Source organism: Podarcis raffonei, chromosome 13 (assembly GCF_027172205.1).
Source record: "Podarcis raffonei isolate rPodRaf1 chromosome 13, rPodRaf1.pri, whole genome shotgun sequence".
NCBI lineage: Eukaryota > Metazoa > Chordata > Lepidosauria > Squamata > Lacertidae > Podarcis > Podarcis raffonei.
The window spans coordinates 32096386-32156190 of NC_070614.1; the positions used below are offsets into that span (position 1 = coordinate 32096386).

Consider the following 59805-nt stretch of genomic DNA (forward strand, 5'->3'; position numbering starts at 1 on the left):
TGTTCTCACCAGGGCCTGCAAAGAGGCAATCTTTGCCTTGTACGGCCAAGGTTTCCTGTGTGGGTACCACTGAGGCCCCTATTGGGTACCGCAGAAGCTGGTGTTGGCATCCCTGTCCCATTGCAGAGGAGATAGCGACATTCTTCCCAGTGACGTCTCCAGGAGCTGTGAGAAGGAATGAAACGGCCAAGGGGCAGCACAGAGCAAAGAGGGTGGAGGGGAAAGAGGTATAAATAGATGTGTTGGGCTGTAAATAGTCCCCCTCTGTGGCCATGCTGAGTGAAGGCCTGATGACAGAAGGACGTTCAGCAACACTCCAGACGTAGGCCCAAGCAGCTGTTGCTTGGGGGCTACCCTTGGGGATAGCAGAGGGCAGGGCATTCATAGCTTCCAGTTGTACCTATTTGATTGGAATGGCATTTGCTTTCTCACTGTATGTACCAGCTGCTGCTTTGTACTCAGTTCATGTGTACTGCTGGAACATAGCCACTAAATGCTTTAATTATGACTGATAGAATTTGCCTTGAGTGTGGCCTGTGCAATGGAGTCTGCAGAAGACCCTGTGTGCTGACAGTATTCTTCCCTGAGAACAGTGCTGTTGCTGACACATTACTGGCTCAAGAGAGGTGTTTTGTCCTAGGGGAGAGGAAGCACTTGATAGCTGCTTAGTAACAACCCAATACACTCCTCAACAGGACTTCGTTTCTAAAATAAGAGGGGTTAGGGCATGGTACCCTCCAGATGTGAAATCAAGTCCTTGACCAGTGGCTACACTGACTGGGTTGATAGCTGTGATAGTACAAAACATCTGGAGGGCACCACATTGGCTACCTTTATGTTAGGAGTGGGGGAGAAATTTGATTCACACTTTAAGGCAAATTCAAGGTGTAAACCACAGAGCCTAGGGCTTGCCAATCAGAAGGTCAGCAGTTCAAATCCCCGTGACAGGGTGAGCTCCCATTGCTCGGTCCCTGCTCTTGCCAACCTAGCAGTTCGAAAGCACGCAAAAGTGCAAGTAGATAAATAGGTACCACTTCGGCAGGAAGGTATAAATGGCGTTTCTGTGCGCTGCTCTGGTTCACCATGTTGGCCACATGACCCGGAAGCTGTATGCCGTTTCCCTCGGCCAGTAAAGTGAGATGAGTGCCGCAACCCCAGAGTCATCCGCATCTGGACCTAATGGTCAGGGGTCCCTTTACCTTTAACCTAATTTGCACTTTGTGAAACAATACAGGAACAGGGACATTGCTGCTCTTAGAAATTCTCTGTATTTTGCAATTCAACTCTCCAGCCAAATGATGTGTACAAAAATGAAAAGACTAGGGTAAAGTGTACATAAAAATGCATATATTAGTGAAAATAACATAGAAAAATGCATTACATTAGGGAAAATCACCTTGCAATAATGTATACAAAGATGCATGCAAGTGTGTGTATGTATGTATATTAGAAGAAATCCACACTAAAATGCTATGAATTTTCATAAGGACTTAAAACAACAACCATGAGCTAATTTGGAAATGTGAGTCACTGAAATTAAGTTTGGAAGAATGAGAAACAGAGAGATTGGCAGATTCAGCCGTTCCTAGTTAGGGCTTAGGTTTTCCTGGAAAAAACACCTGCAATTATTATTAATATGATTAATAAGGACCATCAGTGTACATGGTGCTTTACAGAAAATACATGGGCAAAAATTAACATTTTAAGCCCCCAAGGAGCTGAAAATATAAAATAATCATGAAAATCTATTTTTAAAATAATATGCTCTATTCTAGAACTCTTTCCATTACTTCCACATATAGAGGAAGATTAGTGTAAATCATTACTTTGGATTTTTTCATATGTAGGACCCCTTTGGGAGCGGTGCTTAGGACACCAAATCTATCCGCGGCACATGTCCTTGGAGTGTGCAGTGCCATGGACTTCATGCCACAACATGCCCCCCTGGTCCCCTCAAGGCTGGGACAGGTGGCGGGATTAGTTGCTAATGAGCGCTTACATAATGGGGTCAGGTGCGAGGCCCCCGTGGGGCCACCAGCTCATTGAACAGCAGCTCTGTCCTTATCAGGGTCTCTCGTGGCACCTGGGCTGCCACTCCCAACCCATGACGGAATGAATTAGCACCTCTCTTCTCCCTCCCATCCCTGGGCAGCAGCTGCACCTGACACGCCTCTCATTCTCTAATCACTGTGCTAAATATAATGCAGCTGACGGAGTCCTCAGTAGAGGGTCAATGGGATGTGTTCAAAGCCAACATGGCATCCCACCCCACCGTTCCTTTTGCATTCCCAGCACAGATGAGACATTTAAGTCAGTTAGAGCTAGAACCTGAAGGAAAATCTGTAAGGCAATCTTGATATCAATGTTGATCCACTGAGGAGCAAGGGCGGGGTTGGAAATAATAATATTATTTATACCCCACCCATCTGGCTGGGTTTCTCCAGCCACTCTGGGCGGCTCCCAACAACAACAACAACAATAAAAAGCAATAAAACATCAAGCATTAAAAACTTCACTAAAAATTTCCCTAAACAGGGCTGCCTTCTAAAAGTCAGATGTCTTCTAAAAGTCAGATAGTTGTTTATTTCCTTGACATCTAATGGGAGGGCTTTCCACAGGGCGGCGCCACTACCAAGAAGGCCCTCTGCCTGGCAATACCTTAACCAAACAGAATATTGAAACCTTCCCAAAGCCTAGTTTCTCAGCTTTAGGAAGGAGATGCTAGGGTTCTAAGACTCTGCGAAAGCCTCACATCTCCTTCCCAAAGCCTGGTACCTCGCATAGCATAGCCAGCTTTGGGGAGGCAGAACAAGGGCTGGGTGTGTGATTTGCTTCCCTACCCCCCCCCCACAGACCCACAACAAAGCAGTGTGTGGCCATAGGTTCCTTGTTGAAGTACTTTTGTGGCCCACTTGTTGTCAAAAGTTGGGCCACCCTGATCGAGATCCTGCCTGGTTTTTTGTCACAACTTGAAAGGACTGACTTAGTAGCAAAGTGCAACCTTGGGGTTGTAACAGTAGCCTACTCTGATGTCACCTATGCTATTGTGATGCCATTAGCATTGTTGCCTACATTGTGATGTCATCCCTCTGATGTTCATATCCTGTTACCATGGTTAGAGCAAAAATCATATTGCTTGTCTAGTCTCCAGAGCAAACTTCATTCTGAACTCCGATTGCTACCTCTCAGCTAGGGAGCCTGAGGGTCATCGAGTCCCAACACCTTGCAATGCAAGAATCTCAACTTTTGTGGGCATTCAAGCAAGTATAGCAAGAAAACAAAAATTAAACGTATGTGTGTGACATGCCCAGACCTACTAGCAACCCACAGAGAAGCAGCTCTCCAACAGAAGTAGAGGGTGTAGTTTTTTTACACCACACATGTAAAAAACAAACCCTGCCCGCACAATGCTTCAGTATGTCCACAGTTGGGTAATGTGACCCTATCCGCAGATCAGGATACACTGTGTGAATGACATTGAAAAAATGCAATACATAGAATACACAGATGGAATACATTGACACAAACACCTTTAAGGCCTTGGAGAATGAATAAACTGTCTTGCTATCTGACTTTGCTGTGAAGCAACTATTGTGGGCAGTAGATTCAGGGCTCATCCAGACTTGCACTTGTCCCACCACTTCCCCCCAGGAAAGCCCAATCTTTAACGCTGAGTTGGAGCAAACGCCAGTTTGCTCTGCTTTAGTACTAAAGAGCGGGTTTTCTGGGGGAAAGTTGGGGAACAAAGGCAAAAGTGCATTGGCCCATGCTGTCCAGCCTTAGGACAAGTGGAAGTGTGGACAAGCACCATTTTTTTGCCTACAATTGGCACCTATGCGCCACAAAAAGACAATGGTGCAAAAATGGTCTCAGACCACTGAGAAGGCTGGAACTAGGAAAAGACAGTTTTCCTCCAACTCATAGGGACTAAGATTCTACAGCTAATTTGCATAAGCCCTGCTTATTGGAGCAAGCGGCAGAAGCAACGCCTCCAAGAAGATACCACCCTCCTTTGTTAGAACAGACTAAATGTCTAGCAGACCTTCAACAGCAGTGAGCTAAATGTCACCTGGAAAAGTCTCCAGCTTCTAGAAATCGGTAATAATTGCCTCTGGATGAAGGAAGCTTATTTTAATCTGTTACAATCATAGAAGCATAGAACTGTAAATTTTGAAGGGACCCCAAGGGTAATCTAGTTCAACCCCCTGAAATGCAGAATCTCAGCTAAAGTAACCATGATGACAGATGGTCATCCAATCTCTGCTTAAAAACCTCCAATGAAGCTGAGTCCACAAGCTCCCAAGGGAGCCTGTTTCACTGCTCTTACTGTCAGAAAGTTCTTCCTGATGTTTAGTTGGAATCGCCTTTCTTGTAACTTGAAGCCATTGGTTTGTGTCCTACCCTCCAAAGCAGGAGAAAACAAACTTGCTCCATCTTCCATGTGACAGCCCTTTAGATATTTGAAGATGGCTATCATATCTCTTCTAAGTCTCTTCTGTTCCAGGCTAAACATACCCAGCTCCTTCAACTGTTCCTCGTAAGGCTTGGCTTCCAGATCCTTGATCATCTTGGTCACCCTTCTCTGTTAAAATTTAAATTCTTAATACTTTCTCCATTAAAATGCATGGGGCTTTATTAAGTAGCATAAGGGGGGGGGAGAGAGATTAGGTCCCTGACCCAGAGGCCATACGAACACCGTGGCATGTGGCAAGTGTGAAATTTTGTTTATTTATGATAACAATACCATTTATCATCCTTATTGACATCACCAGCAAAACTCCTAATTCTAATGTATTGGATACATATTTTTATTTTATTTTTACCAAAGTAAGCATAATGGTTATAATTTAACTGTTTATTATTGCAGAGTTTTGTCCAACAGATTCAGACATTAGTGAAGGTGTCAGCTTCTCTCCTGAAATTATCCCTCTAAATGACGTCTTACACTATTGTAGTAGTTTTATTAGGTGTAGGTTTAACTGATCAAATTGACTGGGGGAAGAGGATTTTCAACTATGGAAGGGATTTCAGTTATGGTTCTTGGGTTGTGTCTATATGACATTGTGATGACATCTCGTGGTCATTTCAGGAATTTACTTCTGAGACAGTGGATATATAGTATTACCAAAAAGAATACACCTAGTGCTTAGCTCCTGCCCTTTCCAGCCTTTTCTACTCGTTTCTCCCATTTTGTACAGGAATGATCACACAAAATTCAACAGTTTATTACATAGAAAGGTTCAATGACCAGCCTACACAAACAAATGAATGGAGTATTCATGAAGGTTTATGTTAAAATCCAAAATATTTTAGAAGATAATACTGATCAGCCCACCACACATCAATGTAAGCAATTATACAAACACTTATTTGAACATTTTTCTTAGCGCAATCTAGTACCCAATCAATCTAGTACCCAATCATAATTGGTTCTGCATTTTTACCTTTGAAATTGCTATATCTTGTTCATTTTTCAAAAAAAAATCTACAAATCCGTTTGACTTCTGGATTTCAGATCATGCATCCTCCTGTGAACTGTGCAATGTTTCCCAATTTTACCATTCTCAGCACATTTTTCTAGTTAACTGCTTATAAATAGATCAACCAAAATCCCATAACCATTGGGGTGGAGGTCTCCTATAGTACCTTTTTGTAGCATGTATGACCTCTGCTTATGGCATATTTAATGGGATTTCATGGGAGGTGGGCTCACCTCATAGCAGAAGTTTGACTTTAGTTGGCTTGAGAGGCAACTTCCTTTCCTTATAGAAAGTCCTATTTTCATTTTAAGGGCAGCTGGTTATGCATTTGGCCTTCATCCTGCGTATTTTGAGCTGAGGAGGACTGGGCAGCTGCTGGCTGCAGTAAGGTAGGCAGCACCACCACAAGATGGTTCACAGAAACTGCCAGCTCAGCCAGACTGCGGGCAAGAGCCTCTAGTTGAGAGCCCTGATGTTGAATGGCAGTAGAGAGGGAGCCTAGTTCCCCACGGAGACCTGTCATTGCATGGACCAAGTTTTCCAGGCCAGGTGGTGAACAGCAACAGCCTTGATCCTTTCCCCTTGAGTCTTGGCTAAAAGGGCAGTCCGAGGATGACTCGCTAACTGTAGCAGTGTGGGTGACAGATTCAGGCAAAGTGGTGTTTGGACCTGGTGCTTCAATCAAGACTGGTGTAGAGGTGGTACCTATGTATTCAGAGAGACAGAAAATAACCAATGACTGTATTGTGCCTTGACACCATCACCCCAGTAGCCAGTAAGGAGTAGACCCAAGGTGGTGTGTTTGCTCGTTATGTGGTCAACTAAACTACAAAAACACAATGGCTGTAGCCTGTGACTATGATCAATAAGCATAGCCAAAGGTATATAAAAGGAGGAAATTCTTCTGTGAAAACTCACTTTGTCCAGGATGAAATTCCATCCCTGACTACTGGACTTAAACATGGCCAGTGAGGTGAGACCCAATTCTGAACTTTTGACAGCTACAGAAGGTGGGGAAATTGTAAATGATGCTCTGTGGTTTGGGAAGAGGCCTTCCAAGTAAGACCCTTTTCCTAGCCTCAGCAGTGAAGCTTTGTCTCTGATACTTACCAGCTCCTCTTTCTGTGTTTCCTGAGCTCACCATACTATCTTCAAGCAGCTCATCCACAGAAACTGTATGTGACACTGTACTTTGGAGCAGAACAGTCGTATCCTGAACATCTGTTTCAGCCAAAGAGGTCAAGACAATGGGAGCAATGGTAGGCTCTGGTGCAAATGGAGAGGGAGAATGTGGTAACATTAAATGAGAGCAGCAGAGTTAAATAACACCCCCCCCCCAAAAAAAGAGAGCAGGGTATGCTTGATCTTAGGAGGGTAGCTGAGGCTATCTCAGGCCCTTTCTCCATCAAATTGCCTGCCAAAAAAGTCTGGCAATTGCATAGGTTTCTGGAGGAAATTATACAAGGCATTCTTCATTCACAGAGAGCTGGGGCTCACCTTTAACCCGCACCAACTGAGAGAGCTAAAGGGGAAGGTATGTTCCTGCCTAATAAGCAGTTCAGGCATAATATAAGTAGTTCGTGTGGTTGGGTGTCTACCAGCATCCATGCTCAGACAGGAGCCCACCACAGGCAGCTAACAGAGTCTCTACAGTTGCTGTCACTGCGAGGAGGGGTGCAGAGGGAGAAATGCTACATAGCAGCAGCAGCCTGCTCACCTTTCCCCTCTTGGGAGGGGAGAAAATACAGAGTAAGTGAACAATTGACCATTGAGCAGAACTGACCACATTTTCTGTTCCTCCTCCTCTTCCAGGCAATTCACCTGCCTTTTCTATTAGTTTGCATACACATCACACATTTAAAATATGCTATCATCTCCCCCCTCCTTTAGAATCCCGAGAATTGTAATTTACCCTTACAAAGCTACAGTTCCCAATATTCTTGGAGGAGAATGTGTGTGCATTAAATGTACTATGTGTACGCAGCCTTTGCCAGGCTAACAGGTTGATGGCAAAGGAGGGAAAAAAGATGGATCTCCTGCCAGCCAGCCATCTGCCAACTGACTTTCTTGTCAATCTCCTCTGAGATTTTGCTTCAGAGGGAAAAGACAGGCAGGTGAACCAGTTTACTTTCCTGCTCTCTCCCTCTGGTGGTGAGAAGGATGAGGAACAACCACTACCCACACTATTTGACGGGCCCAAATGCAGATACTTTACCTGAGGCCCCTCAAAATCCTGGAGCTGACACTGAGGCAGCTACTCACCTGTGGGCCCCATGGTATGGGAATATGTGTGTGATTCCTCTTGTTGCTTCTGATCTGTGTTCTCTTCAGAATGTGAAGATTTGTGGTTTATGGATTCCATGTGGTTTACAGATGGTGCATTCTGTGTGGCTGCTGACAATTCCATCTCTCTTGCAACCTTCAAGACATTTGAGAACAGGAACAGCTCCTTTACTACATTATCAATTACATTCACTCTTTCAGGTTCCTGAACTGAAGTGGAAGTGGTAGGCTGATCTGTAGCTGTGGGATTGGTAAGTTCTACCTTCTGTACTGAGGGCACTTTAAATGCAATGTCCCATTGCTTAGACTGCACTACCTCTGTTGCAAGTGTTAGGCCTGGTTCAACTATGGGCAGTCCTGTTCCTGTTCTTGTTGTCGCTGTTTCTTCCTCAGATTCCAGTTCCTGCATGGCTAAGGTTGGCTGAAACTCAGCTGTGGAGGGGGTGGGGGTTTGTCCCAATCCATGTGTTTGTGGCCTTGTATTGGGGGTGCTGGTTGACTCTGTCCCCTGAACGTGCTGCAGGATCTCTAGATTAAGTGTTGCTTTATCTATATTCCACAGGCTTATTGTCTCTGTTTCTCTTTCAGATACCAGATCCAGTGTGGCTGAGGTTGGCAGAGATTCAACTGAGGCATAAATGGGCTCTTGTCCCCTTTCCTGTGAGGATGGTTCTATCTTTGGAGTGTTGCTTGACTCCACCTCTTGGATGTGCTGCAGGGCTTCTGTATTAGTGGTTGTTTCAATTCTGTTGAAGGGGCTCGCTTGCTTTTGCTCCTTTTCCAGTTCGAGCTCCACAGTTTGTGTGGTTAGGATTGGTGCTTCAGGGAACTGTAGCTCCCAGCTGGCTGAAAACTCCTGAGTAGTTGGGCTGGTCTCAGCCACATCCAAGACGCTTTGCCCTGGATTAATGGTTGTAGCAGGTGCAGCTATCTTTGAATTGCTTGATGAGTTTGGCAATGACAGACTCTTCCACCTGCCTGAAAATACAGAAGGTGTTCCTACATCACAGACTAAAATTACTTTAACAGTCGTTTCTTCTTGGCGGGGAATTATAGCAGTGCAGGGAGAATTCTCAGCACCCTCACCTAAATAGATTCCCAAGATGGAAAGCCATAGCAATTAAGCTGCCATAAAACCAATATACTCCTGCCAACCTAGCAGTTCGAAAGCACATGAAAGTGCAAGTAGATAAATAGGTACCGCTCCAGCGGGAAGGTAAACGGCATTTCTGTGCGCTGCTCTGGTTTGCCAGAAGTGGCTTAGTTATGCTGGCCACATGACCCGGAAGCTGTACGCTGGCACCCTCGGCCAATAAAGCGAGATGAGCGCCGCAACCCCAGAGTCGGTCACGATTGAACCTAATGATCAGGGGTCCCTTTACCTTTACCTAAAACCAATATAAGTCTTTAGTACTGTATATACATACCCAGAAGAAGGTGTTTACTGGAGTCTCCAGAATGAAACTGGGTTTAGCCCATTTGAGATTGTTACTGCTTTTCCCCCCAAGGACATTGAATTTTCTATTATTGGCTTATTCACAAGTTCAGGGTTCTCTCTCCTAAATATGGCATATCTGTTTTGGAACCAGGCAAATGGACTCACTGAACATGACTGGGAATCAGCTGGTAAACTGAGTTGTTCCCTACCTGTGCAGATGACTGAAGCATCTTCATGATGATTGCAGTTATGCGTCCCCCATGGCTGGGAGCGGCAGTTCTGTAGAGTGAACTCTGCCCCAGTGCAGTTGACATCATCCAACCAGATAGGTCCAGATCCTGGCCCATATCTTGCATTACCAGGGCTGAGAAGAGGGGCCCCACAGCCCAACTCACGGCACACCACTGCCGCGTCCACCAGATCCCAGCCATCATCGCATACTGTGCCCCAGTAATCTTGATACAGAACCTCTACCCGTCCAGCACAGGATCCAGGGCCTCCTTGCAGCCGCACCTGCCACTGGCCTGAGTTTAAAAGCATATGAAGGGGAAATGTTTATAGGATAAAAGGAGTTTAAAGTCCTTGCATCACAGATCTCTCACTTGTAAACGGCGGTCCTTCCCTTTGAGGTTCTCAGTTCATGCTAGTGAATCCCAAAGGCCTCTATTTTTTATAATGATTATATCGCTTTTCTCACACAAGTGACCCAAAGCAACTTACAGCCACAGTATAAACACTAAAACAAATTACAACAAGCACAAATAAATAAAAATCTAAACACAGTATCATTGCAAGGAATCCGGATACCATGACTATGCAGCCCATGTCCCCTGAAAGCAGTTCAAGACAAAACTAGATGCCATGTGGAAGATCCATGATTGGATCTCCCCAAATTTTGTCATTTACTCAAATGAAAGTGGAGTCGTACCTGTTTGCTTAGGTAGCAGCAGGTGGGGGAATGGAGGGGACCTATGTTTCAGCTTGAACTTCACTCATGTTTTCAAGGGGGCACTAAAACAAGTAAAACATGCTGTATAATGTAATAACTTCCTTGAGCACTGAGATGTCACAATTGAATTTTGTTTCATAATTCTTCATTTGAAGTTCAATCAGTGACTCAATCTCTGCTCCCTTTTTTAAGGGGTTTGTTGAAGCAAAGATGCAAAATAAATTGTCATGTAATATCTAAGGTCACTTAGATTGTGTTTTCACAGTTGTTAATTACATTGGCACCCCCATTCCAAACAAGAAACAGCACCTGTGCAAATTGCCTGGGAGTCAATGATGGACATAAACACCTACCTCTCTCTGCTACTCACCATCTGGCACTGCTTCCTTTTGGCTCTTCTCTATTTGTAATGCTTCATTAGCTACAGTTGTTTCTTGGTTCCCTGTAGGCTGAGTAGGACGAGGAATTCTTTTAGGGGCTACATACCGGCGCCTCTGGGGTGCCAAGGTCCTTGTGAGCATGGCCACATGCTCTTCCACCATGGCCAGGGGCATCTCACCTGTGAGGAGATGATACATCATGTGACACAGACACAGCACATACAAAGGAAGCTTCAGTGCAACCATAGCCCTACACAATAATTTAGAGTAGAATTAATACTGGTATAATCATTAGCTTCTCCCTTTGGTGCTGGATGTCTTTGAGTGGGTTGGGTTGCTCCTGTTGCTTGGGAAGGCAGAAAATCATTTGCTTCAGAGGAATTTCTCAACTCTGTCTTCCTGTTGAAGCCTCAGTATTCCTGTTGAAGTCTGGTATTCCAATACTGCAAAACAAAACTGGCTGAAGAGAAGACACATGACCAAGCCTGAGATTCCTAATCTCAGAATTATAAAAAGCAGCACTCAGTCTATAGTGCAAGAATGACCTGAGTGTGGAAGAACACTCTGGGATCAACACATACCTGATCACCGGTGTTATAGGACTATAGTCTCTGACCACTTACTGACAGCCTGTGATCAAGATAACAAAAGTGTCCAAGAAGTATGAGCAGCTTGAGAAAAGAATGTAATAGCCATGGCAGAAGACACTTAATTTCCCATCCAGTATATCATTAGCTTTAGTACACCTCACTGTGAGATATCCAGTACTTAAAGGAAAAGGTAGCATTGGTCTTACTGTGGAAGTTGTTGCACAGGTCACATCCTAATAGTGGTCATTTCACACTGTTTCTTATATTGCTAGCTAACTTGTAGTCCTGACATCCAGTTTTGCCAGAGCCCATACTCTTCTACAATCTCTTCTGTTGCTTATACATACACGTGTGTGAGAGAGAGAGGGAGAGAGAGAGAATTTAGCTCAGCCATGGAACTGAGGCTTCAACAGGAAGAGAGAGCATACAACATGGTTTCCTGCCTTAATGAGCAACAGGAGAAACACATCTCGCTTGGAGACATCCACACACCAAATGAGAAATAATTTTCACAGTAAGACCAGTGCTACCTTTCCATGGCCAGAGTACAGTAGAACCTCGTGTTGTGTACCGTCCTCCTTGCAAACGCTTCAGGTTACAAGCTCTGCTAACCCAGAAGTAGATGCTCCCGGTTGTGAACTTTGCCATGGGATGCAAGTTGAAGTTGCACACCAGCAGCGCGGCAGCAGCAGGAGGAGCCATTAGCGAAAGCATGCCTCATGTTATGAGCGGTTTCGGCTTAAGAACGGACCTCCAGAACAAATTAAGTTTGTAACCAGAGGTACCACTGTATAGCAATGGTATATCTACACCAGCTTTATAACTCATATCTTTCACCAGCTTTATAACTCATGGCTTCATCCAACTGATCCTGGAAACTGCTGTTGGGATGGAAGCTAAGGGATGGATGATTGAGATTCCTAGCCTCTGGAATCCTCACAAAGCTAGAATTCTCAGAATTTCCTCAGAAGTCTGAATGATTAAGTGCAAATAATGCTACAGTTCTCTCACCAGAACACACAGCCCCAGCATCTTCACTGTGTCGGCAGTTGGTTGTCCCCCAAAGGCTGGTATGGCACTCCGACAACATTGACTCTTCTCCTTGGCACTGTACATCATCTAACCAGATGACACTGCTCCCCTCACCAAAGAAGGCGCCGCCTGGTGCTGCCAGCGCCTCCCCGCAGTCCAGCTCCCGGCAGACCACAGCAACATCCAGAAGGTCCCACATGTCATCACATACTGTGCCCCATTCCCCTTCATGAAACACCTCCAGTCGGCCGGAACAGCGGCTTCTGCCACCCACGAGACGTAGAGCAGGGGTCCCTGGAGGGGGGAAGGGGGAGAGGAGATTAAGACAAGCTATAGCACCTGGAGAGCCCAAAGGTGGGGTATGGGGTTCTCCCATCTTACAGCCTAACTGATTTTTCAAGGAAAATTAGTCCAAATTTCTGATTGGACACTAAAGCAAATGCTGAACCCCACTAACCTTAAGGCAAGTGGAACTGAACTGTCTCCAGCCCAAGCCACAATCTGAATGCCACTGTCCATTTATTTCTATATGAAAACCCACAACTATTGTGCAACTAAAGCAGGAAAGGGACACCTTGGGCCCCTAGAACTTTTCCTAGGCTATGCCCTACCCTTCTCTGGCTTTACACCCTTGATTGTTTTTCCCTAAGTATAATATCTTGAATTAACCTGGATGGAGATGTGAGGAGGGGGGGACTTTCTGAGTTTTCATGTCTGGAATGTACAATGCTAAGCACCCAGTACAATGCTAAGTGCCTAGTTTTGTCCCTGACCCCACTCACTACTGGCATATGGCCCCTGGAAGGTTCCCCATGAGCAAATGTGGTCCATGGACTGAAAAAGGCTTCTCCACCTCTGAGCTAAATAATGGCTTTTTATTCAGTATAGAAAGTGTCTTGTGAAACCAGTAGACTTTTCCTTCTTTTGTACTACATTTTTTCCCTCCCTTTTCTCCATGATTACTTGGCACAATAATAGAATAAAAAAATTGGTATGGTTGCCATTTTGCTCCTGTGCCCAAATCAAACAGCTCCTGTGCCTTAACAAATTCATAAAAATGTAGCAGAAGAAGCTCTCAGGCTAAGTTAAAGCTGGGCTAGAAAAAGGAAGCAAGCTTAATCTTCTTAGATCACTGGTTTTCAACTGGTGAGACTGGACCCACTAGTGGGTTGCAACCTGATCCAAGGTGCGTCACAACAGGAGCACTGCCACCATGCAAATATATGGCAGAAGATTTAATAAATGGGTCCCCAGAACCCATCCCCACAATCTCTTTTAACCCTACTTTAGAGATGGATATTGTTCAGCTAAACGATGAAAGTGGTGCACTTCAGGGATGCCTGCACCCTCACCCTCAGCAGGTGCAGAAGATATGAGTGGTCTTGCTGTCGTTACTGCTTTCATGTTGCCCCATCTGAATGCCGGTTGAGGGGGGAAGGCGGTAAGAGGAGCAAAGCGCTGAGCTGCCAAGGGAGATGAGAGAGAGAAATGAACATGCTCGTTGGTCCAGTATGCTACAAAACACTTAGGTCCCTTTTCCTCAGGGATAGAACAATAGTTATTAAACACCTAAACTTGCATCCAGCTCTATGCTTGGACCCAATCGCAGCAAGCAGCCTTAATTTTAAAGAGTTGGCTGGATACATTCCCCCATACTGTCAAAAGGTGAGACTGCAGAGCTTTCAGTTAAAGGGAGTTCGCAGGTAGGCCTTTTTAACTAAGCAGAGCAGTATGAATTATACAGAGGAAAGGCAGGGGCCATTTAATGAATTTGCAAGCCTCACCCCCTGACTCCCACAAGTTTAGCCAAATGTAACTTTATACAAACATGTCTTCCAATAATTCAAGTGCTGAATTTATCTTTAAACATTCTCTTGTTGGATGCTTTAAATCGGACTGTACAGAGATGTGTCTGTGTGACAACAACCCGTTTGCTTGAAGCAATCAACTCTGTGGGAAAGTCAGCTTTCATGAGAGTTCATCTGATGAAATTTCTGAATCACAAGAGTCCTACCTGAGCATATGGCACTGGCATCCTCCTCATGGGTGCAGACATGCTTGCGAAACCCAATATGGGGGCAGGAGTGCAGGTATTCCTCAGTGCCCATGCAGCGCACCTCATTCAGCCAGATGGGTCCAGGTCCTTCACCAAACCAGGCCCCATGGGGTGCTGAAAGGGCAGCCCCACAGTCTAGCTCTCGACACACCACAGCTGCGTCCTGCAAATCCCAACTGTCATCACACACTGTCCCCCATTCACCCTGGTGGAACAGTTCCACCCGTCCTGCACAGAGGCTTGGGCCTCCAGACAGACGTACTGGAAAGGAACCTGCCAGGAGGAGAAATAATCAAAGTCAAGGAGAGACCTGTCTTATCTCTTTCTCCCACTTAAGTAGGCAGTTCTGAATTTTGATATCCCACATCCCCATCCTGACATCTCTTGATCTGATCATCAAGTCAGTTTTCACCTTTGTGCAGATTTCCTAAACAATGCACTTGGCTCTTAAAGCCATCTCCCCCAAGGCCAGAACTATAGCAAGATCAAATCAATAGTGTTTGTAAACATGCTATTCTCATTTGCACACTAATGGAAAATAACAGAAGTTTCCCCCTTGGAAAATGATGGGGAGCACAGCATGTAATGAATTGTCAGCCTATTCTACATCTAATTATGCAGGACACAGGGGACCTGCAACAAAATGCTGCAGTGTGGAGTTCTCCTGTTCACAGTGCCAGTCAGTCATACCCTCTACCTGCGTATTCCATTCAGTTCCCCTTCCCATCCAGTTTTCTAGGTTATTGTTTTCTAAGGGTTTTGAGGGTGTGTTTTTTTACTTCTGCAAGCCTTCTGAAATGTTCATCTAGTGCACGGATGGTGTTGTTTAGCCTGCACAGCACAAGCACTCCGGCCTGAACATTGAAAATAGAAGGAATGATGATAGCATCTCAGGCTGTGGAGAAAGGCCGTAGTGGTAGGAAATCTGTGCTGCATGCAGAAGGTCCCAGGATCAATCCCTGACATCTCCAAATAGTTCTGGGAGAGACTCCTTCTTGAAGCCCCGGAAAGCAGCTGCCAGTCAGTGTTAAGCAATACTAAGCTAGACTGAGCAATTATCTGACTCGGTGTAAGGCAGCTAAGCTTCCTATCTTCCCAACCTGGAGATCACAGGAGGAAGCAAAGGGGAAAGAGACAGAGATTCCTTTCCGTTTTACCTGTGGCATGAAGTCTCAGGAAGGCAACTGCAAAAACAAGGCAAGAGGTTTCAAATGAGATAAAGCTCAAGTGGAAGGTTAGTTCTACCGGTGTAAACATTCTGGGCTGTGTTCTCAAGATCACAACAGGCTGCCAAGCCCTGGCAGAGATGGATCTAGGTAGACATTTTCATGCTCATGGGAGAGCCAGAGCCAGAAAATAATATTTGGAGGGTTAAACAAATCAAAAGGTGTATATTATTAACCAGTACCACCTGGGACTTCTTCCTATAAAATGAGAGCAAAGTCTGAGCCTATCCACAACTGAAAAGTCTATTTCTGCATCTTCCATCCCTGTCCTCACCCTAATCTCACTAACTTTTCTTTCCTGAGTCTCCTAACCACTACTGATACTATTCCACACTTTACTTAACTCCTGTTTTTTAAAAAAGACAAGACTGGCTCTCAATATTAGGGATGTGCTGAGGTGTTTATGGGTCCGTCCCAGGCTCCTTCCTTCCTCCAGAGGGAGCAGATAGAGGCAGCTACTGGTGGCAAATAAATATGGTAGCTCAATGGCCTTCTTCAATGGACTCTGATTCCAACAGACTCCAACCGCCTTGGAATGCTCCTGTCAATCACAAGCAGCTGTTCACCAATACTCTTTAAAATACCTAGAGCATTACACCAGCTTCTTTAATTCCTACTACTGTTTATCAGCCTTTTGTACTCTTAACTTACAAAGGCTATAGGGAAGGATTTTGGATGTTATTCACATGTTCAGAGCACAGTTATGGATCAGTGGTGGGGAGTCTTTCTTCTGTCAAGGGGTGGGATAATCTGTTAGGGGCCACATGCCAGAATAAAGACAGACCCCTCTTGCCAGAGGTCTGAACTGCCTGCCTGCCTGTAGGAGGGATCATGAAGGTCATCTATTCCAACTCCCTGCGATGCAGGAATATTTTGCCCAATGTGGGACTTTTCACAAAATATAAAATGCCATTAACAACATCTATTCTAAATATGGTCAAACTACCTCTCTGCTTTCTGGAACTTGTCCCTGTCATGTCTTTCAGGGAGATACAGGGAATGTATTTTAAAAAAATGTGTTCTGCAGATTTCAAACTTTGGGGGTAATACCTTGATTTCAGTAAATGGACACAACATATCAGTACACTGCTTCTCTTCCATCCCTCCACTCACAGTAAATGGGGACAATAAAAGTTTCAGAACAGGCTTGAGTTGCAGCTTTTCTGTGTAAGTGCAACCAGATCCGTTATGAGAGTCATCATTCTTCAGGCTTTTTAAAAAAGTAAACTTGTACGGTCAGTTTACTAACAGTCCCTTGCTTCAGAAACCAATACAGATCAGGCTATTGCAGAGTAAATGAATGTACAACATGTATTTTAGATGGAAAAAAGATTTCCCAATGTGCAAGTAGGTGGTGGGGGGGGAGGCAAGCAGAGCTGCTTTGTGAAAGCAAAGATGCTATTTATGCTGCAGTGTTGCAGACACCATTGCACTGACCTGAGTAGGCTTCTTTTCAATGCTTCTCAAGTAGAACTCATTCCCTGCTCAGACATCCTGGTCCCCAATAAACACACCCCACAATTCTGATGTTGCTGGTGGAAACTCTTAGCCCCCTGCTCCTTGGCAGGATCAGCTGTTCACAAGATAATTCAGAGTTGCATCCAGGAATTGGGGTTGGCTGTGCAGAGGGCAACACTCACCCAGAAGAAACAAGAGGCGTTGTTGCATTGTCTTAGTGGCCGGCTCTGCGTCCTGGTCAGCTGCAAAGGAAACTCTGTAAATCAGAGGCGTTTTTTATTGCCGGCAGAGGACCCAGGCAGTGAGTCAGCCAGGCAGAAAAGAGTGGGAAACACCCCTGCTTGCTCTGGGTCATGTAGCCTCCAATCTGCAGCCTGGGAAGAGGAAAGAGCCAGAGTGGGGGAGACCGATAGGAGGCATTTCAACAATCCTGGGAGAGCCACATTTGTGCAAGGATTTTCAAAGGAACAACATTGGTAGTAGCACTTCTGAAATGATGTGTTTTGGCTACAAGAGGTATAAGCTCTCAAAGACTTAAAGGCCTAGTTTCATTCAATGCAGTATTTCTTTTGCATTTCCAGTCCACTTGTGTGCAAGCCATCCCTTGCACATTTTCCTCAGTCCTATTTCATCTCCCATCCCTTACTTTGTGCCCCCCTGCACCTTTTGTAGAAGAGGCAGGCACCTCTTCTGCACCTTTAGCAGTATCACACAAGTGAATGTTTTTCTATGAGGCCTCTGTTCAAACTTCCACTCGTGGAACTTCTGTCATGTGTTGGAGAAAAGGTATTAAACTTACACAAATGCTTTTTCTACCCTTTCCAACTGTCCCTATTTATCTTAATTTTCTATCTCGACACATCTCCCATACCCTCTGGCTTTGTTCCCACCTCCTTCAACTTCCTTTCTACCTGGCCTCACTGCCCCTTTCCTTTAATACACTGCTGAATTAAATCCAACCATTGCTTCCCAATGAGTTCCACAACTGGTTTTTTTCAGCGACACACACACACACTTAAGTCCTCCTCTCAGCCATTTCCCCGACCAGTTCCCCCTTCTCAGGGGGCAAACAGCAGCTGGGGAGAGGTCCACCATTTTCACTGAAGAACAGAGCTCGGGTGAATATCTCTTCCCCTTCCATTGCCCTTTTCAAATGAATTGGCGGTTATGTTTCAAAGGAAGAAGTGTTGGAATATCACTTTGCAAAGCTGCTGTGTAACACGTTGTTTGTCCCTACCCTCATTTCACAAGTATTAGAGATGGGTTTGGTGCAAGTAAACTTTGATGGCAGAAAGTGAGGAGGAATTAAAGAACCTTTTATTGAGGGTGAAAGAGGAGAGCACAAAATATGGTCTGAAGCTCATCATCAAAAAAATGAAGATCATGGCCACTGGTCCCATCACCTCCTGGCAAAGGGGAAGAAATGGAGGCAGTGAGAGATTTTACTTCTTGGGCTCCATGATCACTGCAGATGGTGACAGCAGCCATGAAATTAAGACGCCTGCTTCTTGGGAGAAAAGCAATGACAAACCTAGACAGCATCTTAAAAAGTAGAGACATCACCTTGCCAACAAAGGTCCGTATAGTTAAAGCTATTGTTTTCCCAGTAGTGATGTATGGAAGTGAAAGCTGGACCATAAAGAAGACTGGTCGCCGAAAGAGTTTGATTAAACTGCGGGAGGCAGTGGAAGACAGAAGTGCCTGGCGTGCTCTGGTCCACGGGGTCATGAAGAGTCGGACACGACTAAACGATTAAACAACAACAACACTCTGCCTCTGTTTGCTAGCTATAAAATGGCATCTTACCCACCAAGATAAGTGGTTGACTTATTCATTCAACGTGGGATAAACATGGGGAGACACCAAGTCAGCTGCCACAAGCTCCTTGGAAGGGCAGAGTACAAATGAGAGAGCATGGAAACCATTCTGACAGGGTTCTGTGGTACTGTGGCCCCTGCTTGAGGCCCACAGATCTGTGGAAGTTCCTGCGCTTCACGATATTCCGAGCTTCCTTATCTTCACACCCACACAGGGATGAAATGTAGACTGACGCCGGTTGGAAGCATAGCAGCAGCAACAGCAGCAAAGCAATAGCCAAATCTATCCACAGGGGAAGCATGTCACAGGAAATATGAGTCACACCCACCATCCCAGAGAAGCAGCTGGTCTTCTTGTATTTAGGAAAAGAGGAACAGAAACAGTCAAGATCAGGGGAAAATCACAATGGGGGTACCAGCAGAAACATGAACCCAGGCCCTGCGGCTTTGAGCGAGCCTGGGGACCCAGTGGTGGCTATTCCTAGTTTATGGGATGCACCCATTGCTCCAACAAGAATTTCTGTTACTGGGTTGGTTCCATAGTTTCTAGCACAATAACTGGTAACCATAGCAATCCAGCACTGCACAGCTAAACATTCCAGACTAATTTAGAGCAGCGGCAGGCTACTTTGGGGAGGATGACCAGTAAAATATAGCTAAGTGCATAGTTGCTAGGATATTTTGTTGGGGTAATTGTGTGCACACAAACCACATTTACAACAGTTTATTCAGCCTAGTCTGGTCCCTGGGACTTATGTTTTACAAAGTCAGGCTGCAGCCCTAGAACATGTGAAGCAATCAACTAGTGCTTTTGAGAATGTGTAGTGAACCTTTCCCCGCACTACTAAGTATTCACAGCTTATGTCCTACACAGTTTGAAATTTATTGCAGTAGATTCCTGATCAAAGACTGTCCCTTCCATCTAAGGGTGCTGGGCACCAAACTTATTTTTTCAAAGGGCTGCAAGGCGACACTAGTGTAATACGTCTGATGTGAAGCTGCCCTGAACGCTTCAGAAATTTCAGCCTGCATCACAGATAAGCAGGAGTACAGCAAATTTCCATGCCATTCAGATTGTTTTAAAATGTGTATTTAATTAATTTCTAATCTTAACCTTCGTCCGCCAATGAGGTTTACACACAGAGGGCAACTGAACTGCCCAAGTCATTAAAACTATTTAATTAAAACCATCTGAATATTTATTTATACACACATACAAAAAGTCATTCCTTTCCAGTGTTTTGAAACCCTCTCCAAATCACCACCCATTTGGATTCCTCCCTCTCCCTACCCACCATTCATTTCTTAAATGGAGGAACATCTACCCCTGTTTTAAATTACATGAACCTGGGGAAGCCTGTTCCTGTACATATTCACACACATATGCCATTTGACCTTTGGTGAAACAACTCTCTGTATCACAAGTTTCCGCCTCTGGATTCTCCACATATAAAGATCTAATCTATGCGGACATGTTTTATCACCCTCACACTTCAAGCCCATTTCCCAGTTTTCATCCACTGGGAAAATACAGTTCCCCTAGACACACTAGGGTAGGCAAGCTTTTTATTTGTGGGGGATGGGGTGGGGTGGGGGTAGTGGAGATTTTTTCCCCTCATCCAATGGCCCAACTTTTCCAAGGAAGGTGGTTTCCAGCTGAAATCCTCACCATCCTGTTAAAAAGAAATGAGCCATTGCTCCCTGTTCCTTCTTTAGGGGTCGCTCCTGTGGGGAAACGGAAATGGCTCATATTGAGAGCACTTATAATGAAAGCAAAATATCTCCTCTACATCCAATACCAGGTAACCCAGTCTCCGCCAACAGGGATTCATTCCAGAGGGCTGCAGGGTGCATTTCTGCATTATGAACTACACCCCTGGGTCCAGCCACTTCTTCCCACTCATAATCACAGGCCGTTAGCAAGACATATTTATCTACAGTGTTATCATACATTTCCCTGAATCGCCTTATCATAGAGTCTCCAGTCTGCTGTGTCCTCTTGGGGAGTGGGGTGAACACACAGAGATGCTGCAAGCCCAGGCTGACTTGAATTGGAAGCTGGGAGCTGGAAATGTGATTCCCACCCATCCCACAACCAATCCACAGTTTTATCAATTGCTTCAGCCTCTGGAGGAACTGGGATCCAGAAGCCACATGGAAGAGGTTCTCTCTCTTCAGATCCCAAGTCCCGGGACTCAGGAGGAAGCTGAAAGGCTCCATAGAGGCAAAGTCCCTGTCAGCTGCAATGATACCATAAAAAACCCCATGTGTGCATAGAGACACAGTTGACAGGATCAGCCTTGACCTATAAAGCCCTGAATGGATCATCCTCGAATCTACCTAGTTTGATAGCTGCACAAATCCAACAGAGAACAAGGTGCCATTTGCCATCTTGTACGTCAAACTGCATGTTGCATGGAAATGAGTGTAACAGAACCCCAGCAGCTCTTTTTTTAAGGAAAAGCAGCTTGGGAGGGAGGGGGAGATTTGGAGCAAGCAGAAAAGTTGTCCACATACACCTGTGCATATTCCTAAAATATGCACCACCACCCACCCACCCACACAAAAAAGCATTCCTCCCCATGAAGTTCCAAATGCACAAAAAGACAGTAGAATAGGGCAAGGCTATACAGCAACCCAGCCAGATGGATGGGGTATAAATAATAAAATTATCATTATTATTAAATAAAACATAGCAAATAAATAAATAAAGCTCCTTGGCATAGAGCTCTGCCCTCTCATATTCTGTAAAATGCCATTCACGCAACTGCACTGTATAGAAATCCAGGTTTGCTTTATATGCAGTATTTATGCAAGTCCTAGAATTTGAGGTTTACCCTGGTATAAGATTTGAATGTGTTTGGTGTAGAGTCTGACCAGAGGCAGGGCATGGGGTGGGTGGGAGGGGTCAACAACTAAGTATTGGTTATTTCCGCTCTTCAAAACTATGGACAGATAATCTGGGGTGGCTTTGGTAGAAATCTCTAAATGACAGGGAGCCTGAGTGACGTGGCAGACAAGGGAGAAGGCTCTTAATGGACAACCCTTTCCCCTGCTTAGCTCTGTGTTCATGGTTACAGAGTCTGATTTTCAAGGCAGAGAAAGCCATTTTTGTTGAGAGGAACTGCCCTGTTTGCGGGCTTAAGAGATGACTTGTTCCCTGCAGTCTTGCTTCTGGAGCTCGGTGCTTTCCCCACATTTAGGGGGCCGGCAGGGATTCCTTAAGACTAGGGAGGGTCCCTCCCTAGTGGCTAACTGGCAGGCAGACCAACTAGAGCTCCTTGCTGAACTCCTGCTGTATGGTGTAGCCCAGCCACCGCCGCCCACCACTCATGTTGTAGCCAGTGCTCTCAAAGAGCCCAATCGCCGCCTTGGTGACTACCGAGACCTGGGCCACTAAGAATTTGAAGCCCTGGGCGCGAGCGTGAGCTTCCAGGAAGCTGAGGAGGGAGCGGCCCACACCAGAGCGCCGGTACCACCGGTTCACAGCCAGGCGCTTGAGCTCCGCCGTGCGTGGTTCCCCGCCGCAGGGCTCCAGAGCCACACAGCCACACACGTCGTCCTCGTCATATACAGCCACCCACAGCCCGCGCTGCCCTGTGCTGTAGTAGGCATGCAGGTGCCTCAAGTCTGGCGAGCGCCACAGCAGAAGCTTCAGAGCCACCACGGTGAGCAGGACCGGCAGCACGAGAGCCACCACAAACGAGTTCAGGAAGAAACGCAGGCCGCTGCTCACCACCGCCATCAGCAGCAAAGCCAGAGGCCGCGTCAGCACATAGAGGATCAGGCGGTTCTCTGTATCCTTGAATCCATCCTGGTGGGGAAAGAAATAGAAAGGGATATGAAGTAAAGGACCATATACAGCTATGAGGGACCTGGGATGTGTTGTGTATCTCTAAACAAATGCTTATCCTTCACTTTACCTGAAAACATACGAGGGGAATTCTATGACATCTGTAGCAACTTGCACAGAGCTAAGAAAAGGCTGGAGAGACAAGAGCCACACTGAAAGCAGAACTGTCCTGCAGATACGAAAGTTGTTCTACCCCAGCTTTTCTATAATGCAAGCCCTAGTGGGAAACAAGGAACCTCGACAAAAGAGCATTGGAATTGAGATAGAGCCAGTGGATTGAACCACGCTTTCTTTCCCTTAGGAAATTTTCTTCCCAGTCTTTAAGTGTGGAGGGAATTTTCTTCCTAGTGTTTAACTGTGGGACAAATAACACAGTAACACAATTGCTTATTGCCCAACCCTTAGAGGTAAGTATCATCAAATGTAGCTCCTCTTCTTGCCAAGTTCCCTTTAATTTTTTTTTATGCTGCAAACATCTCCTCAATTTTCTCTCTCTCTAGGTTTAATATGCTCAGTTAACACCCCCATCAGAGTGGATGTGGCAGGAAGAGTGGGCTGCATTCACACAGCAGTTTATTCTGTTTCTCTAATTTCTGCATTATATTTGTGCTTTTACATTATGTAAAAGCTGCTTCTGGAAATCTAGCAGAATATAGTAAAGTTTAGTGCTCATTTCCATGTTAATTGCTTTCATAAAAAATCTGTTTGCAACCCCAATAAGCCAGAAAACTGTAGGTGTAAAGTGACAAAAATTGAGGCGGTATGCCAGCATAAAGTTCTTTCCTACTGTTTTCATGGGTGAATCATGGGAGAACAGAAGCATGCATGTGCGGAAAGGGTAGTGGAGGAGTGGCAGTGTTCAGTAACCTTCGTTGTTGTGTCACACCACACTCACTGCTGTCAATGAATTTTAGCGTGAAATATCAAAAAAACCACCTTTGCAACAGGTACTGCAGTGTAAAAGGAATGCAAGAAAACAGAAGTGCTAGCATCACAATCAGGAAATAAAGTTGCATGCAGAACCAGTAATTCCAGTTCAGTGGTTTTCAAACATCCCTGCCCATTCCAAGTTGTCTGTTGAGGAGCTCTGCGCTTTGCAGAAGATGCTGTTCTAGAAGGCTTCCTATTTGGGACAGTGATTAGGCTTCTCAGTTACCCCAATCAGTGTTTCCCAAACTTTGCTCTCTGGCTGTTGTTGGGCTACAACTCCCATGAGCCCTAGCTGGCAGGACCAGTGGTCAGGGATGAGGGGAACTGTAGTCCCAAAACAGCTGGCAGCCCAAGTTTGGGAAGTATTGCCCTAAACGAACTGAAACAGCTTCCTAGAAAACACACGCGCGCGCACACACACACAGAGTTCCCTTGCAATGTGCAACTGCTCTAACATATGAAGTAGACCATGGGTAGGCAAACTGAGCCTAGGGGCCAGATCTGGCCCAATCGCCTTCTAAATCCAGCCTGTGGATGGTCTGGGAATCAGCGTGTTTTTACATGAGTAGAATGTGTCCTTTTATTTAAAATGCATCTCTGGGTTATTTGTGGGGCATAGGAATTCATTCCCCCCTCCCCGCAAAAAAATATAGTCTGGTCCCCCACAAGGTCTGAGGGACAGTGGACCAGCCCCCTGCTGAAAAGTTTGCTGACCCCGAAGTAGACAATGCAATGTCCTCCAGTTTGGTGGATTACAACTCTCACCAGCCCATCAGCATTGCCAGTGGTAAAGGATGAAGGGAGTTGTAGTCCACAACATCTGGAGAACACCAAACTGCCTTTCCCACTTCTAGGAGAAGGTTCCTATTAAATGACACATTCCATAAGTCTTTAGAAAGGAAGGAGAGTGCTTATATAGCCTGGGCTCTCCACCACCTCTCTCAGAAGCCCACCTCACCTTCAGAAGCTCCAAGACAATTGGTGTCTCCTCCTCTCTCATTTCTCTGATGGTCAGTTGCTCAGGTTCCAGGGTAGGCATGCTGGCAGCCAGCAGATGGCACCTTCAAAGAGGGAAAGCCCAGTTATTGTCTGATATGTCCTTGATGAGAGGCTGGGATGGACAAGGAAAGTGTCTCCAACTAGAATGGGTCATTTGTCAGAGCCCAACCTTCCACCATGGCTGGGGACACTCTTGAGTAATTGGGGAGCATTTTTATGTTGAAGCAGCACAGAAACCAGAGGCAGTGTTGTGTAGTGGTTATACTGGATCAGGACCTGACAGGCCAAGGTTCAAGTCCCCACTCAGCTATGATGTTTGCTGGGTGCCTTTGGGCCTGTCACTGTCTCTCAGCTTACCCCGCAGGGTTGTTATGAATATTACATGAAGACTGGGTAGATAACCAGGCACACCACTTTGAGCTCTGTGTAGGAAAGGCGGGATACAAATACAGCAATAATAATAATATTGGGGGATGAGGAGAAAGACTCTTAGTCTAATCCCTTCCTAAAGGAGAATAGGTACTTTGGGGGGGGGGGTCAATCTAACAAACACAGAAGCAGCAACTTCCTACAATGCCAGCAAGAGTTGAAAACTATTTTGCTTATGGCATGGTGTTAAATGCCTAACAATCATTCTCCAATTTAAATGCACAGGAGCCTTGGTAAGAAAAGAAGCTGGCAACTCTTAAAAAAGCAACTACAACCGGTATAGCTGGGAAGAATATATCCTTGTTCAGCAGCAGATTCACTGGCAATCTTTTGGCCTTAGTTTCCCATCTGTTTAAACAGGGACCACATGCCTCCTGGGGTCGTCTTGAAAAGGAACGAGATCGAGGGCGTGTATACTTTATGAAATAACACTTGCACGCCCCCCATTTAATTAAAGGTCGTGGGAGCCATTTTACCAGCACCCTCTGATTCCCAGCTAGCTCCCTGCGCCCCCTACTCTATTTGCAAGGTAGGATCCCTTGCAATGGAGCACCACCGTTATTTTATGCCACATAACGGACAAAAATAACGCGACGCCCACATTTCTCCGGCCTGCCCCTTCTGCCCCTCCCGAGAGCAAAGGCAGATCCGCAATAAAACGCCAGCACCACCGTCGTAAACTGACCCGGCACGGCACTCTAGCCCTTGCGGCCACACCCCTCCGCAGAAATAGAAACGCCCGCAAACCTTCTCCACTCACCCCCTAGGCGCGGAATGGACTCACCCAGCCTGTAGGAAGCGGCTGCCTTTGCCCCTGCATAAAAGGAGCGTGGAATTCTCCGAGGCCTCCTACATCTCTCTCTCTCTCTCTCTCCCCACCCCGCCCGCTTTTTCAGGAGGGAGGGGGGGAGGAGAGGGGAAAACAGCTTCGCCCCAAGAGCCTCTTCTTAGTCAACCCTCCCCAGCTTCGCAGCTCCAGCGCCTCACTCCATGAGCGCATGCGTGGCGCTCCTGGCTTCTTCGGCGTCTTTCGCTCCTTACGCAGTTCTTGGCAACTGTTGCTAAGGGGGGCGAAACGGGGCCTTCAAGCGCTGCGAGTCCCAAACCCGTTTTGCCTTTTATGGGAGAGAGCGGGCAGCAGCGGGGGTGGGTTCAGTTTGAATGGCTTAGGACTTAGGGAAATATCTGACTTTCTAATTTTCATTTTCTTTTTCATGGTGAAGTGGCAGGCGGGAATTCAACGGGTATTGCTGTAGCCAGCTAGTAGAGAGGGAAATCTGGAAAAGCCTTCCCATATTGCTGCCAGTCTGCTATGGAACTGTTAAAAAAAACACGACCTGCTGCCCATAATGTAAACAGCTGGTGGCTGTTAATGTATCATTTTCGTTATGTACCCATTTTATGCTGCTGACATGAAGTTGGAAGCCACCTGGAAGTGCATGTGTCTTTCCATAAGGGTTTTGTTTTTCAACTTTTTTTTTTAAGAGTTGCACAGACTGTTTGTTTGGATTGAGTTTGGGGCTCATGGTTAAGACAGCAAAAATAAAGGGATTTATTTCATTACATTGTAAGCATTGAATTCCCGAAAGTAACCTTTGACATGTTGCTTTCTCAATGTAAATATTAAGAAAGTAAGCATCGTTGTTGGAGATAAGCAGGTGCACCAATTTGATTTGTAGCCATTCTGTTCCGCCTGTGAGCTTCCTTTTTGCATCTAGCTGGCTGCTGACCAATGTCAAAAGGAAATGGATATTGGTCTGAAGAAGCATAATAGTTCTGAGTGGTTTAGAAGCTGGCATTTAAAAACAGTAACATTGGCATTGACCCAGTAAACCATTTGTAACCCATTTTGTTTATCATTGCAAAATGGGGATGTTACTTTTTAAAAAATTCTTTAACGTCACCACAAGGTGGCTGACTCAAATTCACATGGGGCATAGGTCCTTTTAACAGCTCCTTGCCTGTTAAACAAGCATTAAAACCAGCAGTTCACATTGGCAAAAAATGCAATGTGTGAAATGGCTAAGGCAGCATTACAATTATGTCTGTCTTCACCTTAAGCGTATCTGTGAGCCATTCACCTCCTGCCATGCAGTACAGTGGTACCTTGGTTCTCAAATGCCTTGGCTTGCAAACACCAAAAACCAGGAAGTATGTGTTCCAGTTTCCAAACGTTTTTTGGAAGCCGAACATCCGATGCGGTTGTCGGCTATTGTTTCTGGGGTGCCTGCACCAATCAGCTGTGCCTTGGTTTTGGAACATTTTGGAAGTCGAACGGACTTCCAGAACAGATTAAGTTTGGCGCTTTTGTTTTTGCTATTTATTTTGTGTTTTTGTTTTCGAAGCTTTTTCGGTTAATTTGTTTTTGTGACTGTATGGAACTCAGTTCAGCTACTGATTGATTGTGTGACTAAAGAAATGGATAAAAGCCCCCCATCCAAACAATGACTATCATCAGTGCAGGTAAGAAAAAAATGTAATTTTAATTTTTATCATCTAAAATAATCTCTATTTTATACTACAATACATTGATTTTTGCTTTCATTTTATGTATCAATGGTCTCATTAGATAGTAAAATTCATGTTAAATTGCTGTTTTAGGGGTTGTTTTTAAAAGTCTGGAACGGATTAATCCGTTTTGCATTACTTTCTATGGGAAAGAACGCCTTGGTATTAGAACGCTTTGGTTTTGGAACGGACTTCTGGAATGGATTAAGTTTGAGAACCAAGGTACCACTGTATTTAAGAACATGATTAACACAGTGGGGGAAAAAATCCCCTGTGGAACAGGACTGTTGTCCCACACTGACCCTGAGGGTTGGTTCTTCATCTTTTCAGGTTTTTTTCCTTTAAAAGTGCCTTCCCCATGTTCTCTGCTGGAGGTGGGGAACCAGTGGCTCTCCCAAGATGGTCAATTCTCAAGTACTAAAATGCAATGCATCATATAATTTATAGAGTAAGACACTGAGAGGGAAGATTGCTAACAAACCATAAATAGAAAGAGCATGGCCAGGTTTCACTTGTTTAGCTTTTGTGGACAGCTTTTTCTGTACAGTGGTACCTCGGGTTAAGAACTTAATTCGTTCTGGAGGTCCGTTCTTAACCTGAAACTGTTCTTAACCTGAGGTACCACTTTATCTAATGGGGCCTCCTCCTGCTGCTGCGCCGCACAATTCCTGTTCTCATCCTGAAGCAAAGTTCTTAACCTGAGGTACTATTTATGGGTTAGCGGAGTCTGTAACCTGAAGCATCTGTAACCTGAGGTAGCACTGTACAGGTTATTCAAGTGTAGGGCTACAGTGTGCAGCACATAATTGGCTCAGCAACCTGAGCCATCAGTTTGGTGGATCTCAGTGTTCTTGGAGGAAGAAAAAAAACAACCCACAGGAAATCCCACGTCTCAACTCTGCCCACTTTGGTCTTTGGTTCTCAGCTCAACCACAATCATTCCTCAAACTGCAGAACCTCCTACCCCAAGAAATTCACCAAACATGTTGCATTTTCCAGAAATCTTGTACAGAGACCTCATTTGCATTGACTTTCAACACTAAGCTTAAGTTCCCATTTAGGCTTGAGTCCCAGCACCTTTCAGTTTAAAATTCAATATCTAGCATGTTGAAGCCGCTTGAGAAAAACATAAAGAGTTTCCTCTAAGCAGGAACCTTTTATCTTGCACCTCTCAAGCCTGTTAAAGCTGCAGGGCTGCAGCTCAGTTGTAGATCACATGCTTTGTATGGAGAAGAACACAGGTTCAAAGCCACAATATCTCAAGAGAGGGCTGAAAAAGATGTTTGCCTGAAATGCTAGAGAGCTGTTACCGTTCAATCTAGATCAGGGTTTCCCAAACTTGGGTCTCTAGCTGTTTTTGGACTACAGCTAGGACTGATGATCAGGGATGATGGGAACTGTACTCCAAAAACAGCTGGTGATCCAAGTTTGGGAAACCCTGATATATACATTACTGAGCTAGATGGACCAATGGTCTTACTCTGTATAAGGCAACTTCCTATGTTCTTAGTTGACTTCCTTTGGGGACTGTGCAATCTGCTACTGAAATGCCAATCAGACCTAAAAAGCACAAAAGAAGTATGACATGTATTGGTGAACCCAACCTCTGCACAATACACAGAAAGGAGTAAAAATGCTTTGAAGCAGTCTTTTATTTTTCTTCTAGACCAAGAGTCTATGACCCTCTTGTCTGTTAGCACCAGGAACTGGGGTACACTTGGGAAGAAATGTGGTTCTGCACATGGTGAGGGGCTGGAATGGAGAATAGATAAGAGGGGCTTAACCGGAAAAAGATGCTGTTTATGACAGCTCATAAAGCAGCCTCCTGCAGCACCCAGTATCAAAGGAAAACCCAAAAACTCAAACTTTCCCCATTTTCTAATACATAAAAAGAGCTCACACTGCTCCACAGCACTTAGCTCCAAAATTGCAACACAGCAGGGAAATGGAGAGAGGCCAGCAGTCCAGTTGATATCTGCTAACTATATTTTCTGTCCAGTGTGGAGAAAAAAACCAGGAATTCTGGCTGCACAGTCTTCCAACCATCAGACTGCACATACATTTGGTTCTTGTTGGAACAACGTATTTCAGACAGGATGGGGAAATGTGTGGGTTAGGGATTGTATCAAGGACTGGACTGGCTATCCCTTTCTCACATGCAAAACAAGACAAAAGTGTTTGGGGGAAGGACATGGTAGTGGAGTCATTGTAACTGCAAGGACACGAGCAGCAACAGCAATCCCCATGTGAGCAGGAAGTGAGGGATTCAAGGGTATGCTTTGGACCTGCAGGCATGGGCGTGAGCTAAGCTCTCTGCTGTCATTTCATGACACTGTCCTGAGGAACCTAAGCTGATCCACCTCCAGGAGTCTTGAAGTTGCCCAGGTCGATCCCATCTGGCAACACAATTAATTATAGCAGCCACTAGTGAGAGCACAACTGAGTCTCAGTTGGTACTCCAACGCAGGGATGGGAACAGTTGTCCTCAGAAAGTGTGGACAAGCTGCATGTTGGGTACCGTTTGCACAATCTGAATGGAGGGCAGGCCTTGCGAAGTTACTGGGCTCGGCAGAAGTTGCACCATTTGGGAGGCGCTGTTGCTGTCCCCAGTAGATTGGGTGCTGTCTGGGCTGCTCACCTGCAGTGTTGGCACACTCTCCAGCACTTGGAGGGTCTGTTCCCCCTGGGCACTACGGATGATCAGGAGGTTCTGCCCAGTCCCGGCACTACCCTCGGGCCCTTGCAGCTGGAGGCCAGGCAGCTCTTGCACTGTCTGGATGTTGTCCACCTCCTGCACGCACAACCGGGTCTGCTCTCCTCCTGCACTTCTCAGCACCAACACATTCTGAACTCCCTCATCAGTCTGTAAAGTTTCAAAGTGCATGTCTTGCACCCCTTCCAGGCTCTCCACCTCCCCGCCTGGCCCCAGAAGCTCCTCCCCTGGAGAGTTCTGCACCACAATTAGGTCCTGGCTTTCCTCCTTCACACCAGGTCCTGGTTGGAGGTCCACCTCAGAGAGCTCATGGGAGCTGGACAGAGAAGTCCCCACCTCATTCATCTCCTGTGGTGGGCTCAAAGTCTGAAGCTGAACACTGGTCATCTCCTCTGAAGGTTGAAGCTGTTCCCCTTCTTGAGAAGAAACCAGCTCCTGGATCTGAATGGTGCCATCCAGCTGCTGGGAAGGCGAGAGACCCTGGATTTCGACACTGGTCAAAGGCTGATTGGAGGGGGAGAGGCTGTGGATCTGCAGAGGGCTGGTTTGCTGCAGGGATGGCAAGGTCTGGATCTGAATGGGGCCCACTTGCTGGGAAGGCTGGAGAGTTTGGAGCTGTAGGGTTCCTACCTGCTCAGAGGATGGCACAGCTTGGAATTGTACAGTGTTCATCTTCTGGGAAGGTGGAAGAGTTTGAAACTGCACTGTGCCAGTCTGTGGACAACTAGACAGGCTCTGGATCTGCACGGTGCCTCCTGATTGGGAGGTGGGCAAACTTTGGATCTGGACTGTATTCTGGGGAAGGGGCAGGCTTTGAATCTGCACAATGCCAGTCTGTGGAGGATGTGGGAAGGCCTGGATCTGGATTGTGCCAGGTTGCTGTGAAGCAGGTACGGTCTGAATTTGCAAAGTGCCACCTGGCTGGGCAGTGGGAAAGCTCTGGAGGGGCTGGGGCAAGGTTTGAATCTGAATAGTGCCTGTTGGTGGAGCAGCTGGCACAGTTTGGATCTGCACCGTGCCCAGTTGCTGTTCTGGCAAGCTCTGGAGAACAATAACATTCTGTCCACTAGTCTGTAGCCCTGGCGTCCTCTGGATTTGCACATTTGAGAGGGGCTGCACGCTGGTCCTGGTGGCACTGGGCATCAAAATGATATTCTGGTTGCCAGACACCGATGGTGGTGGGGGAGCCAACAGCGCAGGTTTCTTGGCCTTACCTTGACGGACCAAGGCAGATTTGCCTGGGGTGGTAGGAGCAGCTGGCAACAGGGTAATGCTGGTGGGAGCAGTGGATGTAGTGGGCACCTGGGGACTAGGCAGCAGGAAAAGTTTGGGGGGTAAATTTTGGGGTGGGGGTGGCTGCGGCGGCTGCTGTATGCTGGGGATAAGTTGCAAGCCCTGTGATGTTTGCACAAGCAGGAAAGTCTGAGTGTTTGACGAGACAGGAGGGGCTGGGCTGCCACTTAACTCCACATTCAGAGTGGCCTGCAAGTTAGGCATGATTTGCACCTCTTGAGTGGTGGCAGGTGAGGTGGTGGCTGGGCGGCTGGGCGCCTCAGCACTGTTGTGGGTGCGGAAGTGGCGCTGCAAGTAAGAGGCCATGACAAAGGCCTTGGAGCAAACCGGGCACTGGAAAGGGCGCTCCCTCGAATGGGTACGTCTGTGCAGCGCCAGGTTGGAGGAGTGGGTGAAGGCCTTGCCACAGTCCCGGCAACAATAGGGCCTCTCGCCAGTGTGTACCCGCTGATGTTGCCGGAGGTTGGATGTTTGCGTGAAGGACTTTCCACAGGTCTGGCAGGCAAAGGGCCGCTCACCGGTGTGCAACTGCTGGTGCCGCCGGAGGCACGAGGTGTTCTTGAAGGCTTTGCCGCAATCTTGGCAAGCATAGGGGCGTTCGCCGGTGTGCTGCCGCAAATGGTACTGATAATGGGAAGCCCATTTGAATGCCATCCCGCAGGTGGAGCAAGTGAAGGCACGCAAGCCCGTGTGCACCCGCTGGTGGATACGCAGCAGCGAGGAGCGCTTGAAGGCTTTGCCACACTCGCCGCAAGCATAGGGGCGCTCGCCCGTGTGGTCACGGAGGTGGTAACGCAGCCCAGAGGAGCCCTTGAATGACTTCCCGCACTCTCCACACACATAGGGGCGCTCAGGGGGTGGGGGTGGCGTCACTGTGGCCGCAGGCACTGGCTCTGCCTGTGCTGGGCATGTCACCTCTGCCTCCTCCAACCGTTGTTCAGCCGGGGGATGCGAACGCTGATGGCCCAACAGGCTGGCCAGTGCCGGGAAGGAGCGTTCACACACCATGCAGGTGTAGGTGCGATCGGATGAGTGCTGGCTCTGTTGGTGCCGTGCTAAACCCGCGGCACTCTTGAAAGTCTTACTGCACACAGAGCAAGCTAGGGAGGGTGTGGGGGATGCTACAGCCGCCACCTCCTCCTGCACTGGTAGTGGCGGGGGTGGTGGTGGCAGAGGCAGTGGCTCTGCTGGGGCCAAGTGTGCTTCCTGGTGGCTCAGCAGCTGCTCCTGCAAGGGGAAGGTGAGATGGCAGACACTACACCGAAACAGCATCTCCACAGTGGTGGTTGGCTCCTCCAAGAAGAGCTGTGCTGGAGGCGCAATGTCCCCATGAGACTCCAAGTGCCGCTGCAGATAGGTGTCCGATGCAAAGGCCTTGCCACAGATAACACAGGTGTGGGCGGGGCGGGCAGCGTGTGCCGATCGGCAGTGCAGCGCCAGGTTGGAAGAGTGGGTGAAGGCCTTACCACAGTCTTGGCATCGGTAGGGCCTCTCGCCAGTATGCACCCGCTGATGCTGCCGCAGGTTGGTGGACTGTGTGAAGGCCTTGCTGCAGATGAGGCAGACATAGGGGCGCTCACCTGTATGTGTATGGCGGTGGCGCCGCAGGCTGGAAGAGTTCTTGAAGGCCTTGTCACACGCCGGGCAAGGGTAGGGGCGTTCGCCAGTGTGCTGGCGCAAATGGTACTGGTAATGTGAGGACCACTTAAAGGCCAGGCCACACTGAGCGCACTTGAAGGCACGCAGGCCAGTATGCACACTCTGGTGGATCTGAAGCAAGGACGACCGTTTGAATGCCTTGCCGCACTTGTCACACTTGTAAGGTCGCTCCCCCGTATGTCCGCGCTGGTGGTACAGTAAGGCTGAGGACCCCTTGAAGGCCTTGGGGCACTCTGAGCACTTGTAAGGGCGTTCGCCTGTGTGAGTCCTCTGGTGGTGGATGAGCCGTGATGACCATTTGAATACCTTGCCACATTCCAGGCACTCATACTGGTGGTCGCCACTGCTGCCACTGGGGCCTCCACCTGCTGGGGCCACCGCTGGCACTGCCGCTGCCTGCATTTCTAGCTGCTGAGCTCCCACCATTGCACCAGAGTTCACCTGCTAGAAAAACACATGCAGAGAAAGAGAGAACACCATTATTGTAACTGTGACAGACCTAGCCTCATTTATAGAGGCTCTCCTATACTAAATCATACTATTGGTCCATCTAGCTTGATACTGTCCACACAGTGTTTCCATCACTAAACAGAAGATGCTTAAAGACTGAAGCTGAGAGAGTCAGCATGTAAAGCATGTGCTCTACCACTGAGCTGTGGCACCTCTCCATTTGTGCTTGAGGCAGTAAAATCTGCATAGGAACTTTACCGCTTCACTTTCAAATGGGAAACTAGCTGAGCAAACTAGCACTTACCTTACAAACTCCAGGAATTACTGGGGTGTTTCTTACACATAGGCCCTTAGTTGGAAATGAGAGAGTAAAAATCACCTCAAATGGACCTGCCACCTTTAAAAAGCAGTGGTCATTGAGTGATGCTCACAGGTACAGGAAGTCATTTTGGTTTATGATTGAAAGTGAATGTTTGAACAGCCCTGACTAAAAGAATGCAGCATTTGAGGAGAGTAATTTTATTATTAATAATATTATTATTAATAATATTATTAAAATTTGCTAAGTACTGTACCAGTATTTAAAAAATGGCAGTCCTTTGTCCTACCCTCACAATCTAGTAGACATGATACAAGAGGGAAAAGGAATGGAGAGGGAAGAAAATGCAACTCACGATGGAACAGCTGCTCCTTCTCAGGATGATCTTTACCATGACATTATGTTCTTCCTAGGAGGCTGACTTCCCCCCTCCCCCCTGCCCAAAACACACACATGGGTTAGGTCCCTACTTGGTGTTGAACTCATAAAAGTCCATTACATAGCAACCTCTGGAGCCAAGGAAGGTGAGTCAGTGGCCCTCCTAGAAGCCCAAGTCAGCATAGCCAATGGTCATGTATAACTGGGGTTGCAGTTCAACATCTGGAGAGTTACAGGTTCCCAATCCCTAGACCGCAGCCTGGAAAACAGGCACCTTCCCATCATCATTCCCCCCCCTACTCCCCAGGGATCTTCCTTCTGCTAGCAGGAAGAGTCAGCAGTTGCGGACTGTCCAGATGCCCAGGAGATGCCTCACTTGCCTGGGTCCAAAACATCTAGTGCTACCTGGCCCTGACTGCTTCAGTGTACACATTGTGTGTATGGGGGGCGGGCAGTATTTTCCTTGACGGTCACCATGGAAACTTTGAACAGCAGCAGTTGGACCAGCCACAACAGTGGCATTTAAATCTGGTTAGTGGTCATTTCCCACCATCAACCCTTGTCATTAATTTCTGTCAATTACCCAGGAGCCCTGCTGAGAAGACAAAGGTGAGACACAAATAATTTTAAACAAGCATGGATGCCTGAAGTCATGCTTGGACTAGGATCAGGAGAGCAAATGAGCTGTGAAAAGTTGAAGTAGCCTGTATGCCATGAAAATCTCTTAGCTTCAGTTCCTGATCTATACATGGAAATAACAGTGGCCAAGGTTATTATGCATGCCCAAGGGCCACACTGGCAATAACCCACACTCCAAGGACTGCATAGCAAAAAAGTTTTAATTTTGAACCTTTCAAATTAAACGCTGACTACAGTACATAGAAAACAGAGCGCACGCAATTTAGAACACAATTCAGTGTTGTTGTTTTTCCAGAGGATTTAAGGCTGTCTTGTTTCACGCAATTCTCCACGACTTGCATTGGGGACAATTTCCCCAAGCAGCCGCTAAAGTGTTTGAATTCCGCTCGTGTTCTTGTGTCGAAAGTTTAAGGATAGGGGACCAAAATATCCGAGCCCAGCCTTTGGAGAGATTAACCCTGCATCACTTCCCCGACCTGCGCCAAAGAGTCAGATGGCTCTCCTGACCATGAGCAGAGTGCTTTAAGGGCTCCGCTTTATTGCCAACGTTACGTAGGCTGGGGGAGGGGATTCCTTTGGGCCAAACCCCCGCGCCTGTAATTAAAAAGCGTGCCTCCTCCACCCTCTCGCCACTCAGAACAAGGCACTGTTCTGTCGGCAGACAAAAAAACAGAGGAAACCTCTCCGTGGCACACTCCCCTTTAAATGCGGACCTGCCCCTTTAAGGAACCGAGCTTTGCCGCCCCTCCCCCTTCGTTGCCGTTCGGCCTCGCGACATCTTTTCTCCCTTTCTTTCTCTGCCTCTTGTTTTTTTTCCTCACCTGGCCGGTCTTTTTTTTTTTTCCTCCCTGCGCACTTCGTCTCAATAGGAGCTGGATAAGAGGGGTGCAGCGGGGCTGGGGGGGGAGGGGCTGTCGCTCCACCCTCCCAACGGCCGGCGCTGCGAGACACCCAACCTTTAACTCGCTCACACTAACCGCCCGCGAGGGCAGCCAGCCTCACCCCTTTGCGCCGATACCATTGGCCACGCAAAGCATCTCGGGAGTTGTAGGCTCTTGTGGAGGACGCTGCCGGGCGCCATGTTGTTCCCGCACCACGTGTTTTGGGAAGCGCTTGGGGAAGGGAAAGCTCTGTGTGTCGCTGGAAAGGTGGTAGTGGCGTTTATCATGAGCGCGTTGGAGGCCTTACAATAAACTTCGTGACCTCGCTGTTGTGAGCCCGATAACACAATTTTTAATATTAATTAATTAATTAATTATAGTGAGAATAGGAAGCTCAGGTAATCTAAGTTGTTGACCAGCTCTTGCTTCCATGTGGCCTTAGTGAATACTGACATCACGGTTAATAATGACATCATCCTACCTTCGCTGGTATTAAATGAAATAATTGAAAATTAATAATATTTGTTTATCAACTTGCTTCTACCCAGAGTATCGGGGGCGGGTAGCAATTGAGAAGTAAGTCCTATTGAATTGAATGGGGCTTGCTAACAGTCTGGGGAATTTGTGGGGGGAGGGTATAGAAAGGGGAATTTTATCAGGTGATGCCTTTTCACTGACAGCTGAGGAATGGGAGAAACAGCAACGTGAAGAATTTTCTCTTTGAACTCTCAAAAAGGAATTTGAACCCTCTTTATTGTAATATCTATCTATCTATCTATATATGGCACACATATTTACAGCCTGCTCTTCAGCCCCAAAGAGTTCCCAGAAATACGGTGCCAAATAAGAACAGAGTGTATCAAGTTCAAGTCCAGATCTGTTAAAAAAATGAAATTGCCTTGGTGAAGTTGTGTAGAACAAGTGTCATACCACTGTCATGCTGTTTCCATTCTCATCCTTTCTCCCCTTGTTAAAAGACAGGTATGTTATCTCTTATTTAAGAAAATCAATAGCGCAGCTATCCTTTATCCACCTGGGGGCAGCATTAAGTTGTATGTATTAAGTCTGCCACAACTAAAGGAGATCCTGCTCACTCCCTCTCTGGTTGAAAGGATGATTAGGAAAAGTGCAATTGCAGATTATTGGCTGCATAGAGAGAGCTGTACCTCGTAGGAAATAGTCTGTTCATTTGGGAAGAAAGGACTAGTACAGTTATTTGTAATAACGGCCTGCATGGATCTCTGTAGGCTACTTTACATAAAATGAGCATCCTTTCTGTTCTTCTTGTCAAAAGGCACCAGTGCAGTTCATGAGCTTAGCTTGTTTCTTCCTAGAACTACTTTATTCAAAAAATGTTTTGCTTGACCTGTTCCTTGGCTTGTTCCATGGTTCATTTATTACGTGCATAAGTTAGCCTACATTTGCTTTCATGTCTCAAAAAGGCATTGATAACAGCTCTTGGTAGTTTGCAAATATAATTTTTTATTCCCTCCATCAGAATCCACAAAGTGTCTTGATAACCGTGTAAAGCACTGGTTTAAAATACAATATTTCTTTTATTTACATATGTTACATGCTTTTTCAAAACCATGTCAAAAGCTCCCATGTCAGGGAGTTACAAATGAAAATATAATAATGACAAGTAAACCTCATCATTAAAATCACATGCAAATGAAAAATGCTTTAAAAATCCCAAAGATAATACAGCAGCATTAAAAGAAAACCATAACAGCCAGTTAATATAATCAAGTCACAATATAATAACTGATTTTAAAAACCACCCCAAATTTTCTAATCAAAGGTAGGCTGGGAATAAAGTTTTCTAAGACCCATATTAAAGAAAATGGGGAGGGGTTCCATAGACAATAGAAACTGCAATATCAGAAAGAAAAAGAAAAAAAACCCAGCAACCTGTAGCACCTACGTTAGTCATCTCTCTTTCTCCACACAGCATATTCACCCTCTGTCAGTATAGTTATACCAGCAACAGTAGCAGCTAGGATTGTGTTGTTTCAAGTTTTTTGCCCTGTAAATGCCCTTCTACAACTTAGCTTGCTTCCTGCTGTGATATGGAATGCATAAATTGGCCCTCTTGATGTGGATGGGCAGAGATTGCTGTCTTACTGTAGGGGAAATGAGGTTCAATGGCCCCTGGTCTCTTCTTATGCTTTGACTTTATATTCATTCACACCAACAGACTCCCACTTCTAACTGGAGGAGGGAACCCTAACAAAGCGATCATAATGTCCTTTTGCCGCAGGCCAGGGCGAAGAGGACCTGGGTGACCTGCTGAGATGTCCCAGCAGCTGAATGGCATTTTGGGGGCCAGCTTGAACTGCTAGCCCGCTGGAGTAGGTCCAGCATACGAATCGAGGTGCGAGAGCAGATTCCAAGCACTGTTGGTGAAAGATTACACAAACACTTTCGCTGTTACACAACAGTCCTTTGGCTGCTCTCCTGAACTGCCAGCTGGGAAGTCACAACATCAATCGTTGACAGCCTAGGCGAGTCAGGCGTCCCTTTCTCTCTCCTAATAGAAAAAGAAAAACAAGCTGTGCATTTTCTGATTAGATAGCTGTCCTTTTGTTCATGCAACCTGGGTAGCTCAGATGTACAGTGTTTACAAGGAACAAACTTTTCTTGCTCTTTCTGTGCATGTTTAAGTACTAAGTAGACATTCTAAACTCTTGTGTCAAGATGAGGGAGTGGTAAATATCCCAGATTATTATATTCAGAATAAAAGAGTGTGATCATTATTACTCTTGGCAAAGAGAAAGACCATTCACAGACCCTGTAGTAGTGGTAGCAGTGATAAGGAGTGGTTGTCTCTACATTTAGCAAAAAAATTATGTGGGTTTGCACCTTGCTATATTTAATAATTCTTAATGCTCATACTATTATGCCTTATGGCTGAATTTTACAGCTCAGTTCTATGCAAGTTTGGCATGACTATGACCCCAATCTGCATAGGATTGGGTTGTATGTTTTTGTTCTCCCGCTCTAAAAGTCCTAATCTAAGCATATATTACATAACAAGCTGTCAAATGATCTGCTAGTAGCATTTGGGTTGAAGTGATACGTAGCTCCAGTTTAGTGAGGCAGTAACTACAAAATATAGAGCTGCTATGTACCAAAACCTGTAATTCTTAATTTCTTTGCAGTGAACCAGAGGTTTTGCAAGAAGCTTGGGATCTACAAGGCTTATTTGAATTACTCGACAAAAGACCCTGAGTAGCCTTTAACAGTGTATGCCAATCTAACAAACTCAGCAGCTAGGCAGTTTACCTGAATATCCACCAACAAATTTCAGAGAATTTGAAAACTCTGCAATGCCCTGTGCAGTGTCAAAGCTAGAGGACCTGTCCTAAAATTGGGTAACATCTCATCAAAGTGGGCTAGATGGAAGGTATGAAGCTTATATAAGTTCTGGCATGGGAGAAGGGGTGGTGAAGGGCAGAAAGACATTGAACAAGGTTTGACAAATCTAGGTTTCTGCATATGATTTACTGCATGGTGTTCTAGTACTGCCAACTCCTGTCGCAGCTGCTCTGGACAAGACCAGGGATGTAAATCAGAGAGATAGGAAGAAGTGCCTGGACTGGTGACAGAAGCAGAATTAGAAGTGCTTTGTGGGCACTGGGTATAGTGGGTCAATCTACCACAGAGCTACAGGGGGAAGCAAGTGGGATTGTATCTGAATAGATAGCAGAGCAACCTAGAGAGAAGGAAGAAAGAGAGAAATGTGAGAGACTGCGGGGAGAAAAAGTCATGTGGAGGGCGAGAGATAAAGTGGGGTGTCACAGGAGGGATAGAGTGGAATGCTAGGCACACAGGGATACTTGTGTCAGATCCAGTAAAATAGATCCTCTTGAAACTGCATAATTATTTCAGTGTTCCCAACCTCACAGAGCACCCTGAAATCGCAAATTACATCTGCATCCATTGACAGAACAATCTGCATCCAGCACTTCCTTCCAGCATTGCAACAATGCAAAAACACCTAACCGAGGCATGGATCCTTATATATATTTTACAATGGTGCTGGTCCCAAGTTTGAATGTGTACTAAGCACTCTAGTAATTCCTCTACTACACGGGTAGGCTGCAGTGCTTCTGGGTCTATTTTTCTGTTTAAGGTTCCCACAATGCCCTCTGATGTACTCTCACTCTGAGACATCATAGGAACTTTAAATGGAAGAACGCCCCAGCAGCCCAACCCTCAGCCAAGCACCAGGGGGGAAAAGTTAAATGTAGGGCCTGCGGTAAACTTTAGCAGAAGTCCTTGCTAGGGATCTGGGGCCATGGGAGCAGCCCAAGGATGCCCTTCCCTCAGCCCTCCTGCTTCATCTTTATTTATCCCTGATTGATGACCATTTCTTGAAAGGACAGCCAGTTTTCTGTAAATAAGGAAAGGGCTGGGTCCTTGTAAACTGGCTGAGAATAAACACATCACAATGTGAGGCAACAACTTCATTAAAAAATTCTGAGGGGTGCAGGGGAAGAGAACTGGAAGCTTAAGCAGCCTTGGTCCCTATGCCCCTATGTATGTGTTCCTTTTGAACATGCAGAGAGGCACTCTTTCCTTTATTATGGAATCCTGTGTTGAAGGAATAAGCCCTGACATCCACGGCACATTCTGGGCATAAGCTGTGCCTCAAATTGAGACTAAGACTGTAATGGTTCTCTGTACAACATCCTGCAAATTCTAGAGAGGTATTGTTAGGAGACTCTCTTGGGCCTCTGACGCACTGGGATACTTGAGTTCAGGCTCCTACCGAGCCAAGAACAATCCTGTGTTGGAAAATTAGTGATAATGTGTGGAGGTTTTGGTGAGAGGGGATGGATGTCTTCACATCTAGCGTGTCCTCTGTAAAGCTGTGCATCAGCTGCTGAATTGGCTGGCGCAGTCTAATTGCTGCTAATACCGCAGGACACTCGAGTATTCAGAAAAGCCTTTGACACACTTTGTACGCTGATAATTGTTAACAGGCATGATAAGCCAATCATGTGCTCGCACTTTGTGATGCCATCCATTTAGACATGTGACTACATTGTGATGTCACCATGGAGAGACATTACTGGGAGGATGACATCAGCATCATAGTGTTACAGCAAGCCAGCCAGCAACTGTCTTCAGCAGCATTAGCTGTTTTGCCCAGTGTCTATAGAAGCCGTCTTTGGATGTCTCACTCTGCTTGCAGTTGAGCAATAAGAGTGTAACAGAACACATCTCCTGTTCTTCATTCACCTGCCTTTTCCTCACTACCTGACCTCCCTCTGCTGTGGCACATTGCTATATCAAAACTGAAGGGCCTCCACTGACATTTGTTGTCCAAGGTAAGACCAACTAGCAAAACACTAATTTCAGTTTGTTGGGCTTTTGAATCCAGGGTTTCATCAGCCCCACCACCACCACCACTGTTCCTTCTTAGTACTGTATTGATGTTTGACCAACAGTTGATGGTCAGAAGGCATACAATGGGCAGCGTCAATTCCACACAATAGTTTTGTCTGATTGCAGCAACACATTGCCATGTCATGTAAAGTACCAGGCTCAGAGTCCAGGAGAAGACGTTTAGCAGAGGAGCCTCCATATTCTAAGCAACTTCAGCAATTAATCAAAATATTTTGTTTCCTTTTCTATCCTATCACCCTCTTCTCTGAGCTGTATTTGGTATTTGACCAATCAGTTAAGACAACTGACCTGTCAGATGTTGGTGACATGCAATCAATCATCAAATATTGAAAGTTTCAGGTAGAACAGTAACAGAAGCTGAGAATTGTAAATAAATTCCAGAATTCAGCTCTTCCTACAACCTTTACAAAACATCATACCAAATCATGTGTCCTCTCGTTTCTACAACAAATACAGCGAATGATGAGACCTCTTCCTAGGCACCTGTGTAGGATTGCCAACTTTTGTTTATAAGCTAAATCTGGTACCTCAATATAAAAATTTACAGTTTATTGGTCACTGAAAGCTTAGATCATTACTTCTACGAATCAGAATCTGTTTATTGAAGTACCGGTAGTTCCTTCTAGGAACAGGTGCTTGCAGTTCTGCAATTAAGATAATCACTCTTCCGATCTTCACACCTGAACTATCAGTTTCCAAGAGCCTTTTAAAGGCGCAGAGGATTAGAACTCCCCACGATCTGTCTAAAGGTCAGGAAGATTAGCACACCAAAGCACATTCAGTACTCTCCAACAAAATTATGATCTTTTGACTCCAAACAGACACTCCTTTACAAGGGTGCTAATGGAGTGGTCCAATGTATCTCATAGTGCAGGTCGCTCTCCCTGGCAAACCATGATTTTCAGCTATTCAGTGCTGATAATCTCAAGAGTTGTCCAAATTTCTAGGCATGATGGGGAGAGCTCCTGCGTCAGCAGCATTGCTAAGTTGGTGGTGTTTGTGAATCTGAGTGTTAGAGACAAGAAGGCCTTCTTAAACGAGCAATGCAAAGAAATAAAGGAAAACAACAGAATGGGAAGAACCAGAGATCTGTTCAAGAAAATTGGAGACATGAAAGGAACATTTCGTACAAAGATTACCATAATAAAGGACAAAAGTGGTAAGGACCTAACAGAAGCAGAAGACAACAAGAAGAGGTGGCAATAATACACAGAAGAATTATACCAGAAAGATATGGATGGCTTGTACACCCCAGGTAGTGTGGTTGCTGACCTTGAGCCAGACATCCTGGAGAGTGAATAGGCCTTAGAAAGCACTGCAAATAACAAGGCCAGTGGAAGTGATGGTATTCCAGCTGAACTATTTAAAATTTTAAAAGATGCTGTTAAGGTGCTACACACAATATGCCAGCAAGTTTGGAAAACTCAGCAGTGGCCAGAGGACTGGAGAAGATCAGTCTACATCCCAATCCCAAAGAAGGGCAGTGCCAAAGAATGCTCCAACTACCACACCATTGCACTCATTTCACACGCTAGCAAGGTTATGCTTAAAATTCTACAAGGAAGGCTCAAGCAGTATGTGGACCGAGAACTTCCAGAAGTGCAAACTGGATTTAGAAGAGGCAGAGGAACCAGAGACCAAATTGCAAACATGCGCTGGATTATGGAGAAAGCTAGAGAGTTCCAGAAAGACATCTACTTCTGCTTCATTGACTATGCAAAAGCCTTTGACTGTGTCGACCATAGCAAACTATGGCAAGTTCTTAAAGAAATGGGAGTGCCTGATCACCTCATCTGTCTCCTGAGAAATCTCTATGTGGGACAAGAAGCTACAGTTAGAACTGGATATGGAAAAACTGATTGGTTCAAAATTGGGAAAGGAGTACGGCAAGGCTGTATATTGTCTCCCTGCTTATTTAACTTATATCCAGAATTCATCATGCGAAAGGCTGGGCTGGATGAATCCCTAGCCGGAATTAAGATTGCCGGAAGAAACATCAACAACCTCAGATATGCAGATGACACAACCTTGATGGCAGAAAGTGAGGAAGAATTAAAGAACCTTTTATTGAGGGTGAAAGAGGAGAGCGCAAAATATGGTCTGAAGCTCAACATCAAAAAAACGAAGATCATGGCCACTGGTCCCATCACCTCCTGGCAAATAGAAGGAGAAGAAATGGAGGAAGTGAGAGATTTTACTTTCTTGGGCTCTATGATCATTGCAGATGGTGACAGCAGCCACAAAATTAAAAGACGCCTGCTTCTTGGGAGAAAAGCAATGACAAACCTAGACAGCATCTTAAAGAGTAGAGACATCACCTTGCCAACAAAGGTCAGTATAGTAAAAGCTATGGTTTTCCCAGTAGTGATGTATGAAAGTGAGAGCTGGACCATAAAGAAGGCTGATCTCCGAAGAATTGATGCTTTTGAATTATGGTGCTGGAGGAGACTCTTGAGAGTCCCATGGACTGCAAGAAGATCAAACGCATCCATTCTTAAGGAAATTAGCCCTGAGTGCTCACTGGAAGGACAGATCGTGAAGCTGAGGCTCCAATACTTTGGCCACCTCATGAGAAGAGAAGACGCCCTGGAAAAGACCCTGGTGTTGGGAAAGATGGAGGGCACAAGGAGAAGGGGACGACAGAGGACGAGATGGTTGGATAGTGTTCTCGAAGCTACCAGCATTAGTTTGACCAAATTGCGGGAGGCAGTGGAAGACAGAAGTGCCTGGCGTGCTCTGGTCCATGGGGTCACGAAGAGTCGGACACGACTAAACGACTGAACAACAACAACAACAACAACAAATACCATGAAGGTGATGTGCAAAGAAACAGAATTGCCAGTTCTCTGAAATTTTAAGGTTGATCTCACTCCTTAGGAATTCGCTTTCTTACACTTCACTTGCCATTATACAAAACAGCTGTATCTTGATGAAACTTTAGAAAATTTGTCAAGCTGCCATGGATGGTGTTTACTATATCAAATAAGCATTTTGCAAGAGAGCTCCTCTTCATGTTAATGAAACCTTCCAAAACCTGGACTGTTAAATCAAAAGTGCTTTTAAAAAGACACTGGTATTTTTTCAAAGTGGCCTGGTATTTCCTCTGCACTGTTTTGCATTTTAAATCATTGCTTCCACTGGAAGTATTTCAGAATTATTCAACATATTACGAAGCTGTTCACCAAATAAATTGCCACACATGGGATATAGCAGCCTCAATTCTACAATAAACTTATACCTGTAAGTAAGCAAGTGTTCTCTCGTTAGATAATACTTCCCCAGGTGTCCAATCTGATTTAACCTGTTTCATCCCAGTCTCCAGAAAGATTTAAGTATAGCTTCATATTCTGAATTATTTGTTTTATGCTGCTGCAGAATAACTTACGTAACTGTGGCTGTTTTTATTGATTTTCACATTTTATTTATTATTGTTTTATTTTCTTTCTCATCAGGTGCATTGAGGGCATCCAAGAAGTGGTGTATTGTCATAGTCTCATTGCTGAGCAAAACTTAGTGGAGTCGGAGGCCAGCCAATCAGTATTGTCTCTGACACATACTTGCCTGGGGGTAGAGTCAGCATCCAAAGTAAGGTACAGGCAAACAACAATCCATGTGGTCAGATGGTCCAGGGGTTAGGAAATCTGATGATCAGGGAGTCAAGGATCAAGACAAGCAGGAAGCAGCAAGGTAGGACCAGGAACTACAAGCATTGTTAACAGCTTCTGACTGTTGCTGGAAGCTCTGCTTAAGAAGGCTGAAGCCTGCTGGTTCTCATCAGCACCTTCTCCCCTGTGCCCTTGAAGGCTGATCAGCTACAGGTGGAGTCCCTCGGCCTTCTCCCCCTTCAGGCTGCTTGTTCAGCAGGCGAAGCTGACTCCTGGCCCATAACACATATCAGTATGATAGAAATACGCAACTACGGTTGTTTAGATTTTGGTAATAGGTTGATATTCAGTTGTAAGAAAAACTGAAATCCCCCCCCCACCACAGCACTTAACAGGCCAGGAGGCCTTAGCTATTTGTTCTGTCTTTCTCTTAAAAATAATAACCTTAAACAAACAAAATAAAAAATTGTGGTGATGCAACTGTTCCAATCCTGCTAGGTTGGGACACTTGTAAATCCTGCCCCGCTAAGGGCTTATCCACACTTACATTTCCTTCACTTGTTCCAGCACATTTTAAATCTCCATGTCCGAGTGCCCTCTTCCTTTTTTGCACTGCAACCTTCCCTATGAAAAACCTCCTTTTTAAAGCTCAGTTGGATCAAATAGCAATCTGCGGAAAGCCCAAATTGACATTTGCTCCAGTTGAGAACTAAAGAGTAGCTTTCAGCAGGAAAAGCTTGGGGAGGGGAGGGAGGGACAGACACTTGGACTTGAGCTTTTAAGCGTGGACCTTTGCCTGGAAAGAGTGGGGCAAAAAATAAGTGTAGATAAGTCCTAAATGAAGACCTATGATCCCACTGATCTGACACTTTCTCTAAAGCTGTACATTTTAAACTGAAGCTGAGTTTGGTGTGAGCCAAGGGCGGGGACACCTCCATCACCCTGGTTGCAGAACAAAAATTATCTGGGTACATTTAAAACCAGCCAGCGGCTTTACTCAGCTTTACTTAGTTTACTATGTTTTGAACATAACTCTCCCTGCCCTGCCAGTTCCAGTAATTCACTCCTGGGGCTGACAGTTTTATGACTCCCTCATGTCACTCTTCTCTCCAGTGTCTGCCAGCCCCAGTTTGCAAATAATATATTTTAGAGCAGCTGAAGGAGACACAGTGACACTGGCAATGGACGGCCCATGGATATGGGGCAGAGAGAAAGTCATCACTTTCCCCACCCTGAGATATTTATTTGCACATCACTCAATTCATTTAAATATATGCTGATACAAAATCAGCTGTTGACTGCTGTTGCAGCCACATGTAGAGTGCGTGTGTACAAGGGTGTGAATGGGTACCACCTGTATTTATGTGGATTAATCAAAATATTGGCCTGTTTTTACAAGTGTTTGATTAATTGCAAAAGTAGCCAGTTAAATTCAGCAAATGAATATATATATTTTATATTAACATATACCTTTTTTTTAAAAACAGTTCTTGTGGGATATTAGCATCCAAAATGTACCGTATTTTTCTGTGTATAACACACCCCCATATATAAGACAACCGCCAAAAGCCCACCTGCACACACAAAGCAACAACAGCCAATTGCACGCTCGCCTCGCCACTGCTGCAAATATCCACCCTATTGCCGCAGCAGCAGCAGCCAATCGTCAGCAGGCCTTGCCACAGCAACCAATCACACACCCAATTGTTGCTGCCAATCTCCTGCTGGCTGCTGGCACCACTCGCCCGTCCCCCCACTGCTATCCGTGTATAAGACAACCCACAATTTTTGCCTATTATTTCGAAGGAAAAAATATCGTCTTATACATAGAAAAATACACTTATTTGTAAAGTGAGGCACCAACCAAAGAAGAATGGCAATTTAATTGACAGAATATGCACAGCTTGCAGACTTAACATATAGAATATGAAAACAAGAAGAACATATGTTTAGAGAAGATTGGAAAAGGTTTATTGAATATATGGGAAACAATTGTGTACAGCTGAAAACGCTGGCAGCATTAAGATAAATTCAAAAGTGTAAATAAGCTTTGATGGATGCAATAATGGAATACTGAATGGTATAGTTTTAGGATTTGTGATATGTAATATGATTTGTGATATGATTTATGATATGTAAAATGAACCATGGAAAGAGAAGGGAAGTCATTGATATCTTAAGGATGTAAAAATAAGTATTTTAAATTGTAAAACAGAAAATTTAACAAAAATTATATACAAAAAACCAAAATATATTTGTAAAGTGCGATTGTTTGAAAGGGCTGTGCAATCTTCCTCAAAGCCTTGTGACCCCAAATGTGAGCTCTCTCTCCTTTAGAGAATCAGCAAAGAGGAAGCATAGGGTGGGGTGAAAGTATTTTTCTCCCACCCACCCACTGTGCCTGTCGTCAGCTGTGGGTTATATTTAGCAGGTGCGTGAGAGGACGCAGGGGCCAAGCCAAATTGGCCGCTTGTTAATCGTTTCCGGTTACAGCTGCTTTTGGATATTCGTGTTTCGAAGCCTATGGAGCCTCATGCGACACATGGCTCAAGAAGCCAGGAATCCTTTGGGGTGCAGAGCAAGAGTACATCCCCCATAAGCCCGCTCTCAGAAGAGCAGTTATGTTGGCAAGGGCTTGTCCTGCCTGGCGATTGGTATTGGTGAGCATGGGTATCATTAAGACTGCCTTAGGAAATGTCTGTCCTGAAGCAATGCAGAAGCCAGTTGCCCAGGCTGGGGGGCACACCTATCAATGGCGTGTATTGATTCAAATGTACCCATCATATCTTTGGCTGTCAGTTCTAACTCTAATTCTGCACTCCCCAGTTCCCAAGCAGTGGGAAGTCAGAGTCAACTATTACAGCAGCTTTTCCCAGCCTGGTGCCCATCAGGTGTTTTGGACTACAACTCCCATCCGCCCTAGCTGGCTGAGACTCTTGGAACTTGTAGTCCAAAGCAGCTGGAGGTCACCATTGCAGGTTGCATTACAAGATGTGTTTCTTTGCAAAATGAGAGCACCGACTATTTTCATAATATAATCTCTTTATTTACAAATGTACAAGTTGAATGGGTATTACAGCAGCATATAAACAAGCATATAGGCAGGCAATACTACTACTACTACTACTACTACTACTACTACTACTACTAATGCTCTTAATTATATGCCACCCATCTGACTGGGTTGCCCCAGCCGCTCTGGGCGGCTTTCCAGCAAAACATTGCTAGACCCACAGCAACATCAATTGTAGACCTCCAAATCGTCTCCTTGGTGACTCTGCCAGTCAAAGATCAAATTGCTCCTTACATCTCTTCTGCATCACTCTCTCTCTCTCCATTGGATATGACTTGTCAAGAGACAGTCCATCCATGGTGGCTGGAAAGAGCACAAAGAGCAGCGTTAACTGCTCAGCAATGTCCACTGTCACATCAGCAGACTTTGTGGTCACCATGATTAACAACCATACAGAAGTCTTGTAAATCTGACCATTGTTGCTGGCCCCTCATTCCCAATCTAGTCACACATAATTTTAGTCCACCCCCATTTCGTCTAATTCAGGGTGAGTGACAGACACCAAGGTTTTGTTGCCTTTTAGATGTAAGTCTATTTGGTTCCTTTCCATTCAATGAAGTGGCCAGTTATTGACCCAGGAGGGACTGAAATCAAGTCTTTTGAATCTCTGATCCAGAATCGGGACTGGAGAGCGACCCTCCTAAGATGAAAATCACATATGTGGGAGAGGAATGATTCCCTAAAGTTTTTCCTGCCCTGCCCTGCTGGCAGCTTGCTCTGTTTTCTGAGGATAACAGTCTTTTCTCCCCTGTTTCCCTAGCTTGACTGTGCTTTCTCTTTGCCCTCAGGAACAATGAGGTGTTTTGGTTTCGTGACGTGCATGGTGTCTTTGGTCCCTCAATGGCTAAGGCTAGGTTTGGGATTGGTGCCACCCCTCCCTGCTTCACACATATGGCCTAGATTATTAGCAGCGCCGGCTGGTACCAAGAAGATCTCTGCTAGGCTGAACACAGTTCTGGGCCTCTGGGAGCAACCAAGGCACTTTGATATAATTCATCACCTCCTTGGCTGGGCTACGCTGAGCTGCGTTGGGCATCAACAGTCCCTGCAGCATCTCCAATGCCTGGGGAGTAAAACGCCCCCAATGGGGTGGACGTGGGGAAAAGCGGGGGCTGCGATGCCAGCAGACAAAGCTGCGGTAGTACCGGTCGGCGGGTACAGCTGTGAGCCAGGGGAAGTAGCCAGTTAGCACGCAGAAGAGCAGCACTCCCAGGGACCATGTGTCAAGGCTGGGCTGGGCCTCCAAACGAGCTTTGGGGCCCAGCGTGCTCAACTCGGGGGCCGTGTATGGCAGGCTCTCTGGCAAAGCCTCAATGGCCCGGCCTCGGGGGCAGCTCAGCCCAAAGTCGGTCAGCTTGATGCGGCGGCACTCGGGGTCACACAGCAGCACATTCTCTGGTTTGACGTCACGGTGCACCAGCCCCTTCGTTTCCATGTACTCGAGGGCACTGGCAAGCTGCAGGGCACAGCGCTTGACCCGTTGCTCAGGCACACCAACCTGGAGGAAGAAAGGGAGAGCTGAAAGTCACGTGTGCAGCCACACAAATTCCCTGAAGGTAGAAACATCTCCAGGCTCCATTCCTCAGTTCTCTGGTAGGGCTAGGCGCTAACTGGTTTTCAACATCATGATATATCACCAGCTAAATATTGTGATATACCGTACTAATATATCACAATGTCTGAAATAAGGATGAAAGTATGTAGAGATAAAGAGTAGGGCTGAGGGATACCTGGTTTTCAACATTGTGATGTATCACAGTGTCTGAAATGATTTTTGCATAGCACACAAACACGTTATGATTCACAATATATTTTCAGGTCAAAAATTATGGAACTAATATCACAGTATGGATTCAAACTGGTTTTGGATGATATATTGCCCAACCCCATTCTTTAGTGTGCTCAAGCAGGGAGAGATTATATTGTGAGATTATAAGTCTTAGGGCAGTTATATGCCCTGAGTGCCCACTGGAAGGACAGATCCTGAAGCTGAGGCTCCAATACTTTGGCCACATCATGAGAAAAGAAGACTCCCTGGAAAAGACCCTGATGCTGGGAAAGATGGAGGGCACAAGGAGAAGGGGACGATAGAGGACAAGATGGTTGGACAGTGTTCTCGAAGCTACCAACATGAGTTTGACCAAACTGCGGGAGGCAGTGGAAGACAGGAATGCCTTGCGTGCTCTGGTCCATGGGGTCACAAAGAGTTGGACACGACTAAACAACAACAATGCTTGGGGTCTTCTTTGGAGGTTCATGATTGATCCCCTTTGCATTAACAACTTCCATTCAGCTCAGTTGCCTAAGTCAAGATGAGTGGATGCACTCTATCTAGTCTTTTGAAGCACTCGCTGTCAGGCAGCTTTTCAGAAAGCAACTTGGAAAGGAGCCGATGAGGAAGAAAATAGTGCATATGCACTTGTAAGGCTCGCTGTATCTTGTGTTTCTGTGATCATGTGTTGTAAGTATTGCGTTTGGTATCACATAAAAAAGACAGCATGCAGGGAAGCTTTTAAAATATGTTTCTAATTTCTCAACCATGAAGAGTAGTTAGAAAGCTCAACTGTACCTTTGTCTAAAAAGCCCACTTGATTAAACAAGCAGAAGACTTTTTTAAAAATGCAAAAAATACAAGTGTTTATAAAAACTACATATGGTGAGTACCATATTCGAAGAAGCATTGTCCCGTCTCATGCAGGAGGAATGCCTCTTATTAAAAGATGTTTTCTGCTGAAAACTAAAGACAGCCTGCTTCCCGCTTCAGAGATATTGTTTTGACCTATATGCAGATTTAACCAACAGAGTAATCAGCTGCAACTCATAGGCAATCTTATTACTACAGGTGGTCCTGGCAGTGAAAACCAGCTTGGTACTATTCCATGATTTGAAATGACTTGGGAGTAGGGGGGAAAGGAGCATACAAGCAAAGAAACTCCATTCTCTCACATCTTTCTCCCCCACCATAACTTTTCAAAAAGCATGGAATGGGGTGGAAAGCTGCCAACTACAGAAGACATAAGTGGTCTGTGTCCATGCCTGGTGGGTTTGTTACCTGTGGCACCATGAGCGAGAAGAGGTCACTGGCCAAAGCCAACTCCTGTGCAAAGACGTAGTGTTTGGGGGTCTGGAAAGCAATCCCAAGGGCAGTGGCAATGCAGGGATGGGCCCCCAAAGTCAGCGCAATGCAGTATTCATTCACGAAATCTAGCAATTCTGTAGCCTTCTTGTGTACAAATTTCAGTGCCATGGGTGTTCCTGCAAGAGAGAAGATAAGTGGTTCCTCCAGATGACCAATTTATTAAACATTCATCCTGATTTGCTGACACAAAGCTTAAATGGAGGTTAGACTATGTCTGATTTTTACTTATTAAGCATTTGTGCTGATTTGTTGCAGGGCGGTTATAGGACAATGAGCAATTATTCTGCATTAATCTTGATTTGCTTATGGAGTCCTTATCAGCCTTCCCATTAATTGTTCTTTTATTCCACACTTTCCAATGTTCTTCCCTGCCATTTTCATAGTGGGAAAAAGTCTGTTTCTTATTTAAAGTGGATTTATTGTGCTAGGGCAGCAGAGTGCTTCAGTCCACCTAAATGTGCCAAACAGTGGCAATTGGGAGGCAGCCAAGAGACCCTTGGCCCCTGAAAGAGAGGAGAAAATATAAATGGCTTGGGTGCCCCCCAAGGACATTCCACATCAAACAAGCTAGTCTCACATTTTGCTCTTGTGGTACAAAAGCGAACACAGTTCTTTTCAGCAAAACAACAACATGCTATTGATTTAAATGATGCTGCTTTAGATCCAGTATAACTTATTTCAACCAGTTACAGAAAGGTAGCCGTGTTGGTCTGCCATAGTCAAAACAAAAATTTTTTTTCCTTCCAGTAGCACCTTAAAGACCAACTAAGTTAGTTCTTGGTATGAGCTTTCGTGTGCATGCACACTTCTTCAGATACATGCACACTTCTTCAGTGTGTATCTGAAGAAGTGTGCATGCACACGAAAGCTCATACCAAGAACTAACTTAGTTGGTCTTTAAGGTGCTACTGGAAGGAAAAATTTTTTTTATTTCAACCAGACAATCAACCATGACTTCATTTCCCATTGATTTTAGAAGGATCTACAGAGCAATCCTATATATGTCTACTCAGTACCAGAAATAAATCCCAATGATGTAAGCAAGTACAGGATTAGAGTATAATTGCAGCTACAGAGTTAGGGTCCATCCCAATTCTTGAAAATCACCCTTGAAACAATAATGGAGAGAATAATTCAACAATAATAGGAGACTACGTTCACCATTCAGCAGGTATAACAACATCCCCTATTTTCTCCGAAAATGGAAGCGGCACGTACATTTCCTTGTGTTGTGTAGAATAGCAAAAAAAGAGATGTTGGTATTTCTTCTTTTTCAGGAGACAGACAGAGCTACATTTCTTCAGAGTAGAATGCAAGCTTCCCAGAACTGGGAACGGATGAGTTCTGTTCTCCTCAGAAAGGATCCTGTTAGCTCTCTTTAGATGGACTCTCCACTCTCACCCCAGAAATCTATTCAACTGACACTTTCTAACGGCCACTTCACCAACAATCTAGAAGAACCTTCTCAGCCCCTTCCTTCAGGTAGAATAACATGGACTGATTTACACACATATCTTACACCAGGGGTTGGCAAGGTTTACCTCGCCTGGGCCAGTTCACTCCAGCAGAGATCCCTCCGTGGGCCAGATTGCATGTGCGCGTGAGCGAGCGTGCCCGCGTTTTTCGGCATCTGCGCAGATGCGCTTTCTGGCATCTGCATCTGTGCAGACACAATTTCCAGCACCATGGAAGCGAGTCCCCATGCTACGCCGGTTTAGCACAGTGCATGGGGACTTGGGTTCTGACCAACCTTGGCGTTGGTGGACTGCCATCAACACATGCCCATAGGAGCCACTGCCAAGCTCTCGGAGGACAGTGTAACTCGAAGCCACCTCCACCTGGGGCAGGTTCTGAGAAGTCAACAACACCATCTCTTCAAGTCGTTTTGCGATATCACCAGAGACGAGCTTCATGGCTGTTCAGGAGGAGAGACAGAAGAGACTTGGGGTGAATGCAAAAAAGACCACTGACCAACTGCCAATGTACCCTCCTGCATGTACACTTTTTTTGTGGGTGCCAGGTGACTAAAATGCATAGCAGGAACTGGGGCAGGGGTCACCCTTCTGCATTGAAGGCAAAAGGCCCATGAGAAAGAAATAATTGGAGAGGCATTTTTCCTGTGCCTTCCGAAATAAACAGTAGATCTGGGAATAGCCATTTCCATGAAACAGACTCTCATGAAAATGGACCATACTGCACAACACAGTATGCACAACACAGGCCTGAAACACTATAAAGACTGCACAATTGCCCATTCACTTTGATAGGTTCAGACAGTGCAAGGCAACCGTAATTATGTTTTCTCACTACTGCAGATGGTCCCTTCCTTCCTATGGAAAGTGGGGTCATTTGTTACCCAACATGACGTTTCCCCTCCCCACACTTCCTTGCTCCTGCTACGCCTTGGTCATTCCGAAACAGCACGTATTGCCATGTGAGAGCAATGATTCCGTTTTTTGGCACGGAATCAGAAATGATGACACCAGAGTGTTTACATAACCAGACACCCCAGGTACTGGGCTTTGCATCAGCTGCCTCTGAAGGACAGCCAGATGCTGCCCAACTCTGGTGGAGCAAGTCACAAAATGAGACTCAGTGCAGAGTCCTGTGCCAGATGAAGGATGATTGCAAAAAGGTTTAGGATGCTGGAGTTCTGACTTGGAGTGTAAAGAAAGGAGCACCTCTAACAGTGTGCAGACTGCTTTTGTTCACAGAGCAACCACAACCAATGCTCACATATTTGGGATCTGGGGGAAACACTAAGGGGGCAGAGAGTCTGATTAACAGGCAGCTGTGTTTCAGTCTCAATACCTCTTACGTTAGACAAAACTGTGAGGACTGGGATGGCGGGGGTGGGGAATAACTTAAGGATGTTTTAGCTTCACACAACACAAAAACATTCCTATAATCAGGGCTTTCCCCCCCCCCCCTTCAGCTGAAACTCACCAGAATTCAGTTCCAACACCTTTCAAGTGGATGCTGTTGCCATTATAAGAGAACAAGGGAGTTCCGGCACCTCATTTTCTAGAAAAATAGCACTGCCTATAAAAAATACATTTTTCTGCAAGTGGCTCTATATGTCTTCCTCCCTTGGTGCAGGGTATAAAGCAAGAGAAAGATACTTAGGTTGCAATCTCATGCATAGGAGTGAGTCTTGAATTCAGTGGAACATGCTTCTGATTACACAGTTAAAGTCAAATGCACTTCCTAGCCTGTCAGTTTTGCACCTGAATTACAGTTACAGGAATTGCAAAGAGCACTCTAAACCTTTAGGCTTACCTACCTGCCAGGCCTATAAGACACACACTTACCTGCCACAATGGCGCTGGGGCACTTGTGCTTCTTCCTTTCAGAGTGTTTTGTTGACTGACTTGCTGTCTGTCTGTCTGTTTGGGACCTGCCACGTGGAGATCCTCATGGAGCCTTTTATAGCAGCGACTTCCCATCTGGTTCAGTCTAGTCGCATAAATAGGGAAGGCGGCCAACCCACCCCCTCTCATCTCTTCTCTGCCCCAAAAGGTCAGGGCTCTGGAGTCCAGGCAGTTCCATGGGGCAGGATTAGCAGCCACTTAACAAGGTTATTTTTACCTACGCTTGCCCAGCTGCTGCTACGCATATGTCTATGTGTCCCAGATGTTCCTGGAAAGAAGTGCTTGTCTCTTCTCGCTCTTCAAAGGCCCGGTGGTGGCTGAGCTTTGATGAGACAAAGTGTATCAGGCCAGAGAAGAAAGGCCACTGTGCCCTTAGAGATCCATCTTTTCATAACTTGCCAGGCAGCTGGTCACTGCCCCAGCCTCAACCTACATCCCATTCCAGAGCATATCAAACCAAATAATAATGATTGGTGACAAGCACTAAGCCTGAGAGATAATATATAACTTACTAGGGGCTGTGCACCAGCTCACTCTGCTCACTAACTCCCATCATTCCTCCCACACCAAACCCCTAGAGCTTGCCTTGCTTTGCACTTGCCCAACCCCATTTCCGAAGCCACTTTTCAATTCTGCAGTCCCACTTTGTACCCATTTCCCCCTTCACCTCCATGTCCATGCCTCTTCCCTTCTTCCTTTTGTGCACCCCCCCGCACAAAAACCACCCTGCATCTTCCTCCTCCCACCCATTGCAACTACTAAACACCCTTTTCTCTTCCACTTATTTATGAAGCTACTTTCCTATTCTGCAGACCCCTTCATGCCCCTGCTTTCATCTTCAACCCAATCACATGCATCCTGCTCCCTCCTTTTTTTGCAACCTGCTTTGCACCCTCATTCGTTATTTTTTTCTCTCAGCCCTCCTTACTTGCCTCAACTCTCCCTTGCACATAGAGATCTCTCATTTCCACACCTTCCAGAGTTGTGCAGTCCCACTTGTGCGCATGCACACAGGCTCACACACACGCAATTGCCTTCACCTCCTTTCCCTAGCTCTTCCTCCTTTTTCCAAGTCTCCCTTGCGCACAGACCACCCTCAATTTCCATGCCTCCTCCTCCTCCTCTCATAATCTGCAACTCCCTTTGGGCATCCCACCCCATGCTGATATAAATCACTGCATCTTTAAGATGATTAGAATAGAATGAATAGAAACTTAATTAAGAGCAATCCTGTCAGTTAGCTTATTCAGTTAGAAAATGTTAAGTCCAGTTGATGGATGTTGGACATATATGGGTGTTTGCTTGTTGACAAAGTATCTGTTTTAAACTACTACACTGAAGCTGGAACTTGATGCTGAAGACAACACATGATACCAGGAGTGAAATATATGATTATGGCATAGTACTATGGAATATTTGAGAGCTGTGGAATAGAAGAGGTAGAAATTTAAAACAGGCTTCCAATCTTTCAAGGGCTCTTTCATCTTGTTGCAAGCCCTCAAAGGCTATTAAAAACTCCTAGGTCTGAGGCCAATAATACTCAGGAGCTGGGAGGAGATAAAGAGTCCATTGATTTATTACTTTCCAAGCAATAGGTTACAGTCGGATCACTCTGCAAAAGCTGCAACCGTGACTCCACGGCCTGGGGGTGATATAAGTTTTTACAGAAAACATTTCAATTTTCTCTAATCATTTTCCCATTGCCTCATTCTAGTTGTTGGATACATTTCATGTTAGCGCGCTTGCGCAAGCTTAGCATAAGCACCGGCTGTTTTGCTCTCATGTATATGGCCTCCATATAGTAACATTGTGTTACATTTTTATAGCAAAATCGATTGTGCTTTGTTGAACCTACACATATAGCTGCGTATGTTCTGTGACAAAAAAATGTTAGCTTCTTCTCTTCCCATGGGAAAGGGTGCTTGCATAACAAAAGCTTTTTTAGCAGTTTCTAAACTTTTTCTTGGCATTTTCTTAAAGCTACAGGTTTATTAAAGCTACAGGTTTCTATGAGTTCCCTTTTTCCAGTCTTACCAATTTGGGGGCCCACAATCTCACTGTACTTAAATAATGCAAAAGATTGAGAAAAGCAGGGATGGAGGCTTAAAAACTAACACCAAAAAACTAACACAACAGAGTCTTTCGCAACTCCCTTCTTGCTCAAACCTTGTTTTAAACTGCCACCTCTTTCTCAAGCCTCTGCCATTTAGTATTGCCATTTCCCCCTCCATTTCTTCCTGCTTTATTCAAACTCCTGTTGTTTAAAGGTGCTCAGTGTTTCTCCACTCTCACTTTAGTTAAACCTCTGCCATTTATCCAAACCACCATTTCCCCCCTCTCAGTTTCCATCCCTTCCTGCTCCCATGCCATGGCCACTAGTATTGTACAACCTGCCTTCATTTTTGCTCCTCTATCCCTCCCTGGCTTTTTGCAAATCCAGGGGTGTGGTGTGACACTACAAATCATCCAATGGGGGCTTCAGAAATACATTCTTACATTTTTATAATATTGAGGCACAAGGAGGAAGACAAAACGGCTTGCTATTACCAATTGTTTGTGAATCAGAAACATCTAAGGATCATCAAAGGAATCCTGATCTGCCCATTTCTGTTTCATATTATTGACACAAGAGTCCCACTTTCCAAGCACAATGCATTCCCAGGAAATTGCTCATTAGGCAAGTGTTTGCTTAACGAGCTGACAATTTCCATTCTTTCCTATAGGAACATTTCTATTTTGTGATTTGTCCAATATCCCTCCTCACTCCCTCCGTGGTTTCTTCCTGAAACAGCTGCAGCCAACCATCAAATGAGAGACAAAGGGAAAGCTGATTTGTCTGATCTCTCCTGCTCCCTGATTTGTCTGGTCTCCCTGCCAGGTTTAAGCCTGAAAATGGCTGACACTGACCAGCAAAGCACAAACAAGTAAGGGATTCAGCTGTTTGGATATCTGAATTGGTGGTATGTATGGTAAGGTTTGGGTACAAATTCCTTGTGAATTTTCACATAGCAAGCATTCAGAAAGCGGGACCTGAATGTAATTTGATTCGGTGTTGGTCATTCTATATTTTACAATTTTATATACTACCTTGATATTTTTTCAAAGTTGGTAGTTTATAATTGTTATATAAATATAACCAAAAATATCACACAATTGCTTCACATTTCTCACTTCCGCAAGGCATGGGAAGTTCTAAGGCAGCTTTGACAAGGATACAGTAGTTTCCACTAGAGGACAACATACTGCAATATCTATTTCTTCACAGGCTGAACATGCAAGCAAGATGTTTTAATGTTCTTGTGCATTTTAATTATGTTTATAGTTGTAAACCACTTACTAGCATTTGGGCATATAAATGGTATATAAAATAAATAAGAAAGCAGTCACAGAGGCTGGCAACGCTAGCCCCAAAGAAGCATCAGTGCCGTACCCTGAAACTGTTTTTGCCAGCCAAGTACTTTTTAGCAATGCTGTTTTCCCCTGGCTAAATTCAAATTGCACAAAGTGTCCCTTTGCATCTCCACCCAAGTCATCTGGGTGTGACACATTCCAGAAGTTTGGAATAGCCATTGCCCATCAAATACCAGGCCATACAAAAACCTAGACAGTAAGGGCTACTTTGGGTAATGAAGAATAAGGCTGGTGATGTTATATGGCAACTATGCAGTTGCTATTTCACACAATATATCTGCACAAATATATCCCATCAAGGACTACCTATTAGAGTGGATGGCAGGAGTACCAACTTGAATAAAATATTGGGAGAGGGGTCAGGTAAGCCATGCCCAGCATAATTGATCACAAGACACAGTGCATGCATACCATTTGAATGGCAATGCCCATCAACTCTATTTTAGTAGGGAGGCCAAAGACCCCTTGGCCCCTGGGAGTTTGCTCCTGTGGTGGATGGGAAACATGGAGATAGTGTTCAACTGAAAACAGTCATGTGTAGATGAACATGCACAAAAGCTCATGCAGAAAAATCGGATCCGCGTGACTGATGTGTACATCAACACTTTGATGCGTACACAGCCACTGTTAAGCAATTTTGAGGATGAACCCTGAAAGCTTAGAATTGAGTACCCCTTCTCACCAGATCTATTTACCTGATGTGCATCAACAGGAAGCCTTCTGCAAAAGGGCCTGCTGATATGTGTATTTTCCCTGAACAGATTTTTGTCCTGACCTTTGCTTATTCCTTGGCAGCCTTTGCCTAGCGTGTGGCTTGCCCTTTGCCAGTGGTGGCTTACTGATGTACAAATGCAATAAACTCCCTCTGGGGAAGGGCTGGGGGGGGGGGCTTACACAGGCAGGTGGGCAGCGCGCTGTTTGTTTGGTCTGGGTTTCCATAGAGAGTCACTCGCTGAAATTCTTTAGTGCTCTTGGAGAGAAGGGGGCAAAGAGAGGAGTGGAGGAAAAGTTCTCCTGGTGTGCAGAGCTCAGCTTTTTCAGCAGGCACTACTGCCTGTCTGGGAGCATAATGCTAGAAAAAGGCAAATAACTTCTCCTTAGTGGGGCTTGTCAAGTGTGCTGTTAGGGCAGGATTTGGGGGCAGAAGTCCAGAGCCCTGCTCAGAAACAGCTCCCTCATATGCAGCAGGACAGGCTTACGAGCATTCAAATAACATTATCCCACCCCTCACGAGGCAATTTGGAGTAAGTGAAGTAAAACACATTGCCATCAACAGAGCATTCTCCCCCTCTCATCCATAATACCATTAAGTAATGGTGTTATGGTAACTAATGGAAGGAAAATACAACAGTTGCCTCAGGGGACAGATTCAAGAGGGAATTGGAAATTTTACCCCTCCAGTGTCAACTTCAGTATGTAAAATTACAAATGAAAGGGACATCATTCACATATGAAGGCTGTTGATGCTGCTGCTGTTTTTACAGTAAAGCTTGGAGGAGAAATCCATTGAACCGGGGTAGGATTCAATGGCCCTCTAAGTCAGGCTTCTTCAACCTTGGTCCTCCAGATGTTTTTGGCCTACAACTCCCAAGATTCCTAGCTAGCAGGACCAGTGGTCAGGGATGCTGGGAATTGTAGTCTCAAAACAACTGGAGAGCTGAGGTTGAGAAAGCCTGCTCTAAATGTTGTTGGGCTCCATGTCCCATCAGACCAAGGGATTATGGCCAGTGGTCAGGAGGGATGATGGGAGCCGTAGTCCAACAAACACCCTGCAGGCTGAGCACCAGCCATTCGTGCACTAAACCTTTCCCCCTATTGCATCTTTGCATCTTAGCACCTCACAGTCAATTGTTCCAGGCGTTTTCTCCCTTTCTTCAGTTATTGGAGGTGGAATAGGGAGCAAAGTGCCTGAAACAACCAGCAGTGGAAAGGTAAGATGCAGGAAGAGAGAAATTTAGCTCCTCTCTCCCACGTGGGGGGCTTTTTTTCAGCTGGAGCTTGCTGGGATTCAGTTCTGACACCCCTCAGGTG

At 45.5% G+C, this 59805-nt stretch overlaps 4 protein-coding genes and 1 long non-coding RNA gene across 17 annotated transcripts in view; 1 reads left to right on the forward strand and 4 right to left on the reverse strand.

Moving 5' to 3' along the window:
* Nucleotides 1-5209: 5209 nt before the first annotated feature.
* LOC128401037 (soluble scavenger receptor cysteine-rich domain-containing protein SSC5D-like) lies at nucleotides 5210-17467 on the reverse strand. 5 transcript variants are annotated; one of them, XM_053363893.1, is made up of 10 exons: nucleotides 17075-17467; nucleotides 15366-15392; nucleotides 14167-14481; nucleotides 13505-13615; nucleotides 12132-12446; nucleotides 10521-10709; nucleotides 9411-9725; nucleotides 7743-8741; nucleotides 6591-6746; nucleotides 5210-6185 (listed from the first exon to the last, which is right to left on the reverse strand). In XM_053363893.1, exons 1-10 carry the CDS (start codon nucleotides 17100-17102, stop codon nucleotides 5782-5784), a joined length of 2859 nt encoding a protein of 952 aa, XP_053219868.1. In that variant the 5' UTR covers nucleotides 17103-17467; the 3' UTR covers nucleotides 5210-5781. The 5 variants fall into 5 exon arrangements, with proteins under 5 accessions (XP_053219868.1, XP_053219869.1, XP_053219872.1 ...); XM_053363894.1 differs by lacking the exon at nucleotides 15366-15392; XM_053363897.1 differs by lacking the exon at nucleotides 14167-14481 and having other exon boundaries at nucleotides 17075-17466.
* Nucleotides 17468-21959: 4492 nt separating this feature from the next.
* Nucleotides 21960-25967, reverse strand: NAT14 (N-acetyltransferase 14 (putative)). Of its 5 annotated transcripts, none has more exons than XM_053363930.1 (4): nucleotides 25705-25967; nucleotides 24849-24913; nucleotides 24451-24553; nucleotides 21960-22523 (listed from the first exon to the last, which is right to left on the reverse strand). In XM_053363930.1, exons 1-4 carry the CDS (start codon nucleotides 25738-25740, stop codon nucleotides 21981-21983), a joined length of 747 nt encoding a protein of 248 aa, XP_053219905.1. In that variant the 5' UTR covers nucleotides 25741-25967; the 3' UTR covers nucleotides 21960-21980. The 5 variants fall into 5 exon arrangements, with proteins under 5 accessions (XP_053219905.1, XP_053219906.1, XP_053219908.1 ...); XM_053363931.1 differs by lacking the exon at nucleotides 25705-25967 and adding an exon at nucleotides 25477-25509; XM_053363933.1 differs by lacking the exon at nucleotides 24849-24913 and having other exon boundaries at nucleotides 25705-25955.
* Nucleotides 25968-29062: 3095 nt separating this feature from the next.
* On the reverse strand, nucleotides 29063-35891 carry ZNF628 (zinc finger protein 628). Of its 3 annotated transcripts, none has more exons than XM_053363882.1 (2): nucleotides 35701-35891; nucleotides 29063-33534 (listed from the first exon to the last, which is right to left on the reverse strand). In XM_053363882.1, exon 2 carries the CDS (start codon nucleotides 33517-33519, stop codon nucleotides 29914-29916), a length of 3606 nt encoding a protein of 1201 aa, XP_053219857.1. In that variant the 5' UTR covers nucleotides 33520-33534; nucleotides 35701-35891; the 3' UTR covers nucleotides 29063-29913. The 3 variants fall into 3 exon arrangements, with proteins under 3 accessions (XP_053219857.1, XP_053219858.1, XP_053219856.1); XM_053363883.1 differs by having other exon boundaries at nucleotides 29063-33537; XM_053363881.1 differs by lacking the exon at nucleotides 35701-35891 and adding an exon at nucleotides 34218-34511.
* An 8878-nt stretch (nucleotides 35892-44769) lies between these two features.
* On the forward strand, nucleotides 44770-53145 carry LOC128401058 (uncharacterized). The gene is made up of 2 exons (XR_008327419.1): nucleotides 44770-44862; nucleotides 52270-53145. It is a non-coding gene; the product is annotated as an uncharacterized LOC128401058 (long non-coding RNA).
* LOC128401045 (serine/threonine-protein kinase SBK2-like) overlaps nucleotides 48602-59805 on the reverse strand; it is an 11683-nt gene continuing 479 nt past the window's right edge. The window contains exons 2-5 of one of the 3 annotated variants that reach the window (XM_053363922.1): nucleotides 54304-56005; nucleotides 52743-52907; nucleotides 50906-51108; nucleotides 48602-49351 (exon numbers count right to left, since the gene is read on the reverse strand). In XM_053363922.1, the coding sequence (XP_053219897.1) occupies nucleotides 48758-49351; nucleotides 50906-51108; nucleotides 52743-52905 (960 nt within the window). In that variant the 5' untranslated portion in view covers nucleotides 52906-52907; nucleotides 54304-56005 and the 3' untranslated portion in view covers nucleotides 48602-48757. Of the gene's footprint in view, nucleotides 49352-50905; nucleotides 51109-52153; nucleotides 52371-52742; nucleotides 52908-54303; nucleotides 56006-59805 lie in introns of those variants that run through there. The other 2 variants (XM_053363924.1, XM_053363923.1) reach the window with 2 other exon arrangements.

Bases quoted from the DNA above. Each gene is read 5' to 3' on its own strand.
- LOC128401037 (XM_053363892.1), bottom strand. From the start codon at position 15,465: ATGTTTACACCGGTAGAACTAACCTTCCACTTGAGCTTTATCTCATTT. The intron at 14,482-15,365 runs GTAAAACGGAAA...TCCTCCTGGCAG, and splicing joins CCTGAGACTTCATGCCACAG to GTTCCTTTCCAGTACGTCTG. The intron at 10,710-12,131 runs GTGAGAGAACTG...ATCTCCTCACAG, and splicing joins TGCTGGGGCTGTGTGTTCTG to GTGAGATGCCCCTGGCCATG.
- NAT14 (XM_053363930.1), bottom strand. From the start codon at position 25,740: ATGCAGGGGCAAAGGCAGCCGCTTCCTACAGGCTGG. The intron at 24,914-25,704 runs GTGAGTCCATTC...TTTCCTACACAG, and splicing joins AGCCGCTTCCTACAGGCTGG to AGCTCAAAGTGGTGTGCCTG. The intron at 24,554-24,848 runs GTAAGCTGAGAG...CCCTCTTTGAAG, and splicing joins ATTCATAACAACCCTGCGGG to GTGCCATCTGCTGGCTGCCA.
- ZNF628 (XM_053363881.1), bottom strand. From the start codon at position 34,256: ATGGTAAAGATCATCCTGAGAAGGAGCAGCTGTTCCATC. The intron at 33,535-34,217 runs GTGAGTTGCATT...TTTTTCTAGCAG, and splicing joins GAAGGAGCAGCTGTTCCATC to GTGAACTCTGGTGCAATGGT.